At 41.2% G+C, this 72,089-nt stretch overlaps 2 protein-coding genes across 3 annotated transcripts; one reads left to right on the forward strand and one right to left on the reverse strand.

Moving 5' to 3' along the window:
- Positions 1-16,159: 16,159 nt before the first annotated feature.
- On the forward strand, positions 16,160-31,028 carry LOC131226608 (calmodulin). Of its 2 annotated transcripts, none has more exons than XM_058222181.1 (4): positions 16,160-16,326; positions 23,984-24,141; positions 29,687-29,767; positions 30,568-31,028. In XM_058222181.1, the coding sequence occupies exons 1-4, from the start codon at positions 16,251-16,253 to the stop codon at positions 30,700-30,702; spliced, it is 450 nt and encodes a 149-aa protein (XP_058078164.1). In that variant the 5' UTR covers positions 16,160-16,250; the 3' UTR covers positions 30,703-31,028. The 2 variants fall into 2 exon arrangements, with proteins under 2 accessions (XP_058078164.1, XP_058078165.1); XM_058222182.1 differs by lacking the exon at positions 16,160-16,326 and adding an exon at positions 16,487-16,511.
- Positions 31,029-39,737: 8,709 nt separating this feature from the next.
- On the reverse strand, positions 39,738-40,579 carry LOC131226607 (zinc-finger homeodomain protein 1-like). Its single transcript, XM_058222180.1, has one exon. The coding sequence runs from the start codon at positions 40,539-40,541 to the stop codon at positions 40,074-40,076; it is 468 nt and encodes a 155-aa protein (XP_058078163.1). The 5' UTR covers positions 40,542-40,579; the 3' UTR covers positions 39,738-40,073.
- Between the last annotated feature and the right edge of the window lie 31,510 nt (positions 40,580-72,089).

Below are 72,089 nucleotides of genomic sequence, written 5' to 3' on the forward strand. Positions count from 1 at the left end.
AAGTGGTGTCCGCCCTAATGAGGATTATATAATCCACAATATAAAAACCCAAGATGGTTAAGGTATAAAGCTTTCAGTTTACACCCAATCCTCTAAAAAATAATGGCGTTGACACAACTCGATATAAGCCTACCTATCTGAGGTCTCACTAGTACCTGCATCAATGATATGCCTGGTTGGTGTTTTAAAACATTGTCCCAGGTGAGAGTGAGTAGTTAACTCAGTGGTTCCATTAGTTCTAAGTTACATATGCTATCGACACAATCAGCGTAATTAATGATAAACAAGAAATCAAACAATTCATAAATACTTTTGTTAAATATGCATATGAAGATATGACATAATGCATGCCCTTTTCAAACAATACTCCCTCATACGCGACTCCAACCACTTGGTTCGTAAATGACAACACTCCCTTAACATGCGACTTCAACGCTTGTTTCGCCACATTCTAATCTAATGCGATGCAATGAATGATCATGTTAGCCGAGTAATTATTAAGTTCTATTCATCTAGCATATTGACGAAGTTAGAATACTGACATTATATCACGAGTTCTTATCCGGATCACGTAGCTCGTTACCGCACGTAGCAACTCCTTACCAGTGTCCCTTGATCCAAATTTAGGTGTCACCCGTTTATCTCATAAATCAACAATTTCAAAGGTATGGTATGATACCCAAATGTATGAGGATCAACCCGGTATGAATTGTCACCCAATACTGGGTATGATTACTTAGTTTCGAGGTGTGAGCTTATCACATAAAACCAAATTACTACAAGGAAAGGGCTCGTCACCTGATTCCATTCACGCCCGTGTTGTTTGGACGATACTTTAGCACGCAACTATCAGCCGGGTAATTTGATGGGGGCCATTCAAACAATGGTTTATCACCTCCATCAGTGCTCATTGGTCACTATGGGGAGGCTCATCACCCCAGCATAGACCGACAGCTCGGACACGATGTTCCATACCACCATGTCCGGCTCATAAGTCTTAATTGCTCACTGGTCACTATGGGGAGGCTCGTCACCCCAACGTAGGCCGACAGCTCGGACACGGTGTCGCATACCACCATGCTCGGCTCATGAGTCTTAGTGGGATCGTATCGCACTAACAGTTATGAATGGATACATCTATTGTGAACGGGGTATCCTAGATTCTATTTAGTCGTGTCATACATTGTGAACATACATGATCAGTTGGTTAGTGGACTAATTTGATTGACCTGAGAGAACCACGACACAACCGACATTGGATGCAAGCAGCCTGTGTAGTCCAGCTACTGTCGGTCATTCTTGTTCAACCTGGTTCGACCGAACAAGCCTAGGGTGGCTGCCTTAATTTGGGTCACCCCTTGATTTGGGTGATTTACCGACTGACCCAACATCTTAGTAATCTTAAGTGTTTCTATGGACTAAACTTTATATCAACAATTATAACGTAAATTTCACTACACAACCATTTAAGCATTCGTAACACCTCTGGTTTTCAGGGGCCGTGTAAGAACTCAGCTCCTGAATTCCCAGGTGTCATGGGTGCCCTAATGGGCTTCATATTTTAATTACATTTGAATGATCTCATAAACACTAGATGATTTAGCAAGACATGGAGCATAAATACGTTATAAAGCAGTATCAATTTCTACTAAATATAAAAATATCCAAACCACGAATCTAAAATCATTTAAATAGGGATCTAGTCCCACCCATAAATGACCCAAAGCGACTAGGGCCCTAACTCATACCCCGTGGTAGCCCGAACTCAAATTAAAAGGATCCGTCGAAAGTCTAGAAGCAGGGAAGCTCCTCTTCCCTATCCTTGCTCACCTCGCTCGGCTCGTCAAGCTCCGCCTCACCTGCATCTAGTAAAAGGGTTTGGTTGGTGTTTTAAAACATTGTCCCAGAGTGAGAGTGAGTGATCAACTCAGTGGGTGCTATTAATCTTAAGTTACATCAGACATCAATTATATTATGAATTTAATGAAAGGTAAACATTCATAAATCCTTTGCTAATCTTGTTAATGCATATGCATGATAGATGATATGATGCATGATCTCGCCACAACACTCCCTTGAGCAACTCCATCTAACAATCGCACATGACCAACACTCCCTCATTGCGACCTCAACTACCGAGTCGCCAAATTCTAGCTAATGCAATGCATGAATAATGTTAACCGAGTATTTAGTTAGTTCTGTTCATCTAGCAGATTGAAAAAGTTGGTACACCCCACGTATCAATACCCTCAACTAGTTGCGAGGCCAAGGTCCCTCAATGTGCGAAGCCAGGACCCCGAGATCCTTGATCCCGTCGGGTTCCCCATCCCCGACTTCAAGCACCTGGGGAGTGTTGGTCAATTTTGATCTCCTTAAAACCGTTTGTACAACTCGGAACTTGATGAGCCCCATGTAGGCTTCCAACGCAGGAACTTTGTTCGAAGAGGAGCAGACGCAGATTTCCTGCTAAAGTCTTTCGCAGGGAACTTAGGTGGGACCCACTGTAATGTTTGTCAGGAATCCACTCCGTCCATTCGTTTTGTGAGCTAATTTTAAGAGATTAGACATCTGAACAGGATTTAAGACTTAAGTGGGCCGTACTAAAGGAAAAGGTATCTAGGGAAATTCCTACCATTGAAACCTTCCTAATTCGACAGTGATGTTTACATGCCATCCATATCGTTCATAACGTCATTCCTATTGGAATGAACTGAAAACACAAATATTAACATGATTCAAAACTTCAGTGGCCCCATGAATATTTCAACTGTGGACGTTTAATTATCACGTTTTCGGCCCACTTGAACATTGGATACAGTTCATCTTTAGCCTCATGTCCTAAAATGAACTCACAAAATGGATGGACAGTGAGGATTTCTCACAAACATCCCAGTGGCCCCACCTGCGTTCCCAGTGCAGGAACTTCTCGCGAAAGGCTTTCACGGGAAATTCGCGTCCAAGACAGAAACGGATTGGCTACTCCCCCAGCCACTAGCCCGGTGGCTAGTGGTCGGTGCTCTGTGGGCCCCTCTATGATGTATGTGTTTCATCCATTCCGTTCATCCATTTTTACAGATCATTTTAGTGCTTCACCCCAAAAATTAGAGGGATATAAATCTCAGGTGGACCACATCGTAGGAAAACAATAATGATTGGATATGCACCATTAAAATCCTCCTAAGGCCCACTGTACTGTTTATTTGACATCCAATCTTTTTATTAGGTCATACAGGCCTAAATGAAGGGAAAAAACAAAGATCAACTTGATCCAAAACTTTTATGGCCCCTAAAAGGTTTTTAATGGTCGACGCACATTCAACACTGTTTCCTGTAATATGGCCCACTTGAGATTTTGATATACCTAATTTTTTGTCCCATACCATGAAATGATCTGAAAAAATAGATGGATGGCATGGATGAAACACATACATCATGTAGGGCCCACAGAGCACCGACCACCAGCCATTTGCTGGTGGTAGGGGGAGTATCTAATTCGTACCCATCCAAGATGAGTGCCGACGCTCCTCAAGGTTCGAGTTGTACGAACAGTTCGAAGAGATCAAAGTTACATAGGCCCTACAATAATGCATTTATTATATCCACACTGTTCATAAATTTTTCGAGATAATTTTAGAGCATTATCCAAAAAATGAATCATATCCAAAACTCAAATGGACCACACCAAAAATAGCAGCAGGATAATAATTTTCACCGTTAAAAAATTCACAGGTCCCACTGTAATGTTTATTTTCCATCTAATCTATTCATAAGGTCAAAAATATCTAGATGAAGAGAAAAAATAAATTTCATATTAATCCGAAACTTCTGTGACCCCAAAAGGGTTTTAATGGTAGATGTTCAATCTCCCACTGCTTTTTGCAGTGTGGTCTAGGTTTTCTTTAGATCTGTCTTATTTTTCGGCTCAAGCCTTACGACGAGCTCAAAAAATGGATGGACAGTTTGGATATAACCAATATGTCATGATGGGACCCACAAAACTTGTTGACGTCAATACACTAGTCAATCCGCTTCCCAATCCGTCCCAGGCTCCCAGAGCCCATCCGCTTCGTACGCGGATCGCGTCCTACCCCTGTCCGGACGGTCCGGGCAGAGATCTATAGGGCCCACTGTGATATAAGTGTTTCATCTAAGTCGTCCATTGTTTTTCTTATATTATTTTAATATATGATATGAAAGATGAAGCAGGTCCACAGCTTCAGTGAGCCACACCAAAGGATGCTGCGGTGATAATGACATCCATCGTTGAAACCTTTCTAAGGGCCACTGTGATGTTTTTTTTTACCATCCAACCTATTCATTAGGTCATGTAGACGTGGATGGAGTGAAAACACAAATATCAGCTTAATCTGAAACTTCTCCGGCTCTCAAGAAGTTTTTAACTGTGGACGTTCAATCCCCACCTTGTGGTCCCATTAAACATTGGACCTGCTTCTTTTATTGGCTCACTCCTTAAATTATTTGAAAAAGTTGATGGATGGTGTGGATCAAACACATAAATCTTGGTGGGGGTATAAAGAAGTTTCACAGGTTAAAGGTTGATTTTGTATTGCACAAACAATTTAAAAGAAAAAATTGCCGTAATAACTTCAAAAGGGGTACTTTTGGAAGCAAAATATTTTGTTTCATGAAAAATTACGGAGCACATTCCGCATTCACTATTAAGCCAGACTCCTATCACGGAAAGAATTCAGTGAAAAACCACTTAGCGCTTTCCGTCTTCCGCGTTAACATTGCATTAACAAACACTACTAAATACGGAAAATTTTTCCAATTCCGCGTTAAGTGTAAAAATTCAGTGTTAACCAACACGACCTAAGTTTTAGTATTCTATAGAAAGTTCTTTGAATTCCTTTTGAAAGTGTAAAACCTGACAAAGTAGAGACCATGTTTTATACAGATGAAAAAAGTTGTATAACTTTTTTTTTTTTTTGGTAACTGAGATCCTTACCTAAAATTTATTGCACAGATCAAGACAGGAGACATTCGAGTCAGAAATTCTCTGACTTTCCTGATCTCTGGGTGGTTTTATGAATTTTAGCTGATCATAAATTTTGTAACCTTTTCTTAACTAGTAGCAACATCATAAATTGCTCAGATGAGCATTATGTGAAAACTGAAACATTGTAAAAGGCAGCGCCATAGTAAGGAAATCAACCGAGCCAATCAAATCAATCATGCCCTTGTGATGGGCAACATTTGCATGACATTATTATTAGTTTTTTCAACCCCTCCAGGAAGCTTTTTATGGAGGTCTTAATTATAGGTTTGATTGAAATTTCAATTCCAGACTTAAATAGCCAATTGTTCACGGCGGTTGAACAACCATGCATATGCATCTAGAATTCGCTGAGGATATATGCTTTATGACTGATCGATCTCTATGTACTGTTAACTCAGAAATCCCAGCAATTTCAGTTCATTCCAGTAGGAGTGACGCCATGAATGGTATGGATGGCATGTAAACATCACCTTCGACCTCTGGGAGGTTTCAATGGTAGGACTTTTTTCCAACTACCTTTTCCTTTTGTACGGTCCACTTGAGTCTTGGGATCCCTCTTACTTTCGTGTCTTATCTTAAAATGAGTTCAAAAAACGTATGGACGGAGTGGATTTCTCACAAAAATAACGGTGGGTCCACCTAGGTTTCCCGTGCAGAACTTCTTGCTAAATGCTAATGGCGACCGAAGTGGATTGGCTGGTGTACCACACACGAGCTATGTGGCCGGTGCATTGACGTAAGCATATTATGTGGGTCCATAATGAGGTATGTATTATACCTAAACCGTTCGTTCATTTGACGAGCTTGTCTTAAAGCTTGAATTAAAAAATAAGACAGATCTAAAGATCAAATAGACCACGTGGCAAAAACCAGTGGGGGATTGAACGTCTACTATTGAAACCCTTTCGGGGTCACTGAAGTTTCGGATCAATACAATTTTTTTTTCCTTTTTATCCATGTATTTGTGACCTTTGTTGGGGATAAAAGATACAGAGTTCGGAGACTCGGACTTAATGCCTCGGGTCGCCAAAGGATGTGTCAGATCCGAGGTATGGTTCACTAAACCGAGACAGAAGTTAAGTCGGTTCGGACGACACATCAGCAATCCGGGTATGCATCGGGCCGATCTTCTTATTAGATCGGCCAGCGCAAGATAAAGCCTCATCCCGAATATCTTGAGATAAGATCCCCGACCCCGAAGCTCACGGAATCGGATGAAGACTGGAGATGGGCACGATCCTATCTCCGTGATACCAGGAGAGGATCCCGCACACGATATCAGGAGAAGAATCCTCATACGATTAAATGCTCCAGCAGCTATAAAAGAGGAACCTCCATCGTCTTGTGAGGTAGAAAAAAATTCTTTCTCAAAACCCCTCAATACATTTAGACCCAGAATCCAGGCCTGACTTTGGCATCGGAGGGTCCCCTGCTCAAGCCAGGGTCTCCTTTGTCCTCTTTCCGTGCAGGTATACGAAGGTCTAAGAGGACGAACCAGATTTTTGTATCAACAGTTTGGCGCCGTCTGTGGGAACCGTACAAAAAAGTCATCTCATATTTCTATATTGAATTCCATAGTGATGACTAGAAGGACGGTCCCAGAAGAAGATTTGAATGAGATTGCGATTACAGGGCAGCCGGGGTCCGGTCGCGGTCCCCACAACCCAGAACCCACCTAACAACCGCCAACGAGGAGCGACCAGAACAAGCAACAATCAGCCGGGTCGCAACGATGAGCGGTTGGACCAGGAGGTTCAAGAAATCCGATCCGATATGAATATGATGAAGCAGATGCTGGAACGAATGTATCAGCAGCAAATGCAGCCACTCCCGCATCCTCAAGGGGAGACAGCGCACGTACCGACTGCGGCGGTTGATCCTTAACCTTTCGTGCCGCAGTCTTTCCGGCCGAGCCAACCCCAAGGCGAATCAGAACCATCTCCAGCGCAGTCGGCCAACGCTTCCCTGCCCCCGACCGATCTCCGACACGAGATAGAGCGAAGAAGGCGCAACCGCCCTTCCATGGAAGGCACGGCAGAGAGCAGTGAACCTTGGAAAGCCGATATTCAAAATTTTAAAAGAGAAGTGCGGGAAGAAATGGCGAAAGAGATGGCGGACATGAAGCATGGCCGGAATATGTATTCGACCAGATCCGAAGCAAAGGCGTCCCCCTTTGTGGACACGGTAATGAAGGCTCGGTTGCCCGAGAGGTTTCGATTACCTCAAATCACTCCTTTCACCGGCAAGACCGACCCGACGGAGCATATCGAATGCTTCAGAACCTATATGGAGCTCCACGATGCCTCGGATGCAGTAATGTGTCGGGCCTTTTCTCTTACATTGACCGATGTAGCTCGACTGTGGTTCAAACTGTTGAAACCAAAGTCCATCAGCTCATTCGTTGAGCTGAGCAACGCCTTCCTCACCAACTTCATCGGCGGAAAAAAGAAACTGAAGCCCCCTGCACATCTGAACAACATAGTTCAAAAGCAGGGAGAGCTATTGAAGGATTATATCAAGCGTTTCAATTTCGAATCCCTTCAGGTTCGAAAACATTTAGAAGAAACGGCTCTCAATGCGCTCATGCAAGGAGTTAGAGATAAGCCATTCCTGGCATCTCTAGACAAAACTCCGCCCGATACTCTGTCAGAATTTATGGCACGGTCGGATAAGTATGCAAACGCCGAAGAAACGCGAATTCTGCGTGAAACTAAAACTTTGGTCAAAGAGTCGGCCAAAAAGGAGGCCGACTCGGCCGGAGGAAGGAAACGTAAGGATGATCAAGCGCATGATGAGCGAAGGTCGGGCAAACGACCAGATCGAAGATTTTCCACATATACCCCCCTGAACAAGACTCAGGAACAGGTATTGATGAAAATCAAAAGCGAAGGCTTTGTCAACTGGCCCAGTAAGCTTAGGAGTAATCCTAATCGGCGGGACAAGGATAGATACTGCCATTATCACCGTGATCACGGGCATAACACAAGTGATTGCCGTCACCTAAAGGAAGAGATCGAACGACTCATAAAGGACGGCCGACTCAAAGAACATGTGGTTAAAGCTGGGGTAGCTGAGGGACGTCCGACTGAGAGTCAGCCTATGGAAGAAATCCGGACAATTATCGGCGGTCCGCGAGGTGGGGGCGACTCAAACAATGCTCGAAGGAATCATGCGAGAAAACTTAGTCAGCCTAAGTCCGAGCTTATGTTTATAGATCGGCCACCAAAGGAGAAGAAAAGGGAAGGATATTGCATTTCGTTCACAGAGGAAGATGCCCGAGGTATCTATCACCCCCACGATGACGCATTGATTGTCACCCTGACTATCGCTAACCGAAAAGTGTTCCGGATACTCGTCGATACGGGGTCATCTGCAGACGTGTTGTTTACTCAGGCGTTCGACAAAATGGGGATCGAACGATCCATGCTACGCCCAGTTCGGACCCCGTTAATCGGTTTTTCCGGAGGACAAGTACTGCCCGAAGGGATTGTCTCGTTACCACTCACTGCTGGTAGTGCCCCACATCAGATGACGATGATGGTTGAATTCTTGGTCGTCGATCAACCCTCAGTATACAACGCAATACTCGACCGACCTTCATTGAGTCTCTTCCAGGCCGTGGTATCCACATACCATCTTTCACTGAAATTTTCGACTGAGTCGGGAGTAGGAATTGTCAAAGGAGACCAGCAAGATGCGAGGCGTTGTTACATGATAGCTGTAAAGGGAACCGCCGACAAAAGTCCGATCAACATATCAACGATCGAATCATTGGACCCTCGGGGCGAGAGTCATGAACGAGGGCAGCCGGTCGAAGATCTTATCTCAGTCCCCTTGGTCGAAACAGATGGATCCAAGACGGTACGAATTGGCTCGTCTTTACAAGCCCCCTTGAAAGAAAAGCTGATAGCCCTGCTCCGTAGGTACGCCGACGTATTTGCCTGGTGTCATGAAGATATGTCCGAGATTGACGCCTCTGTGATGACTCACCGACTCAACATCGATCCGTCATATCGACCGATCCGACAGAAGCGACGACCGCTCGGCCCTGAACGATACGCCATCATTGAAGAAGAAGTCAACAAACTCCTCCAGGCTAATTTCATAGAAGAAATACACTATCCAGAATGGGTCGCGAATGTCGTGCTTGTAAAGAAATCCAACGGGAAGTGGCGAGTCTGTATTGACTATACTGACTTAAATAAAGCTTGCCAAGGATAGCTTTCCGCTTCCGAGGATAGACCAGCTAGTAGATAGTACCGCCGGACATGAGCTCCTTAGCTTCATGGATGCATATTCAGGGTATAATCAAATTGTAATGCATCAAATAGATAAATCAAAAACTACCTTTGTCACCGACAAAGGCCTTTATTGTTACCGAGTGATGCCATTTGGTCTGAAGAATGCCGGCGCAACTTATCAAAGATTAGTCAACAAAATCTTTGCTCGGCTTATAGGTCGAACCATGGAAGTATACATTGACGACATGCTCGTCAAAAGTATACACGCGGCAGATCATGTGAATGATTTGGAAGAAATGTTTCTCATCCTACGGAAGTTTCCGATGAAGCTGAATCCGAGTAAATGTGCTTTTGGGGTGGGCTCTGGAAAGTTCCTCGGTTTCTTGGTTAGTCAGCGAGGAATAGAGGCAAACCCTGAGAAGATAAAGGCTTTGATTGATATGGAATCCCCTAAAACCATTAAGGACATCCAAAGGTTGACTGGAAGAGTCGCAGCACTTAATCGATTCCTGTCCAGAGCCATGGATAAATGTCTCCTTTTCTTCAAACAGTTGAAAGGAAGACAAACAATGGGTTGGACGGAAGAATGTGAAGCGGCATTCCAACAATTAAAATCATATCTCGGTTCTTCACCTCTCTTATCAAAACCCGAATAAGGGGAGTCCCTGCTCCTTTACCTAGCAGTATTCGAGGCAACGGTTAGCTCGGCTTTGATACGAGAATCCGAAGGAAAGCAACTGCCGGTTTATTACGTCAACAAAGCGTTATTGTCAGCAGAAACGAGATACCCAAGCTTGGAAAAAGTGGCCTTGACTTTAATAACTTCCTCTCGCCGACTCAGGCCGTATTTCCATGCTCATACCATCATCGTGATGACCGATCTTCCGCTTCGCCAGGTATTGCAGAAACCAGAAGCTTCCGGCCGACTCATGAAGTGGGCTATCGAACTGAGTGAGTTTGACATTCAATACAGACTGAAGGTAGCAATCAAAGGGCAAGCCGTAGCCGATTTTATTGCCGAGGGAACACCACCAACTGAACTCCCGGTCAACGATATGCCAAAGGATGTTGCAGTTCCAACAACAACCGCTCCCTCGACCCTACCCTGCCCTATTCCCTGGAAACTGTTTGTCGACGGTTCTTCCAACTCGAAGGCAAGTGGGGCTGGGGTTGTGCTGGAAACCCCCGATCATACCTATATACAGTATGCCTTACGACTTGAATTCCAAGCGTCGAACAATACAGCAGAATATGAAGCATTGTTACTCGGCCTCCGACTCGCCGCTAGCATGGGAGTCACGCACCTAAGTGTTTTCAGCGATTCTCAGTTGGTTGTTAATCAAGTTACCGGTGTATACCAGACACGGAAAGACCAATTGAGAGCATACAAGGGGAAAACGAAAGAACTTATCAATGGATTTCAACTCTGTCGTGTCACTCGGATCCCTCGTACAGAAAACGGCAAAGCTGATTTATTAGCAAAGCTCGCCTCCGCCGATGAAGATGATATACCTAGGTCCGTCCCTGTCGAATACGTCGATAAACCGAGTATAAATGAACCAATTAGCGAGGCCGTCAATACAATCGACTCGGAACCATCCTGGATCGATCCAATCCGCCAATACCTTGACAAGGGAAAGCTGCCTGAAGATCGTGCCGAGGCTCGACGAGTTAAGATCCGAGCCTCCCGTTACACCATACTCAACGGAACCCTTTATAAGAAAGGTTATTACGCTCTGTTGCTGCGGTGCCTCAAACCCAGTGAGGCGAACTATGTATTACGTGAAATCCATGAAGGAATCTGCGGAAACCACTCTGGAGGGCGATCTCTCGCCCACAAGGTCCTACGACAGGGATATTACTGGCCCACTATCCAACACGACGCTCGCAAGCTCGTCCAAAAATGCGACAAATGTCAACGGTTCGCGGCAATTCCGAGGCAAGTCCCCGAGGCACTGACGCCGATGACTGGTCCCTGGCCCTTCGCACAGTGAGGTGTCGACATCATAGGTCCACTCCCTATGGGAAAAGGTCAGACTAAGTTTGCTGTGGTAGCAGTGGATTATTTCACAAAGTGGGCCGAGGCAGAGCCATTAGCTAAAATAACCGAGTAGAAGATCACCGAGTTTGTATGGAAAAATATTATCTGCTGATTTGGAGTACCCCGTACCATTATTACAGACAATGGAAGACAATTTGATAATAGGAGCTTTCGCGAGATGTGCGACAACCTCGGAATCAGAAACGTCTATTCTTCACCTCATCATCCTCAAACTAACGGACAAGTTGAGGCGGTTAACAAGATTATCAAGCAACATCTTTGGACCAAGCTTGACCGGGCCAAAGGAGCATGGGCCGAAGAGCTCCCAAAAATTCTTTGGGCTTACCGAACTATAGCTCGAACCGCCACAGGAGAAACTCCCTTTTCACTCGCGTATGGCTCGAAAGCCGTCACTCCCGTTGAAATCGGATTACCTTCGGCTCGAATCACTTCGTTCAATGCGGAAGAAAATGAAGAACTCCTTACACTCTGGCTCGACCTTCTAGACGAACGAAGGGAAGTGGCGCGGCTGCGCACGGAGGCACGGCAACGACAAGTGGCTCGGTTCTACAATACCCGAGTTAAGATCAGGAGGTTTCGAATGGGAGATATAGTTCTCCGAAAAGTATTTTCCAATACCAAGGAATTTGGATCGGGTACGCTGAGACCCAATTGGGAAGGACCCTATATCGTCTCGGGTACCATTTGACCGGGAACGTATCGGCTAGAAGATCTAAACGGACAATCATTGCCTCATCCTTGGAACGCTGAGCACCTCAAGATTTACTATCCTTAGCTTGGTACTCAATGTTTAAAGACTCTGAACTAAGAAAGATTAAAGCCAAGTCAAATGAATAAAACTAAGCGTTTTCTTTCATTCATCAACCACATGCGAGTACAACATGTGAATACATCGATTTAAAAAAAAAAAAAAAACACAAGGGGCCCTGGTTACTGTCCTCCGGTAGGAACGGTACCCGAAGCATTCTCGCATGTACCGGCCTCATCCCCAGCAATGGCTTCAGCAGCGGCGTCCGGGTTCTCGGATTCCGAGGCTCCTCCACCCTCGATTTCTGAGAGATCAAGGTCAGGAAAAGATTTCTTTATGTCTTTGACACATTCCAGAAATCTGCTTTGGAACAAGCGATCCCTCTCATCCTCGAACTCCGCTGACTCAAGGAAAGCTTGGACGGCTTGGTCCTTAGCCTTCTCAGCCTCTCGAATCTTCTCGTTGGCCTGCTGAATATGCCCCGCCGCCTCAAGCTTAGCCCGAGCCAAGTCATCCGCACAAGAAGCATGGACTGCGAGAACTCGTCGGTTCTCTTCTTCAGTTCTGGAAAGGAGAGCCAATACCCGAGTAACCTCGGCTTGCGCTTCATCAAGGGCTCTCCTGGAGAAAGCCGCCTCTGCTTTTGCGTCTTCGGCAGGGCCGCCTCGCCTATCAGAACGCCGACCCGAGTTTCGGCATCCTCGCGTCGCCCTTCGGCTTCCGACAGAAGAGTCTGCAGCCGATGAGTCGAAGATAACTCTTTGCTGGCCTTAACCAAGCAGGGAGCGAGTTCAAAAAGTACCCTTGCTGCATGGCCGATGGTTTGCGATGAAGGAGCATTGTAGAGACTGATGAACTCTTTTTCGCCCCCAAGGGCTAAGGCCCAGGGAACCATCCCCGACACCACTTTCTGCAGGAAGGACGGCCCTTCTTGGTTCGTTTCCTCCCCTCTGGAGGATACAGTCCTCGTCTCTTCTTCCCCTCTGGAAGACGCAGCCCTAGTCTCTTCCTCCTGTCTCGGAACATCCGTCGCAACGTGTCCCGAGTCGGGTGCCGCCTGAGGTTCCGAGGCTGCGGCCACCGTCACTTCCACCCTTTCTTCCGGGTTAGAAATTACGACGACAGTAGGGGCAGAAGAACTCGCAGGCTCCTTCTCCTTCCGCACCACTCTTTGTCTCTTCGGCGGCCGAGGCTCCGACAGAAGAACTGATCGCGGAGGAGCCTTTAACTTCGAAACCGCCCTAAGAGGAGGACGAGCTCCAGTCATTTCCGAGGGGGCCGATTCGGGAACAATTCTGAGATGGGGTCGAGCTTCGGGCAAATCTAAAAATTAAAAAAAAAAATATGAAGTAAGTCAGGGAAAATTCAGAAGATACATTTTCAATTACCTGTGACGGCCGAGTCTAGACCTGCGAGATGAAGACGCTCCGGCTGTAAGAGCACCTTCCAGGACCTATCTGCCAGATCCAACGTCCTCAACTCTTTGATCCGAGCTGAAGCACTGGAGCCGAGCTTTTGCCGCTTCTTCGGAATATCTGCCAGACACAAACCCATCAGACTAAGAATATTACAAAAATAAAGAAGGGCAAGAGAGAAGACCCAAGTCACCTGCTCTCTGGAACGCCCGAGGAACACGAGCCTCGTAGGACCCGGACTCAGCCGTCTCCCAGCGACCGCAGGCCCAAAACCAACGTTCTCTCTAATGTTTGTTGGAAGTGGGAGGGTCAGTTATTAGGGAGCCGCCTCCGCCCCGCCAAGCAGCGAAGACATAAAAGCCAGGGTAGTTCGGGTTCACGCGCACTTGGTATAAGTGGAGAAATTCGTCGACTGTTAGCGGTGGCTGTTCCATCTCAGCCTACAACACCGCACACCCGAATAAGTTCCTCCACCCATTCGAAACTATTTGCCCAGGGATCTGAATACGAGATAAAACTCCTCGGACAATGGCCTGAAGGGGCCGACGCAAGCCGCATTGCATCGAGACTTGGTAGATCGCGATCGCCGCAGGAGGTTGATCCGGCAAGTCATTCTGACGGGGAGATAAGTGATAACCGATTCGGGATGTGATACCCGATTCGGATTCTCTCTAAATCCGCCTCAGTTACTGAAGGAACCGGGCCGCTTAGATCATCCCCCGATCCTTCTCCTTCAGACTCGGCGTGTGCCGACTTATCAACAGGAACCGGCCCAGAGGTTCCCTCGGCAATCAATATTTCCTCTTCCTCCTCCTCTTCTTCCTCCATGCCCCTTGGAAGATTAGGCCTTCCCGGGCGGGTTATTAAAGACGACCCACCACGAGAAGGATCAACGGAAGCAGGGCGCTCCGCCGGAGCTTCAGTGACCCTCTTAGAAAGAAAAGCAGCGTTCGCATCAACTGCTATCTCTGTCAGTAAGGAAGGCGATTCCGCAACATTCCAAAAACGTTGCGCTTCGCCTTCATCTCCGGAAACTCCCTCCTGGGGACTTCGAGAACCTCTAGCCGCCATTATCACTAAATAAAGAGGAAGGGGAGACTCACCGGAGGGAGGAAGGAAAACGGAAATGGCGAAAGGAGCCGCTGACAGTTAAGAAAGAGGAAAGGAAGAAGACGAAAGACGGAAAAAGCTCCAAAGGAAATGCAAAGCGGGAATGGCAGTAGAAGTTCGAAATGCGGGACCCCCACCATTTTATAAGATTGCCATGTGGCAGAAGCAATTAATGGGGAAATGATTCGACGCCTGCATCGACTCCCCCACTCGACACGTGGCGCACGTCGACTGACGACAATAATGCCCTTGCTAAGTGTTCAACCCTCATTGGTGGGGCGAGCGATTTGACGGCTGTCGGCGCATGCGATGTCAGAAACTGAACCGTCTCCCGTCAAAGGCGACACAGAATGCATTAAATGACTACTTATTGTCTCGGACTAAGTTATGAACCGACTCAAAACTCGCTACTCCTAAGTGTCATATGAAACACACGGAGTAAGGGGGCTTACTGTTTGGGACAAAAGATACAGAGTTCGGAAACTCGGACTTAATGCCTCGGGTCGCCAAAGGATGTGTCAGATCCGAGGCATGGTTCACTAAACCGAGACAGAAGTTAAGTCGGTTCGGACGACACATCAGCAATCCGGGCATGCATCGGGCCGATCTTCTTATCAAATCGGCCAGCGCAAGATAAAGCCTCATCCCGAATATCTTGGGATAAGATCCCCGACCCCGAAGCTCACGGGATCGGATGAAGACTGGAGATGGGCACGGTCCTATCTCCGTGATACCAGGAGAGGATCCCGCACACGATATCAGGAGAAGAATCCTCGTACGATTAAATGCTCCAGCAGCTATAAAAGAGGAACCTCCATCGTTTTGTGAGGTAGAAAAAAATTCTTTCTCAAAATCCCTCAATACATTTAGACCCAGAATCCAGGCCTGACTTTGGCATCGGAGGGTCCCCTGCTCAAGCCAGGGTCTCCTTTGTCCTCTTTCCGTGCAGGTATACGAAGGTCTAAGAGGACGAACCAGATTTTTGCATCAACAACCTTATTAATAGATCGGATGGAAAATAAATGTTATAGTGGGTGGGCCCTACAAATTTTTCAACACCGAAAATCATCATCATCGCTATTATTTTTGGTGTGCTCTATTTGAGCTTTGGATATGATTTATTTTTTGCCAATGCTCTAAAAATATCTAAGAAATAGATAAACAGTATAGATATAATTAATACATCATTGTGGGGGCATGTAACTTTGATCTCCTTTGAACCGTTCCTACAACTCGGAGCCATAGGAGCTTGTCATCGCACGACACGTATCTACATCAACTATATACCTGGAGTGTGGTGTGGTAGACCAGCCAATCCGCTTCCAGGTGGCTGGTTGGTAGTGGGTCCGCAGCCAAGTATGAGTTTTGTACATGGCTGATTTTCTTCCTTTTGGGGTCCTGGGACCAACTCGATGGACCGGGAACCGGAGTCGTGTACCTTGTTGATTTTTTCTCTAGCTCCTAAGACGGAGGATAGAAAACGATGGGCGGAGTAGATTTTACGAATATACAACATTGTAGACAACATGGTGGCCCCACAAATTGGTGTGTTTTAAAACAGGTTAGTAGAAGATGCCGGCTCATTTGAACGAGCCTCTGCTTTATTGCTAGTGAGAGAGAAAGAGAGAGAGAGAGGGAGAGAGAGACAGAGACCATGGCAGAGCAGCTAACGGAAGAGCAGATCTCTGAATTCAAGGAAGCTTTCAGTCTCTTTGACAAGGACGGAGATGGTAGATCTCTCTCTCTCTCTCTCTCTCTCTCTCTCTGTCTGTCTGTCTGTCTCGATCTTCGTATTTCGTTGATTTTGAGCCTAGTTTTTGATTTCTAGGGTTTCGGATGGTTTCGTGTGTATAATCCTGTTGATTCGTGCGGAAAATCACGATCCCGGGAGAGATTGAGGTTTTAATGGATTTAGGTCTGGATTTTAATCTTTATGTGTCTTTTTTTTTTTTTGGAAATTGCTATTATTTTCCGCCGATTCTACTTTGGGAGATCTTGTGTATTTTTGGATCTGAAATGAATGGATGAATGAGAAGGTTATTCGATATAATGGAAGATCTGATTTGATTCTACTGAGAAGGTTATTTGGTGCGGTCCTGTGAAATTCTCTGTTTACTTGATTGGCTAGGTTCTCTTGATTTCCCATTTCTGGTATTTGTTCAGTTGCCGCTGCTGTCATGAGCATCATTGTCGTTGTCATCGTCATCATTCATTTTTGTTGTATTCATCAGCATCATCGTCATTTTTGCTGTGGTTGTTGTTACTGTCCAGCATATCTTTGTTAACACTGTTGTCTTTGTTGTCATCGTCATCGCTCTTCCTTCCTTTGAATCTGGAAACTTGTCTTGTAGAAATCATACCTGTTTTGTTGGAGAGATTTTGATTTGTTTTTTTTTGTTTTTTTGTTTTTGTTTTTGTTTTTGTTTTTTTTTCTCTGAATCTCAGAAGCATGTCTTGTAGATGCTCATGTACACAGATTTCGGCGTTCATGAGCGAATTTTTGATTTTGGTTGTTCGGTTGCTTTGGCTCTTCATTTTGATGATTGAACATTTGAATCTTTGCATTTTAGTTTGTTTTTCCTTATTTTATTATGTTTTGTAGCCTGCTTTTGATTTGGGTTTATAATGCTGTTATGGTGATATTGGGTTATTTACCTGTGCATGTTTGTCTGAGCATGCAGCTCTGCCAAGTTAACCATTTTCTACACTTTTCTTTGTTGTAACGTAAAATATTTTGTTTCCTATCTTACTTGAGTTGGAAGGTTCTTAGTCTTATGGTTATCAGGAGTTGGTGACTCGGGGGGAGGAATATGATGTATGTTTCAGATGGTTATAGATGTGTGCGTGCGTGCGTGTTCGATTCCTTTTGAGTTCACTCTACCTATAGAAAATGTCCTACTTTTTAGAGGTGCAATCCTCATGCCTTACAGCATATGCCAGGATGAGGAGGAAGAAAAAGGTGTTGGGGCCTGTCTCTATAAGCCATTGTATACGATTACACTGCACTCATGTTTGATTCCTTTCGAGTCCACGCTACCTATAGAAAAGGTCCTTTTTAGAGGTGCATTCCTCACGCCTTGCAGCATATGCCAGGATGAGGTGGAAGAAAAAGGTGCTGGGGCTGTTTGTGAGGCTTAATTACACGAGGCTATAAGCCTCGTATGAGCCTACGCCTCATACGAGGCTTATAGCCTTGTCTATCTGGGAAAATTTAACCTTTTATTTTATTTTTATCTTTTGTTTCTTTGAATTTCTTTTGGATACTTGTCTCTTAATTCCATGATAGGTGGAAATGGGTGGGGTCGGCCATGGCTGATCCAATGTTAGTGGTCTGAGCCATCCTTTTGGCCCCTTTACCCCCTCCTCCAAATCACCTTGGTAAAATGATCTTAACCAATCCATTGGTGACTTGGAAAATGGATGGTTATAAAATAGGAGACCAGCTTTTGGATGGATATGATCATTTGATTAATAACATCCGCGCATGGTGGCGCATGAGGTGTGGACCAGACCTAATGGACTGTTTAGGTTGATTCATTGGGTTGTCCCTAGGCCCAGATGCAACTCTTATTGTGCTATGAGTGGGTTTGCAATGGCTAAGACATGAGTGGTTTACTAGCATCTAGTTTGAATTAAGTTTAGTTATTTATTGTATTTGCTTGTTAATATTGGTAGTTCACTGTTCCGTTATGATGAAAATATGTCCTCTAGTGGTAGACTTAACACCCTGTGTGTCTGTTCATTGTTTATGATTTATATTTCAATTTTTTTTCAAAACTTTTCTTGTGTGCTTTACTATTTTCTCATTTTCTGTTTTATAATCTTTTGGATTTATTTTTTGAAGCTTATGCCTTGAGACTCGTACCTTGTCTCATAGGGCTCGACCATCTCAACTATCCTTCGTGCCCTTGAAAACCTTGATATATTTATCACCTCTATTTGCAATAGATTCGGTACCACATATTTAAATAAACATGCACATTTATTGCTTTGGTACTCAAACTTTATATTGGTATACAAGTACAATATCATCAACACGTTTCAAGATGCATACACAGTTCTTGCTGTGCACAAATTTGTGTGAGTTGGAGCACTGAAGTTTTTAAATTCATGTCCTATATTCCTTGGATGTTGGATCATGAAATGCATTTTACCTAAAGGGAATCATTTTGCTGGAGAACCAGTTTTTTGCTTAGTCACATACTCACATTCCCTAGCATTTCTCTTGTTGTATCAGTTGACATTTCTCAATGAAAATGTTTTGGTAAAATGGTGAAAATGTTTTGTCGAGGGCCCACCATGTTGTGTTGATGACATTTAACCTATCCATCTGATGCACCCTGGCTTGTTTAGCTGGGTGCCCAAAAATCTATCTCATCCAAAAAGGTGGGCCTTTAGGGGCGACACACACCATTGATCTCCAATGGGATCCACTGGAGTGTCAAAATAACTTGATGGCCATGGGATTCCTTTGGGACAAATGCTAGGTGAATGGGTTGGATGGTGTATAGACAACGCGGTGGGCATCCCCCCTCCTTGTCGTTTGGTCCACCTGAGACATGAATCAGTGTAATTTTTGTGCTCATGCCCAAATGAGAGCCGATGCATCTAATGTCAGAGTGGATGTCATGAACACATCATAGTGAGGCCCACAAATGATTCAATGAGTACGTTTTCACCATAATTTTGGTGAAATATGTTTGCATCAAATATACACACGCATAATTTTGTATGTATGTATATATGTGTAGATATATGTATGTATGTACACACACACATACATACATATTTATATCTACGCATATATCATACATACATCCAAACGTACGTAAGTACATACATACTCATATATATGTATGTATGTACACATACATACATGTATATCTACGCATATATCATACATACATCCAAACATACGTACACACACATGTATGTTTAGGTGTATGTATCTATATATGTGTATATAGATATACATATATATGCATATATATACATACATGTATACACACGTGTGCGTGTAGATACATACATACATATATGTATGCCTGTGTGTGTACATACTTATAGGGGTGTGTATACACACGTGTGCGAGTAGATACATACATACGTACATACGTACACACACATGTATGTTTAGGTGTATGTATCTATATATGCGTATATAGATATACATATATATGCATATATATACATACATGTATACACACGTGTGCGTGTAGATACATACATACATATATGTATGCCTGTGTGTGTACATACTTATAGGGGTGTGTATACACACGTGTGCGTGTAGATACATACATACGTACATACGTACACACACATGTATGTTTAGGTGTATGTATCTATATATGCGTATATAGATATACATATATATGCATATATATACATACATGTATACACACGTGTGTGTGTAGATACATACATACATATATGTATGCCTGTGTGTACATACTTATAGGGGTGTCAATGGGCCATGCTCGGGCTTGGGCTTAAAAAATCAGAATTTTGAATAGGCCCAACCCGATGGCCCAACCTGAAATAGTTTGAAATCCGGGCCGAGACCTACCCCAAGCCTGGCCCATTGATGGCCCTACGTATTTACATATGTATGTATGTATATCTTGTCTCTGTGTGTGTATATACTGAAATTGCATGTGGTGTAGGATACCACGGCTACGCGCAAGCTTGGTGTAGCTATAGAATGAAGCTTATGTCTTAGGGGGGAGGGGGATTAGGACCAAATAAATTTTTTGCCAATTAAATACACAATTGCTTACTTAAACTAATATGGCCATTTAGACCTAGTAAAACAATTTAACACTAAGGCTTCCAAGCCAATAGTGGGTCCAAACACATAGACTACAATAGATATGCCATTCAAGCAACCAATCTATATAAGATAGTGTGTATGGGATGTGCTAGCTATTAACTTTTAGCATCCATCTAACCAGGCATACGTATAATTCATCAATTAGTCATATAAGCATAATTAAACAAGTGTTCAAAGACAATCCCAAACACAAGCATGTATAGTGGTTCGATTATTCTGCTCCACTACTGACGGACACACTCAACCCATGAGTGTATCAGATTTCATTTTCGGAGGTTTTAAATCAGGTTCACTTTTAACTTTTATAATCTTACACAAGTATCGACTCTCTCGGACGTGGTTTTCTATAGGCTAGCCATGAATGTTGGTCTTAGTCCAAGGACCTACATTTACTCCCGTCGGAGGCTCCCGTAGAAACTAACACGTACACACCTGTGTTTGGTGGATTCAACCCTACACAAGAGCTTAGGTCCTACACAAGCAAACTCACCCTCAATCCTACACAAAGAAAGGGAGTGTGGACTCATACATGACACTTGTCGAATTAAGCTCCTTTGACGCGTCGTCTTAGGTTGCTTGATCGATGCTCTCCCGTACTTCAATCAACTCCCCTTTTGCTCCCTCGATCGTTGATGCCGATGCTTTGCCAAGGGTTTAGCTTCAAGATAAAAAAAACTTTGCATGCAATGCTCTATTGAGGTGACCAAGGTGATGGGAGTTAGGTAGAATCTCCTACAACTAATAGGAAGTTGAATTCCCTAGGGAATTCTCCTTGATGGACAATATAGAGATTGGTAGACATTATGATTTGCCAATAAAATCAGTGTCTAAACTCTAGAGAAGCATGAAATGCTCGTTAGAGTGAATAATCACTAGGAAGAAGGCGTGAATCTCAATGGGATAGAGTTTAGGAGGTTTGGTAGAGCTTGGAATGCACTAGGATTTTTAAAATGCCAAAATCCATAATTTGTCCAAACATCCGAATTCAATATATATAACAAAAATGCTCCAACTGATCTCTAATGGCTAGGCTTGATTGATTGGGCCTGGCTTTCAATTGATTAAGCTAGGTCGAAAATAGTCCCGAGAACTCGTTGGATTGTTTTGACTATGTTCGATTGATCGCTTAAGAGGAATCAACGATTTCTTGATCGATTGAGCTTGTGCTTTGACCATGATATATGTTGGACATCCATACTGTGCATTTGGTGGGTTCCTTCTAGGTTATGGGATATCCCAAAAATCAACCGTATCCTGAACTCAACTGGGCCATACCATTTGAAACCATGTGAAATTGTGTCTAAAACATCTAAAACCACTTGGTGGGGCCCACCTAAGTTTTTGATACGTTTGAAACTTAGTGTGACTCTCATCCAAGTGGGACACACACTATGGATGGGTTGGGTGTCTAAACCACATCTTAGTGGGCCCTATAAATGATCATGAAAGTTTCAATTGGTGGGTATCCACTCTTAACTGTTGCCTGTGGTTTGTGGCCTGATGTTTAGGTCCCTGGCCCACCATGGAAGGGTGCATCTGATTGATGGAGTGGATGTCCATCACACATCATGGTGGGGCCAATACCTCATGGGAGCTTCCCATGAGGTAGAGCTTTGTGGGCCCTACCGTGTTGTGTGTTGGACATCCACCCCTTCAATCAGATGCACCCTTCCATGATGGGCTAGGCCAATCCATGACTTAGGTGGGCCGCACCACAAAAAAACAATTGAGAGTGGATGCCCACCCACCGAAACCATTGGGATGTGATTCAGATATCCAACCCATCAATTGTTTATAGGGAAAAGGTACTATGTGGTTGACCTCATTGGAGCTTCCCATGGGGCTGACCTTTGTTGGCCCCACTGTGATGTGTGATGGACATCCACGCGCTGCATTTGGTGGGTCTTCTCTAGGTTAGGGGATGTCCCAAAAATCAGCCGTATATGGAACTCAGGTGGGTCACACCATCTAAAATCATGCCTAAAACATCTAAAAGCACTTGGTGGGGCCCACGTAAGTTTTAGAGTGGCCTGAAATTTGGTGTGATCCCTCATCCAAGTGGGACATACACAATGGATGGGCCGGATGTCTGAACCATATCTCACTGGGCCCCATAAACAATTAGGAAGGTTTCAATGGGGGGCATCCATTCTCAACTGTTGTCTGTGGTGTGTGTGGCCCACCTAAGTCATGGATTGGCCTGATTTTTAGGCCCATGGCTCACCAAGAAAGGGTGCATCTGATTGATGGGATAGATGTCCATCACACATCACGGTGGGGCCCACAGAGCTCAACCTCATGGTACCCTTTCCCACATATACATATGCATACATACATGTGTATGGATGGATGGATAGAGAGCAAGGTGTTCTGAAACGGTAAAATGGTGGCCGTAATGGCCACCGTTGTTGCTGTTGTGATATGGGCCATTACGGCCTTTTTTTCACATGAAAAAAAATCTGTCTTGGGACCATTAGGGTCTTTCTTTTTGGTAACGGCTGTTTCAGCCCCACAATGTGTAATTTTTTATATGAAAAAAATCTGTCTTGGAACCATTACGGGTCATTTTTATTTTTATTTTTCTTTCGTAATGGCCATTTTGGCCCTGTAATGTGTAACGGTTAGCACTGTTACCATTACGTAACCATTTTGGCATGGAGGGAGGGAGGGAGAGATAATGAAACAGTCAAGCGATTGATGGGATGAATGTCTGTCACACATCATGGTGGGGCCCACATAGCTCGGCTCATAATAACATCCCCACGCACTCAGAGATATATATAGATATATACCTCTAGTTTATGTATTCTACATAAACTAGTTGGGACTTGTACCTGACACAAGGATTTGTGAGCAAATTTTATTTGGTGGCAGATTATAAACTAGATGGTTAGATGGGAGTTGTACCTGCTTAAGTGTTATTTCTGTTGATACTATTTGAGTAAGATCTGTTGATTCTGTTCTTTAATCTTTTTAATCTTCTTTTGTTGGCACTATTATGATTCCTTACAATCTTATTAATGCCTTCCGGTTTATCTTGTTAAGAACATTCATGTGATAAAAAAAATATTTACATTCCATTAAAATCAGAATATCTGGAGAATGTGAAGCGATGGGCCATTACACTTGAAATCCAAATAATGTTAAGCATTAACCAATGATGTGAATTTGCACCTGTTTTGGCAAATCTGAGCTGACACTTAAAGTGGCTTTTTCTGTGTCGTATCTCCGAGGCCAACTTCAAACTATTAAAAAAGGAGGGTCATCTACAGCTGATTACCTTCATCGTATTAAAGTTATTACTGATTCCTTGGCTGCCATAAATTACCCAGTTCCTGATTTGTTTTTATACACCGAAGAAGGTCGCAGCTCAGAATATACTTCTTTTGTCACTACCATGGAAAAGTGAATTGAATCACTTACATTCAATGAGCTTCGTGGTCATCTTTGTATTTATATTTAGTACACTTGTTACCTCACATCATTAACCACTGTTACCCTCATGCTATGCAATGTCATTCTCCTTTTAATGAACATCTGTGACATCCATGCAGGTTGCATCACTACCAAAGAATTGGGTACGGTGATGAGATCTTTGGGGCAAAATCCAACTGAAGCTGAGCTCCAAGATATGATCAATGAGGTTGATGCTGACCAAAATGGAACTATCGATTTCCCTGAGTTCTTGAATTTGATGGCACGTAAAATGAAAGTGAGTTTAACTTGATGCCCCATACGCTTAGCATAATAGGATATGAGTGGTGGATTGAATAGCATCCCTGTTCTCAGAATTGTACCTGTTGTTTTTCTAACGACCTCATTCATCTTTTCCCCAAGTTCTAGGTCTATGTGGATAGAAGTAAAATATGGAAGATTCCTTCTTTGTTGTGTGCTGATTATTTTACTGCAAGCATGATGCTCCACAGATTCTTTATTCATCTATTTATTTATTCTGAATCATTTCAGTTTCATCGGACTGTTCTCCTAATGGAGGCAGATCTCATTTAATCAGTTATTATTATTATTATTTTTTTTTGAAGACACAGGGTGTCCCCACCTCTATTTTGAAGTGAGACTAATCCCTGCGGATACACGCAATCACCCACAACCACGTGTATCGGGTAAAGCCAAGGAGGGGAATTGAACCCTCACCTATAGGGAGCAAACCTATGGTGAAGACCATTAGCCAATCGTATTTTAATTAGTGTTGTATCTATTTATGGGGCCTAACTCCAACAGAGCCTGGGTACATTGATGATCTTAGTTTGCTCAGTGTTTTTAGACATGTGGACAGTAAAAAAAGTTGTCAATCTTGTCTGTCTATTAGGCTCACCCCACTCTTGACATTGATTGGAGGAGCTTTTCCATCTGATCAGTTCCATACGAAAAGGGAAATTTGGGATCAAAGAAGGTCAATAATCAACATGAATAGTCCATTCAATGGATAACTTGTCTCCATGCTACCATTTTGATCATATGACCATAACCATCCCATTAGCGACTTGCAAAACCTATGGTTATAAGGGGGTGTTTGGCGCATGGTATTAAATGGGATTAGGTGGTATGAGATTAAAAAAATATAATTATTGCATGTGATAGGGATTGTCCCCTATTACCATGGGATACCATGGGACAAGCATAACTCCATATTGTGTTTGTGTCATGGTGGCATTCGGGTTTGTTAGCCATTGAATACATATACCAACTAGCATTTGGAACAATTGAGAATAATATGTATGTGTTATATCCGTGCCGTCCATCCATTTTGCAACCTCATTTAATGGCATGGGCCCAAAAATGAGGTAGATCCAAACCGTACGTGGACCACAACATAGAAAGCAGTGGGGTAATGACGCCTACTGTTGAAATCTTCCTACGGTCCACCGTGATGTTTATTTGCCATCCTAACCTGTTCATAAGTTCAAACAGACCTGGATGAAGGGAAAACACAAATATCAGCTTGAACCAAAACTTCAGTAACCCCCAAGAAGTTTTCAATGGTAGGCGTTCAATATCCACTGCTTTCTATGGTGAGGTCCACTTGAGCTTTGGATTTGCCTGATTTTTGGGCCCATGCCTTAAAATGATCTCGAAAAATAGGCGGATGGTGTGGATATAACCCATACACTGGCAGGACCTATAAAATTTGCTGACATTAACAAACCTTTAAAAAAATTTTCAAATGGCAGGACGGAAAGCAGTGATACAATACTCATAATCTAAGAGGGACCAAATACAATTCCATCTAACCTAATCTCAGCCTTTCCCATTCTTCCCAAACATTGGATGGAATTTACACGGTACCAAATGCAATTCCATCCCATCTAATACCATGAGCCAAATGCCCCCTAAAAGAGAGGCCAATGTCTGGTAGGCTATCATCCTCAATCTATATGAACATGAAAAGTGGGCTAACCCAATGGATGGTCCAAAGTGATGATTCGAGAGCCCAAGTGTCTAAAAGCACTTGGGCACACCAAGAGCACCAGTGCACCTAGTCAGTGCAACTGGGCACGCATGAGTGTTTCCCTTGTTTGTGTCAAGATACAGTAAATATGTGATTCGTTTGAACATTCTGTCTAATCCATAGCTGGGAATCGCTGAAGAAGAACTTGGTAATCTTCACTCACTATCACTGAAGAAGGCTTCAGTAGTCTCCACTCACTATTTCTTCCCCAAGTTGGACATATGTCCTGTTCAGCTAGCGAGCCTCTACTGTTGCCAGTTCCAAGAGTTTGGGCAAGAGAGGAAGGTTGATATGTGGTGGCCAGCTGATTGTAAAACTTTTGCCAATCGATAAAAAGCCAACCCCAAATTGCTGGGAGAACAGCTAAGATGACAATAGTTCAGCCATGTATTGCCGGGGAGATGTTACGACTTTGCTGCTTTTGGACTCTAGATTGAATTGAATGGCAATTATTCGATTAATAAAAGACTACATGGCGTTTGGATTGTAAGTTGCTTAAGATAAGCTACTTATTCCACAAGTAGCTTATCTTAGCTTCTACTTATCAAGAAGATAAGTATGTTTGGCAAACAACATACTTGTCAGCTTCTCCTCTCTTTTGTCTCTCCTGATGCCTCTCTTCAGCAACTTATGAGAAGTAGAAAAGCTAAAAAAATTAACTGAAGTGATTATGTACTTTTAAGTAAAAAAGTTACTTATAACTAATCATAAACCAAACCAAACTTATCTGAAATAAGTTACTTATCTACTGCTGTGAGTAGAAAAAGTAACTCATTTGGTGGTATCCAAACGGGCCCTACATGACCAATCAATATGAGCTAGACTGACGAGTCTCTGACTGATTCAGCCATGTATTGCTATTCATGATGAGTGATGATTCTCTGAATTGCAAATTACTATTTCAAGTTCAACTTGCAATTTGCTGAATTGCAATTACTATTTTTCAAGTTCTACTGGCAATGTGTGGAATTGCAATTATGGTTTTGTGCATGATCAACCACTGATCCTGCCTGATTAATGGCGTCCGTCACACCAAGGTGGACCCACCTTGTATGCTTGTGTCCTAGCTTAAAAACCCTGTTTGATTGCAATGGTCTTTCTGTGCATTTGCTTACAGTTGTCTTTTCAAATTATGGTGTGCTGAAAAAATAAAGTTGGCTCGGAGAGGAAGGGTTCCTTGAGAGGTGGGAACTAATGCAGGACCCCTTCCAAACCTAGAGATAGGGACATAGTGGGCCTCACAGATTACAGGATTAAAAATTCAGGCCCTCAAATATGGAGGCCCAATGAGCAGTTTTGATTACTTTTTGGTCCAAAGTTGCTATAGGTGCCCAAGTATTTAATGGGGCGTTTGGCTCATGGTATTAGATTGGATGGAATTGCATTTGGTCCTGTGCAAATTCCATCTAATGTTTGGGGAAAATAGAAAAGGCTGGGATTAGGTTAGATGGAATTGTATTTGGTCCCTTTTGGATTATGAGCACTGTATTACTACTTCCTGCCCTGCCATTTGAAATTTTTTGAAAAGGTTTGTCGATGTCAGCAAGTTTTATAGGTCCCGCCATAAATGATGCATGGGTTATAACCGCACCGTCTACCTATATTTCAAGATCAATTTAGGGCATTGGCTGAAAAATCAGGCAGATCCAAAGCTCAAGTGGACCTTACCATAGAAAGCAATGGGGATTGAACGCCTATCATTGAAAACTTCTTGGGGGCTACTAAAGTTTTGGTTCAAGCTAATATTTGTGTTTTTCCTTTATCCAAGTCTGTTTGACCTTATGAGCAGGTTGGGATGGAAAATAAACATCACGGTGGACCGTAGGAAGATTCCAACAGTGGGTGTCATTGTCCCAGTGCTTTCTATGTTGTGGTCCACGTACGCTTGCCTCATTTTTGGGCCCATGCCATTAAATGAGGTTGTAAAACGGATAGACGGTACGGATATAATACATACATGTTATTCTCAATGGTTCCAAATGCTAGTTGATATATGTATTTAACGGCCAACAAACCCGAATGCCACCATGACACAAACACAGCATAGAATTATGTTTGTCCCATGGTATCTCATGGTAATAGGGGACAATCCCTGTTACATGCAATATATATATATATATATATATATATATATATATATATATATATATATATATATATATATATATATATTAATCCCATACCACCTAATCCCGTTTAATACCTTGTGCCAAACACCCCCTAAATAGTCCTACTGGTCCCGTGTGCGTGGAATATATAGACCAAACAGTATGCTCCTAAAAGTCCATAGGGTTTATTTTTATAGTTCTTTTTAATTCTGTTTATCAATTTAATAGGGCTGCAAGCAGTCAAATTATACTTATTTCATTCATTCAGTAAAAATCCTTTCTGCATCTGGGGTTGATAATTCATGACAGTGTAGAGATTGAGAAGGATGTTGCCCATAGAATTCAAGTGGGGTGGAAGAAATAGAGATTTGCCTTTGGAGTATGTGAGCATCATATACCACTCAAACTGAAAAGGAAATTTTATAAGATAGCTATAATACCAGCCATGCTTTATGGGACAGAATGCTGGGCAGGTAAGGAACTGCATGTTCATAGGATGAGTGTAGTCAAATTGAGTATGTTGAGATGGATGAGTGGCAAGACAAGGATAGTTCGACAAGAATGCATTTGAGGGAACTTAGGAGTAGCACTAGGTAATAGCTGGTTTGGTCGTGTGCAAAGGAGACTGAGAACTGCACTGGTTAGGAGTGAGTTGGTGCAAGTTGAAGGCTCTAAAAGGGCAAGGAAAGACCCAAAAGGATGTGGGTGGATATAGTAAGAAAAGACTTGATGGCCTATGGTCTAACTGTAGTTATGGCCCTTGATAGAGTCGGATTGTGGAACCGGATTCATGTGTTAATTGGGAAGGCTTAGATGATGAAGATGAAGTAAAAATCCTAATTGGGCATGAATGTTTTCTTTATTATGTCTTTTTGTAGGTCTACAAATTGACCATACTTGTAAGGATGGTGGCCCCGGCCTGCCTTATAGGCCTGGCCTTACCAGTTCAAAATCTGGGCCTGAACCCACCCTCGGGCTACAAATTTTGTGAAACAAAAGGAAAACTATTCAATCGAAAAGAACCAATTTTCCTGCTACTGGAAAATTACTCTTAAGAGTGAGATTCTTTTTTCTTTATATTAGGAAAAATTATTGAGATGGTGAAGTGATTTTTGAAAAGATTGAAGTGATCAAAGCATCTGTACAAGAAGCCTAAATATTCGACAAATGTACATTGATTAAAAAACTGAAACTGGACTGCAAATTTCAGTTGCCTGAGGTGGATGAAGGGAAGACTTGAAAGAACTCTTGAGGATGGGGCCCGGGATAGGAATGATTACTGAAACAGGATTCAGAAGCCTGCCCCTAATAGCAAAGCTGGGATGACCACGGTGACGATGATGAAACAAACTGATATTTGGCTGCAGAAAATGATATTCGTTCAAAGAGTTTTGATTTATTTTATATAGGTGGATTCATGTATGTAGCTGTACATTGGGCCCTCTGGGAACTCATGTGAATTCAGAAGCCGCTTTTGTTCTAGTTTTGAGTATTATGCATGATCGTTTCCATTTCCATCTTGCCTGACCATTTTGTTTTTCTAGTGTAGACGGTCCATGCATTTATTTAATTTGTGCTATAGCCATTGTTTGTAATAATCTCTATTTATCAATTGTTGCTTGCTTAAGCTAACTGTTTCTGATTTTCTTTTCGTTTATCTTTTTCATTTTCGACTTGTGAAGGACACTGATTCTGAGGAGGAGCTGAAGGAGGCTTTCAAGGTCTTTGACAAGGACCAAAATGGGTTCATTTCTGCTGCAGAGGTATGCCATTGGGTTTCTTTTCTCATCTTTAGCTAAATTTCTCTTGTTATGAAGAGATTCTGCAAGCCCTCTGGAACGTCTACATGCAGCCACATGTGCCAGACTAGCATAGCATGTACGTGAGACATCCAAGCTATGATGCATAGGTGGTCAATCAATGCAGGGAGGACCTGGCCCAAAGAATCAGGCCAGTGCGCATGTGGCCCACATGAACTGAGATCCAAATTCGATGCTCACATGTGGCCCACATGATGACTGGACAACCTGATTCCTGAGCCGTCTTCACCATGTGGCCCCGCCAATGCACAGTGGGATGTATCACATGTGCCATGTTAGTTCATGTGGATGTGTGTGGAATTGGCCGTGTGGTCCTTGTCTAGCAAAACCCTCTGGCGAAAATCAGTTCCTCGCCCTTCTCCCGCCATTCCAGTTAGTCCCGTCAAACGGGCCTGGTCCATTTAAAATTTGGCCCAGGCTTGGGACAGTGGGCCCTGAAAGTTAGTCCCAATCCTGCCAAGTAACAAATGTAAAAGGACATGGAATTTGACGCTGGCTGGTTTGGAATATAAAACATTGTTAAATTCAGTTGGAGGCCCAGCTTTGTTATTTTTTTTGGGCACAATAAATCAGGCCAGAGCCTTGCCGGTGGGCCTAAAACCCAAGCACAGTCGGGCCATGCCCATTGACAGCCCTAATTCCAAATCATCCAGTAATTTTCATTTATCCAAAAAAAAAAAGAGAGGAGAGAACATCTGCATGAGATGAGAACTCTGTTATTTTGCATATGGAAAACGGAGCAGCTTCGACATGTGATGACCAATCTGGGAGAGAAGTTGACAGACGAGGAAGTGGATGAGATGATCCGAGAAGCGGACATGGACGGCGATGGTCAGGTGAACTATGAAGAATTTGTGAGGATGATGCTGGCCAAGTAATAGGCCTGGGTACCATTTCAGCAGATCCTTCCTTTGGATGGACACAGTAAAGTTAGTGGCAGCATCCATTTCACGTTGGGCATGCTTGCTGCGCCCACCTGTTTTCTGTTTCGTTCGTCGTAGCTTACTGCTCTTTTATCTTTTTTGCGGCGCTGAAATACACACACGGTGGATTCTTATGGACAATTCGAAGTAGCAGAAATAGCTTGTTATGTGTTTGAATACCAAAGATTTTACTTAGGAAACGAATACATGTGGTTGATTTTATTTATTTTATTTTCCTTTTTTTTTTCCCCCCTAAGAAATAAACTGCCTATCCTCTGCTAGTGGGACGATCTCTTGCCAATAGATGGTTGTGATTGAAAATGAGCAGGTGGTACGCTCTCAACAGGTCAAAGTCCATCAGTTGGAATGGTCTTTTTGTTTATGGGGTGTTCTGAGTTTTGGGATATGCAGCCCATGGTCCTTTAGTCCATGTGCACCTCTATGCATGATGAGATGCGGGCCTTCTAATCTTCTCATCAGATGGGCCCCCACCGTATTGATATCCTGTTGGAAAAGTCAAGTTGGTCTATCCATTAGGTGGGCCGCACCTATGAAAAATCATGACTGTTAAAATTGTGGAACGCAGCAGATGTGTGGTACGGCCGGAAAAGTGCACTGATTGGATGATTTCGATTGCATATTACGGACAAGTGGCGGTTTTATTTCAACCGTCCATTTGATGGTCGCCAATTGGGTGGCTGCGGCTCTTCCAATCTATGTGATTCTTCAGGGAGGTCCATGTGGCCGAGTTTTTATGTTTTCCCTTCGAAGTATTGGTGCACAAGCGGAGCTCACCTGATGAGTGGGCGTTTTTTGGGCCGAGTGATCTCCACCGTTGGAACCGCATGGACAGTCCGATGTGCCATGAGCTCTCAGGCAGAGATGCACGTGGACTGTGGAGAGGTGCATAGTGCCTATGATGAAGAAAGGTTTTTGATTTGCTCGTGCGATGTTACGGTCTGTAATGAGGGGGCACTGATCATTCTTCGGGGCTGGGCACAGCTCGGGTATCCGAATTCAACGGTTGGGATTAGATGGTTGCGTAAGGTGGCCCACATTTCCACCATCTACATGGAATGCATGTAGGCCCCTGCCGTCGGGCGCGGATTAGGTGAGGGCGGGTAACGGCTTAGTGGGTGAGGCCCCTGTCTGTGGGGTCCACATTGATGTATATGTTGTATATCCACGATATCCATCCGTTTTTCCAGCTCATTTTAGGACATGAGCCCAAAAATGAAGCAGATACTAATCTCAGGTTGACCACGCCACAGAAACTGGTGATTGAATATTAAAAGCTTCTTGTGGGCCACATAAGTTTTGGATCAAGCTGATATCTATGTTTTCCCTTCGCCCACGTCTGTGTGACCTTATTAACAGGTTGGATTGCAAATAAACGTTATGATGGGCCCTAGGAAGTTTTTAATGGTGGCCGTTCAATCAACACTTTCTTGTGGTGTGGTCCACCTGAGATTTGGATCTACTTCACGTTTGGGCTCATAATTTAAAATGAGCGGTAAAAACAGATGGATGGTATGGATAAGATACATCAAGGTGGGCCGTACGTAGTGGCCTCAACCCTAAGCTATTACCCAACCCTCACCTAATCCGCGCTTCATTCAGTTGGAAAATATCCGTTGATTGGAAGATCATAACCACATGATAAGTCTCCTCTCTTATGTCCAACTTCAGTTGGAAAATAACCGTTGATCAGAACTCAGGTCTTGCTAATCATGGTGATTTTTGGGCTGTTCTCCATAATCAGCGGCTCAGATGATTCAGTCATTCTATGAACAGTGCTGTTTCCGCATGTATGGTGGATGTACGAGCATGATCCACCATACTCTTCCATGATCATGTAAATTCCTTCACTTGCGTGAGATCCAAGCTGCTACACTGTCAGCCTTCTGTCAATTCCCTGAGCCCATATATCAGTATGTTCAGTCAATCTTGACCGTCCATTTCTTTTCCACGTGTGTGGCCCACCTTGCGAGGACTGATTACATGTATAATCTGACTCACGTGACCTCCTGTCATGGGGACCAGTAAAATGTAGGTTTCTCTTTTTTGTAAGAGGACATGCAAGTCTCTGTTGATGTACATGACTTTCAAGGTATGGTACTGTGGCCTTCTTGTCAGTTTTCTAACCATGCAACCAGTTGCAGGTGCAATCCAAAATGGGACCCCATAGTGAAATGGGGTGATGTTGAAAAAGGAAAAACCCTCTTTCTGCAGACAAGTTACTTTGATACTCTGGCAGAGTGTGATGGACGATACACAGGCACTTAAAAATTACCGAGGAATTACATCCGTTGCATATAAGTAATTCAAAGCAACCGTCCAAAACATGCGTACAAGATTTATTTATTTATTTGTTTTTTTACACACGCACACACACCCCACACACTCACGCCGTACAAGATTAAATGTACATCAAATAAAAAATTACTTCTGTTTGGTGATTTGATTATTAGATTGATAGATATTTATTGGACGGTCAGGAATGAAAAATATCCAATTTCGAAAAACAAGTGTTTACGAATCAAAGGTTTGGATTGTTCAACCGATCTGAATTTTGGAATGTAAATTAGCTACGTGGATTTTTTAATTTAGTGAGTTAATCATGCCATATGTACCATTTCTAAGGGCCTGAGTATCAAGTGTCATAAGCAGCCGGAGTATCAAGTGAGTCCTTTTTGTCCGAAGCATGGATGTGACTAATGGTTTGGATTTTAGTCAGGACAAGCATGTTCCTGATTAAAATCTGTGTTGTCCTTTTGTATTTTCTCTGGGATTTCAGACACTAAACCATCTTTATATCTTCACATGCACGCCTATCCTACTCCTCCATACCTTGTGACAGTCCAATTGATGGATCTAGACTGTCCATTCTGTCCTTTCCACGTTTGATGGGCCACCATGAAAAAGTTTCGGTGATCGGACGTTTGTAACAATCCATGCAATAGATTATGAAAGGACGTGGATTTTGTATTGGATAAGCTCTGTGGGGTCCATCGTGATGTATGTATCTTATCCATGCCGTGCATCCGTTTTAGAAACTAATTTTAGGGCACGAAATAAAAATTTAAGCATATCCAATGATCAGGTGGACCACACTACAAGAAACACTGGGGATAATGACATCCACCATTGAAACCTTCCTAGGGCCCACAATGCTTTTTATTTGTCATCCAACCTGTTCATAAGGTCACAGAGACATGGATTAAGGGCAAACACAAATATCAGTTTGATTCGTGGCCCCCACAAAGTTTTCAATGGTAGGCGTTCAATTCCCATTTTTTCCTGTGGTGTGGTCCACTTGAGCATTGGATATGATTCAGTTTTGGATTCATGCTCTAAAATGAGCTGATAAAACGGATGGACAGCATGGATATGATACATACATCACGGTGGGCTCCACAGAGTTTAATCAGTACACAATCCGCGTCCCTTTTAAAATGGACGGTCAAGATTAAATATTGGTGATTGTCAAATCAATATTTGAACCATCCATTTAGTGGGATAAGTGTGGGTTGACTACAGGACCAAAAGATTACTTTGATTAGAAGATAGTGAGCATCCAATCCATTGATTGCGAAATGGAACTAATGAACCGTCAGGATAGGTTGATTGGGCTGTCCATGTGTACCTCTACAGCTAGAACCACTGCTAATCATTTCTGTTGGAAACTATATCCTGAGTCCTGAACCAAACATGGACCCACAAATGGTACATAAGTTGTACACCCATGCATGTAATCAATCCAGGCCGTCCGTTATCCACACCCGGCCAATCAACGGTGGAGAGAGCATACCCAAAATCCCACTAACCGGATACACCTAAATATCTTATTGGTGGCCATCAAATGGATGGTCAGAATCCAAGTTCAACTCAACGGTTGATGCAGATGGTCCGATCAATTCCAAAATCAAGATATGCTACAAAATACAAATACAATGATGCAGTGCTCATACACATCACAGACTGGACCCACTGGGCTGTGTGGGCCCACCTAGTTTGGGAAGATGATTGGATGCTCGCTATCTGGGGCCCACACTTTTCTATTGGTCCAATAGATTAACCCCATCCTGGGGTGGGCTTAGTTTCTTTTCTAGTAGGCCTGATCTATGCTGGGCCCTTTGTATCATCTCCACGGTACATTTACATTGTCTTGGATGATCCAGATCGTTGATTAGTAGACAATTAGAAGGCCCAAAATCAAGGTGGAGAGGATCAGTAACTTGAAAATGGACGGTTGGAAAAGATTTAGAAGAAAAAAGAGCGGTGTGGTTCAGATTGAATGGGCAAAAGTTGCAATGATGGGAGAACTGGGATTTTACTCAGGGGACTCGGATTGCCTGCAGCCCTAAGCTGTAGGATTCCTCAACCGTGATGCATGTGTTATATCCACACCGTCCATCCATTTCGCCAGCTGATTTTAGGACATGACCCCAAACATGAGGCAGATCCAAAGCTCCAGTGGACCACACCACAGGAAACAACATGGATGTTCTAACCAAGTGACCATTTGCACGGCCAAGATGTTCTAACCGTGACAAGTTGGCGGGAAGAAAGCATCGTACGTGAAAGCTCACATGCAATGTTGAATGCTTAGATTCTCAGCGAAACATCCCATCTCATCACAAATATTCACAATTTACCTGAACACACATTGAACGTGTGGCAATTCATGGTGGGCCCATGGATCCTCATGGCCGTTCCGTCAGATGATCTGAACCATCCATCTGGTGGGCCCACTGTGGATGGTCAACATTGAACAAGTTACAGCTGTTAGTCGAATAGCATTGAAAAGGAGTTTAAGATAAAATAGCCAACGATCTTCATTCAACTAATCCATCAAATCGGCGTGATTCTTGGATGGGGCTTCATCCAAGAGTTATTCCACCATATGAACAGTCTACATCATCCAAACATACGGATATGTGGTCCCAATAAAAGGAAACAGACTGGATTGCGACTCACCCAGAACAAACTCCTAATAGCATGCAGATTACTCCTCCAAATTCTATCCACAAGTCCCGAATGAAATGCATTTAATTTCCACCACAATCCAACACCACCCATCTCTCTCTCTCTCTCTCTCTCTCTCTCTCTCTCTCTCTCTCTCTCATGGTCATTGATAAGTTCATAGTTTTACATGTGACTCTCATAACACACCAAATAAAAAAAAAAGAAAAGAAAAAAGACATAGGAAAGAAAATTTCAGTAGAGAATCTTACTTGGGTTAAGATTAGACTATGCAATACAACTGTTACAAGAGGCACCTCTTTGATTAAGGAAAGAGTATGAAGGGATAAGAGAAAGATCACCATGTTGCTTGAGTGATAAAAATTTTAAATTTTTGAGGGTATTTTTTTGAATTCACAGTAAAAAAGAGTTAAAAATAAAATAATTTTTTATTTACATAATGTATGATTGTCGTTGATTACTCAAGTACATCACTAATAAATAAGAAAAAATAAACCCTAATTCGTAATTACAAAAAATAGTAAATTTCTAACCCTAATTAAAAGTCCTAATTCAATTAAAATAAAATTTACTCAAAAAAAAAAATGGCCAAAATAGAAAATCTAGATAAACTTTACTAAATGAGTCCTAACATGAATAGGAGCAATTTCTAAATGTAAAAAAAAAAATCCTAAAGCTATAAAAATAAGGAAATATGACAAAAATCGAAATTACTAAAAATAGTAAAAATTTCTAAAATTTTATTTTTGAACCGATAGCATGTCTTTTCTTGAGAAACGGACTGATGTAACCCATTGTAGGTCGGTTCACCCCGAATAGCCCACTATAGTAAAGATTGATAGGTTGTGTGTCATATAACGATACTCGGATAAAAAGTTATGACTATTTTATATTTGACCTTATTTTGGTCTAATCATGCTAAGAATGTATCTGTGCCACATCACCCTTCTACTTTGAAAAAAACTCATCCTCGAGTTACTCCGGGGACTTTGCTCATGATACTCAAATAATTTATGGTACCGATATTTAATAAGTTTCTTCCTTATACTTAATTTGTATTAGGCTCTTGAGTTGACATAATACATGTACTCATGTTCTCCTTAATTTGATTTATATGCATCAGTTTCTTCACTTATGCCTCCAAGATCTTATATTCTTTTTGATAATGTGGGCAATATTAATTTGGGCAAACTTACCTATGAGATAAGAGTAATGTGGTTTCGTATATCTCATATGGGAGGTAACTCTCTAGGAAGTTCATCGAGCACAATTTCCTTGAACTCCTATAACACTGTTTTCAAATTCTCTGAGATGTTCATGAGTAATATATCTTTATCCTTTTCAACTAACGCATCTACATCTCTCGTCTCCTCACATTTTTGATGAAATTCTGTTCGCTTATGAGAGACCGTCCATTCACTTTAAAAATTTTAGGTTGGTTCACTGTTCCCATAGGGACAAGAGGATAATCTTTCTACAGTCTTTAATAAATATAAATACATTATCTTGGCCTTTATGCATAACATTAACATTATATTGTCCTGGTCGACTAAGTAACATGTGACAAGCTTCCATGTTGACTACGTCATGCATTACTTTGTTCTTATAATATTTACCAATGGAAAATAATATATGACATCATTCGGTTACCTCTGTTTTGTTGAACTTACTGATCCATCTAATTGTGTACAAAGAGGGGTGCTTCTCTATTTTCAAATGTAGTTTTTTTTTAAAAAGTTATTTTTGACACGAGATTCTTGCTACTCCTGACATCAATGATCACATTACAAACTTTTTGGTTTACAATGTATCTTCTTCAAAAGATGTTGTGCCGTTGTAAATTTATCTTTACTTTTGGCGTGTACAACGACTTCCTTACGATCAAAGTGGTGGCCTGCAATTTACCATCATCTGGTGGTGGCCTGCAATTCATTACTAGTGTCGTATCAAGAACATGATAACTGCAAGCTCCATTGTCGATCTTGTATTATATATTATTATTAACATGGATCTATCTTACGGCTTTTGTCAAACGATTAATAGCTGCCTACAATCCTTGCATGGCTTGCCAATACTCCCGATGAAGCGTTTCAAATGTCGTTGTTGTTATACGATTATTTCCTAGAGCATCGTCCATGGGATTGTTGCCCGTACCTTCGTTAGATACCATTATTTTGAGAAAAAGCCTCACTTTGATAACAATTGACACGGGCAAGATTATTAATGGATAAGATAAAGATCACTGTCTTCCTGATCAAGTGATAAAAACCTTGAATCCACAATAGTATTTTCTCGAATCCATAAGAAAAAAGAGATGAAACTCAAAATAATTTTTTATTCAAATAATGTGTAATTGTCTTTGATTACTCCATTACATCAATAATAAATAAGGAAAAATAAACCTTAACTGACAATTACCAAAAATAGTAAATTCCTAACCTTAATTAAAAGTCCTAATTCAACTAAAATAAAATTTATTCAAAATGATAAATTTGGCCAAAATAGAAAATCTAAATAAACCTTATTAAAGGAGTTGTAACATGATTAGGAGCTATTTCTTAAAAAATAAATAAATCTTTAAACTCTAAAAATCAGGAAACATGACAAATCGGAATTATTAAAAATAATAATTTTTTCTAAAATTTCATTTTTGAACTAGCAACATGCATTTTCTTGCAAAATAGACTGAAGCAACCCACTTTATGGGTCAGTTCCTCGGATGGCCCGTTACAATAAAGATTGATAGGTTGTGCATCCCATAACAATACCTAAATCACAAGTTATAGCTAATTTATGATTTACCTTCTTTTGGTCCAACCATGCTAGGAATGTATCTATGCCACATCCTACATCACTCTTGATGTAAGCATGATCAAGAGATAAGAGTATATTGAGTGTGGGCCACCATTATAGGTCTCATGCTAAGATTGAGTTCAAACTTACCTACTTTTTTTTAGTTACCTTGTCTATTAGTTTAGATAAATTTATAACCCTAGTTGGAGATGAGCTTAGAAGTGGAGTTTGGACTAGTTTATGACTTTATTGAGGCAATTAAGAAATCTCTATAAATAAACACAATTTGGGTATTTTTCAATGGTTAATGAATTGATATCTAGTTTTATTTACGCGAGTATATATTTGTGTTCAGGCAACTGTCGAAGGAAATATCATAACTTCTATTGAGTCGCTCACGAAATCTGACACATTTTGTAGGTTGTCATCCTGCGCCACTTTTGTTAGCTAGCATTTTTGGCCTCTTTTTGGTATCTTTATGTGTCGCCACAATAACATGATAGAAAGGAGTCGCAAAAATTTATCAATGAACCTAATTATGACTCATCTTATGGTAGGAGTGGATGGCATTAATGGCATCACAAGCAAATGTTTTTACACTAGTTACAATGAAAATGTTTTCAATGAATCGTTTTTCAGCAAGATTTTTACACAAGATGATCCTCATGCTCAGGAGAATGTATTGGACGGGTTGGATGTCACATACATTATAGGTTTGAAGTTATTCATCTGGGGACAATGGTAAGTTATGGTCCAACCGGCTGGAATTGAGGATTATATATGTATGTATGTGTGCTTCTATGTGTATGTATGTATGCATGCATGTATGGCTTTAACGTGACAAGTTATACCACAGGATAAACCCAAATGAAATGGACATATATATAAAATCATAAACAGCTGCACATGTTCTTATGATTAAAATAAAAAGAAAAAAAAGAAAATAAAATAAAAGAAAGAATAGGGAGAAAACCCACAAAAGAAAAATTCAAGATGTCTTTTGGGTTAGATTAGAAGATGCTAGAAGCCCACCCAAATCTCTCTCTCTCTCTCTCTACCTATCAAATTCTCATACCACACTACATGAAAACAGCATATCACAATTTTAGGCCACACTACTAACCTGAATGAAAAAAGAAAGAAAGAAAAGAAAAACATAACCATAAAACCAACTTCATCTGTACAAACATACAAATAAAAAAAGAAAGAAAGAAAGGAAAAATATAACCATAACCAACTTAATCTGTACACACATACAAATAAAAAAAGGAAAAAAAATAAAATCCCAACAAGATAAAATTTCAAAAATCTCTATTGGGTTTTTAGAGTAGAAGATGCAATGCCAGCATTATTAAGGAGGCAGCCCATCCAATACTCTCTCTCTCTACACAAGGCCACATTTCAACACCACATTCCAAACCCAAATCAAAAAAGAAAAAAAACCCATAACCATAACCAACTTCACATGTTCTTGTTGCACCATACAACCACCCATCAAAAAAGAAAAAAGAAAAAAGAAAAAAGTAAAAAAGTAAAAAAAATAATTTCTATTGGGTTGTAAGAGCTGAAGATGCAATGCCTGTATTAGAAGAGGCAGTAGAAGAAGAAGAGTTCTTATGATTGTGCATCCACACCTTGAAAACCTGCCTACTCACTCCAACTTCCCTACAAAACACTTCTATTTCCTCCTCTTTCTCTTTCCTTTGCATCCTCCACCCTAACTTCTCAGCAAACCCGAGCATTTTCTCCTTTTGTTCGGCCGAGAACTTGGTCCTGTTGCGCTTCTTTCCCGACCTGTCCGACTCATGTGACTCCACCGACGTGTTCGGCACAAACCCAAGTGGCCCACTTCCCAGGATGATCTTACGGTGGAAATTGCGGTGGCACCCACAAGCCGCGCACTGCAGGCCGTCCGATGTGAACTCGCCACAGCCGTCGGTGGCGTAGCTGCCGAGGCTGGCCGCGTGATTCCTCAGGCATTCCCTGTAAGTCTCGTTTAGGCCGTCCGATTCCATGACCCAAATCTTCTAACAGCTTAGATTATTTTTGCTTGGAGATATGATATATAGTGCTGTTCTTAAGAGTTGTGACATTACGGTTTTAGCCTCGGTTTAGTTGCTTAATTTACAAGTTGCCACTGGCATTTGAGAGCATTTATTATTTATTTTTATTTTTTGAGAGGCTAAAATAGTCATAAAATTCTGAGATTTTAATCATAAAAAATGTAGCAATTTTCAGTTTTTTTTTTTTGGCTAATCATCATGGAAATATCACAGAATTTATGCAAAGTTATTTAAATTAATATCTATATGTTTAAACTTCTAAAACTGATTATTAATGTATAATAATTATTATATTTTTTTATTTTTAGTAAGAAGTTTCCAATAATATCTCAGAATAACCTTAAAATTTAAAAATATGTGTAAAATACTCAGGAAAGATATTTTTTAATTTAATACTTTGTTGAAATAGATGGTTAGGATCATAAATTATGATATTGAATGAAGGGTTTAGATTGATTATGGTTTAAAGTTTGCTTGTTAATAAAAGTTATTTAATATGTGAGAGTATCATAGTTGATTTCTTTTTTGACTAAAAGAGATCTTGTACTTTGTGTGTGTGTGTGTGTGTGTGTGTGTGTGAAATTGATTTTTTTTTTTTTTTCTTTCTTTCTTTCGTGGAGCTAATGGTGGAGGTCTAATTTCGAAGCATTGGTTTATATTATTGAATTGCTTGTAAGGTTCTGAAATCCCACTTGATCGACATGATTCCTAACTCAAAATGTTATGTCAATTTAGTGTTGTCGGCTTCGTTATATATTAATCTGCATTATTTGGCATTAGAGAGGAATCAAGCCGCATGATCGGTATAGGTATTTGTTCGTCTATCTTTTTCTAATAATCTCCATCTTCATTATCCATCGTCTTCACCATCATCACTCTCATCTTCAACGCGGTTAAACACCATCATCATTCATCATTATCTATCCAAGTAGGTCATTATTGAATAGATTAAAATTTTGATATTAAAGTTATGTTCAAAATTTTTGGCGGATCTCTTGATCTCAGTAAGGGATCCATCTTTGATGAGGAACTTGAATTGATTAGCTTAATCATTGCCAACCACTTCCCTGACCACTTTCCCGAGGTCATCATTAACATCCAATACCATCATCGCCTTGCCACCTTATCTCCAACAATTTAATCCCAATACCATTGCATTCTTCACCTACACCATTTATTAATCACTACAAGTACCTTATAAGGCTTTAAAGGAAATGAAATTCAATGACGAGTTTTTCTCAACTCAAGAAGTATAACACAAGTGGAATCTTGGCCAAGCCAAACTTCACTATGACTTTTCAAACAATTCATGATCAAACCATGCGACATGTCAAATTTTCAAGGATTTCTGTGCAGATTATCATATTTAACAGTGTAGGACTGAAATTATGTGAAGAGTGGGCCATCATTAATTGTGAACCCCACATAAAGATTTTCATATTTGAGTAGCTCTCATCTTAGGTTACTTTCTTTTGGGGAGATTTTCTCGTATCTTTTAGTTTACTAAGGTATAGTTAAATATCTAAATACTTTTTTTGATTATATTCGTTTCACTATATTTTTTAGATATCAAACAGTATAAAATTAAACCTGTTTGAAAGCCTATTAAGTTAGTTTTTCAACAAGCCTAAGATTATGCAATGTCACCATATAAGTTTTAGTCAGTTTTTTAATGATATGTAGACTTGTGATGGAACGAGGGATGGTTTGCATTTCAATATTTTGTTGAAACAAATAATTAATATTAGAAGTTAGTATATTAAATGATGGGTTGAGGTTGATTAGGGTTTAAACTTTAGTTGTTAATAATCACGCTCCTATATATATGAGTATTATAATTGTTTTTTTTTAAAAATTTTTTATTGTTAAATATCTTGCACTTTGTGTGTGTCTGTGAAATTGAGCTTCTCTTGGTTGAGTCAACTGTTGAGATCCAATTTTGAAGCTTTTGATTTTTAGTTGCTAAATCGTTCATAGGGTGCCCAAATCGAACCCGATCAATGTGATTCGTCGCCTGGATTGTGGTATCAGTTTATTTGTCACCGTCTTCTATCATAGATTTTTCTTCGTCATCCATGACACATGCATGTCTACTTAATGGTATGAATGGTCATCATCATGCCTTACTAAAGTAGGCCCAAGCTAGAGTCCTAAAAGAATTGGTTGAGCCCATGCTCAACCTAGCCCTAGGCAAAAAGATTGATAAAATCTGTTTTCCTTTTCAAAGTTCCTGATGAATCTCTTGATTAAGACACCAACACATGCACAAAGAAATAGACATTTAAAGGAATGAAACTAAAAATCTACATTCATGATGCATGGTTTGCTTGATCCAATATTGGAATGGCATGTTTGTGGGATCTAACACATGCATATATGAAATCAAGTCTATCCAAGTTGGGTTAGGTTGCATTAAAATTTCATGAGCCCAAACCTGGCCTGAAAATTGATGATGGCATGCATGCCAAGTGCAAACGGAGCCGATGAGCCAAGCTAATAGGTCCAAGATTAGTCCAAAGACAGTGGTGGGGCTTGTTGGGGCCACGGGCCGCCAGTCATTGCCGACCTTATGATTCATTCTTTTTCTTTTTAGATTATTATATAATCAATTTTGTCGCATTAGTGTGGATGGGTCATTTCATAAAGCCACATTGGTAAAAAATCACACCGGTTTGATAGGATGATATTTTAGGAAAAAGCTGAAATGTGGTTGACCTTTTGTCACTGATCCACACACACACACATATATATTATTATGTGGATTTAACTTTTTACTATAATGTTTAAACATGTTGGAAGTTTGGAGTTAAGGCCATTTGGAAGCAACAAAATTTTAGTCTTGACGGGTTGTTTTGGCTAGGGTTACTTAGATTTGTCGGTCTAAATCATAATGTTTTAGATCTAATTATTCTAATGTTATATGTTATTTAAATTAAATAATGAAGGATTCTTTGGTCTATGTGGCACATGTGTAGATTGAAAATTCTTTAACACTTGGGGCACATGCATCATGATAAAAACGTCTGGTTGCATGTAAGTCAGGTAGGGTGCTTGAAGATGCATGCACTTAAATGGTGTGCTTGACAATTTATGATGACATGTGTGACATATGTGTGGTATGTACAACTTCATGCCTACCGCGATGTGGCGCCACTTGTAGCACAGTGAAACATATGTAACATATGCATTTGAAAGAGAATATATGCTTACAAGGATAAGGTGACTAAAGAATAAATGTGTACACACACACACCCCTTATGGGAACTTCCCATGAGGTTGATCTGTATGGGCCCGCCGTGATGTGTGTCGAACATCTGGCCCATCAGTCAGATGCAGCATTCTATGGTGAACCACAAGCTTAAAAATCAAGTCAATCCATGACTTGGGTGGACCACACCACATACAACAGTTGAAAGGGGCAGGTTACCCTCCCATTAAAACATTTATAATTATTTATTGAGTGCACCGAAATGTGGTTCACAAATCCAGCCCAACCATTGTGTGTCCCACTTGGATGAGGATTCATACCACGTTTCAGCAGCCCCACCAAGTTTTTTTAGGCATGTCTTCACATGGTTTTAGATGGTATGATTTTTGGGATATTCCATAACCTAAGGAGACCCATCAAATGCATTGTGTTAATGTTCAACACACATCACAGTGGGGCCCACACAGCTTGACATCATGAGAAGTTCCCATGAGGTGGACCTTTTAATATTATTCTCCCCTCCTCCGGCACACACACACACACACTGTAAACTCTGCGAGAACTTTTGACTGGTGACATGGGTACTTAATTTAGATGGTCCAACAGGTGAGTCACCTCAAGAAATCCTTTTGAGTATATCAAAAAATCTTATAGGCCCTAGGCCCATAGCAAAATGAAAATTTCCAAACACTTGATTTGTCTTTCACTTTGTTATGGCCCACTAAAATTTTGGATCTAGCCAAAAAATTAGTCTTGAAGTTTCGTAAAATAACTTATTTAGTGGGCCATCTGAATTTTGTGAAATTGATAATTATCGGAGCATAAATTGCATCGATTCTTTGGGAAATTGAAAACTAAGGAAAAAGAAGAAATTGGAAGAAACAAAAACAGACTAGCGAAGAGAGGATAAAATGTGCTGGGATTCGTGCCACAAACTCAAAAAGCTCTGAATTAAACACCTTTTCTCCTTTGATTCCCACCCATAAATGGTAGGTGGGAATCCTAACACGCATTTTAAAATGGGACCCGGGAAATTCTAATTTCAACTGCTGCAAGATTACACCCCACCATATTTAAATGGTGAGAGGGCCCACTAGATAGACAGCAATAATAGCATGGATGCCAATTCATGCTGTCCAGATGATTTAACCATCCAATTTCACTGGTTCAATTTTTGACATTTGATGGATGAAATTTCAATGGTTGAGATCACCTAATGAGTGTAATTTTCAAGCCAATGTTCCATTCACAATGGACTATTTGTAAATAAGGTTAGATGCATATGTATTCTAAATGAGCTATGGATAAGCTGCCACGTCCACGATTAATAAATTGCTGTGAACCAGCACGGCCCCGAAAGAAGCCTTGATTATATGATCCTAACCACTCGATTTACCAACAAGATAACCATGAATTATTTAGACGGTCCAGATCGCTAAACTTGCATGTCCATCAGACAATGGATGAACCACCACCATTTAAAAAAAATGGTCTTCAAAACTGAGTGGCATTTTCGTGGAATTTCGAAAGAACAGGAGCCTTTGAGAATCTGGCCATTCATGAACTGACTGAGCCACGTTCAGATGAATCGGGTCGAGAGGCATTCTCCCTTTTCTGCTGATCATGTGGCATGTGCGGGGAAACAACAACAGCAATCCCATTTTCGTAATTAATGTAAAGGAGTAATGGCATAGTAGTAAAGCTTGATGTGAAGGGCCAGGCCGTGAGCTGTATGGGGTTATCCAATAATTCGCATCGGGAAGCGGGAAAAAGTCGTCGGGAAATGGGAAAAATACGAAAGCAGCCCTTGTACTTGTTTCCTTAATAAGCTGCGCTTATCTATTGATTTTACGAAACTGCCACTGATTCTTCTGTATTGGATGGCACTGCTACGGCTACACGCGCGAGTATTTCCTTACACGTGCCAATGTTAGCACGTGTGTAGAAACATATGGCCCATCGGTGGAGCACGTGTATGTCATCTTAACCGTCTGGTAAGGTTGCGGCATTCTGAAGGTGGAAGGCACCATAGTCCTTTCGAGACATTTACCGTTGGTGAATACAATTCAACGTAGAAACCCTATCTAAAATGAGATTCAAACTAGCCTTTGGTCCCTTGAATTGAATGGGATTGAATTGTATTGAACATCATCACTGTACAATGATTGCAGTCCGGAAATATCATGGTACTGTAGCCATCAAATCCCATGTTTTGGGATAAAACTTTTGCTACTGGGGAACACCGGATGAAGCATAATCATGTTTAGTGGACTCTGGAATTGTAATTAAGCGCCTATTTGTTTTTTAAAAGCAATGAGAAATACCCAGTAAATAGTAATTATTATGATTTGACCGTCTTTGAAAATTCATAAGAATTTGTGCCTTTGAAATTGGTTCAAAAGAGGTAATTTTAATTTTTGAACTGTGAGGTAATACATATGATATATCCATTCCGTATATCTATTTTATTACAATATTTTAGAGCATGAGACAAAAAATAAAGTAGATCCAACACTTAAGTGGCCCACGCCAAAAGAAACAGTGGCCCCACAAAGTTTTTAACGGTAAGTATTTGATTCCCTTTTTTGTATGACGTGGTCCACTTGAGTATTGGATATGCCTCAGTTTTTTACTTATGGTATGAATTCAACTGGAATAATGGATGAACAGTGTGGACAAGCAAAATACATCAAAGTGGGACCCACAAATATTTTGTAATATTCTTGGTTTTCATGTCTAAAACGTAAGCAATCAAATCAAGTATGTTGTAAATGTATGGGGAAATAATTATTACCTTTTTACACGGTATTTACCAGTTTACCGGAATATTGGTGGTGGGATTAGAAGGGATTAGGTGGGATGGAATTCAAAAAACATAATTATTACTCATCGCAAGGACCAAATTCACAATGGATGTCGTTCACTTGTACACACATACAACCAGAATGTCACTTGTAAACGGTATATGTGGATGGATGGCATGGATAAACGCATGCATCAATGTAGGGCCCACACATGTGTAGTGGATTTCAAAATCCACATAAATCCAGCATGAGACCAAATGCAAGTCCATGAGACTAAATGCAATTCCATCTCACCAAATGTAATGCCCTGGATTTCAGGAGTTGAGTGATGTCAGACACTCGAATTCCCGGGTGCCACTTACGCATTGCGGAGGCGGAATTTTATAGTTCATTTCACCTGGTATTTGAGCAGTGCATAGAATTAAAATAGATTATGTGATGTACTCTGGAACAAATGTAAATTTTAATGCAAGTAAATCGGCTATCAATAAAACATGTCCATTCAGAGTACGAGACCACCGCTGATCAAAATATACGGTCTAAAATTTACAAATGTGTCAACTCTAAGATCTTATTGACGACCCATGGGCATCCTACATCGGCCTACTAAGCAACTGGATATACAAGATCTCCTCCTATGAGTCCATGGATGCCTCGTCCAGCGCATTGGACTCTATGGTACTTACATCTAAGTAGGATCTGGTTGGTGTTTTAAAACACCATACCAGAGTGGGAGTGAGTGATCAACTCAGTGGTACCATTAACATTAAGTTACACAAGCTATCAAACTCACATACACAATTAATGAAAAGCAAAGTAAGTATACAGTCCCTAAATACTTTTGTTAATGGACATGCATATTCTGGTGTTATGATGCATGCCTTCGCTATACAATACTCTCTCAAGCGACTTTATCTACACGTTCGCATATGACCAACACTCCCTCATAAGACGACCTCGACTGCTGAGTCGCAAACCTAACTAATGCAATGCATCAATGGTCCTGTTAGCCAACTATTTAGTTATGTCCACTTGTCCAGCAAAATTGGAAAAACTGAAGCACTCCTTCAAAATCAAGGCACTAATCCGATCGCGAGGCCCAGGATGCCTATAGTGGCCTTGGGCCTGTGATTCTTTATCCGTCTGGGTTTGTCACTCCCAACTGCATACATATGAAAGGCGTACTGTAACTGGATCACTCGCGGTCACTACGGGGAGGCTCGTCACCCCAGCGCAGGCTGACTGCTAGAGTATAGTGTCCCATACCACCATGCCCGGCTCTCGAGACTTGTACATCGTATCATTGTGGTTATAAGTGGGCGTTCCAGGGGCGAGGGGTGTCTTAGGTTCAGACAGGTATGACCATACATGGTGAACACACACAGTTGGCCGGTTAGTGGACTAATTCGGCTGACTCAGGCGAACTGCGGTGCAACCGGCACTGAGTGCAAGCATCTCATGTAGTATAATTACCGTTGGTTGTCCGTCTTCGGCTTAAATCAGTCGGATTGGCCTAGGGCAGCCGATCCAATAAAGCTGCCCTTGTGAGTTTTTCCGCTTGCTGGCCAACCTAATCGACTAATATGCTAAAATTTAATAGTATGCCACAAACATTTCTATTTCACGAATAGGCAAACATACATGTTAGTAATTCAGGATATCTCAGTTAATATGGGCAATCAATTGGAAACGTATGAGCATTATTCAATTATCGCAGAATTCACAACATTAAAGTAATTAGGTGCATGTGTCGGGGGAAAATGTAGAGCATATGGGCATGAAAATTTCAGTAGAGATAATGTATTCTAACATGCATTCAATGATCATTTATTCTAGGCAAGCTACATGTCATGGAAGATGTTCCAACTCGAATTTCTCATTTGTTTAGCATGCAAATTCCAAATTTCACTACACAATCATCAATTGCTACATAGGTTCGATAATTGATGACCAAAAGGTAATGGTTCGTACCTAGGGGTGGTCTGACAATTTTCTAACGCTGCTCCTAGGATATTGACCAAACAATTAACGGATTGATGCCCCGTGTTGAATAAGTTAGCTCGTAAGAGCACATGCGACAGCCCAAAGGGTTAAATTTTTAAAAGGGGCTAAAGGATTACCTTTCTATTATTGCCGAGCCGTTCTCTACGGCAGGACATGGTTGAGGGCTCCGACATGGGCAACGCCAATAGGAAAATTCCCAAAATTAGCTCCCCAAGGAGCTCCCTCTTTCACTTCTCCCCACTCCCTCTCTCCCTTGCAATTGAAATTTCGTATAGGAGTGAGGGAGTGTATATTTAGGCTTTATATAGTCTAGTTTTTTGTGTCTAAATGGCCCCGGGGTCCCTTTTTCTAACATGCGTGCCCCTAGTAGGTTGAATTTTGGCCCACAGGGCTCCTTTAAGGGCCCGTTGGCCCATTTTCACCTTGGGGCAGGTGTCCCATCATGGGATCCGCAATTGGTCAAACTTGGGTGGGGATCGAATGCCTTGATTGACCGTGGGGACCCTACTTGAGATCGACGGCTATTAGGGCTCGATTGGGGCCACAGTTATACTGATATGAGAGGAGAAATATCCTTGACTCGTACCTCGAGTTTGGTCGCAATCTAATGGTTAGAAAATCACAACTTTGCGAAACAATGAGGGGTCTATTTCACTTAAGGTTTCATATTTCAGCCTAGGGGATTCTCACGTTTCAAGTACTTAGATTCTGGCCCAAGTTGAGCAATCATGAACACTTTCTTAGTTCGCCACCCGCAATGGGTGTCAAGCCTAGTGAGACGGACATTATTATATAGTTTCGGAACTAGTGGCTCACTAATAAGCGGTATAGAGCTTGTTCGGATAATTGATGCATTTCTGGAATGAATTAGGTATCAAGATTTCTTGCACGCAATTATTAGGGTTTGGATTAGCTATATTCATAGTGTGGCCTATTAGCAAGTAACGAAAATGGTGATTTGGTCATGATCATTCTAGACCATTGGTTCTTAGGCTAAATGAGTAACTGGGTTGATTTAGTTTATTAATTAAGATCCAACCCAAAGTTGTCTCAGCTTTAGGTAGGTCTTTATTTAGTTATGGTTGTCTCGATTGGTCAGTGATAGATTTGTTAGATTTGGGCCCTAGATGAACAAATCACGAGGCTAGACTTGAGGTTTAAGTGATTGGGCGGGTTCGTTGGCTTCTTATGGTTGGTTAATCGAATTCGTGCGGTTCTTTATTAGTATCACCTATGTATAGGCTCACCTCAAGCGTCAAGGGTCAGTAAGTGACGACTTAGGCTAGTTATATATAAAAAAATTTTAAGAATTTTTGGCAATCCGGAATAGCGAAAATTCAGGATGTTATGCCTAATCCCAACCTTTCCCATCCTCTCCAAATGCTGGATGGAATTGAACGGGACTAAATGCAATTCTATCCCACCGAATCTCATCTAATACCTTGTGCCAAACACCCTAACAAAGCATTTAAGACAGAATTTAAAAATCTTAAATAGAGTAGATTGCCAAAGCAGGGGTCGGCCAAATAGATTATGGCCTAATCATCTAAATTGTGGGTGGCAATTACGTCCTACCCCTGCCAGTCTCTAACCATGAATGGGTAGGTCTGTGGGCCCGTGGGCAGGCCCACTGTGATGCATCACTGTATTGATGTTGCCATCCTTTCTTTCAAATCATTTTAAGGTATGTGCACAAAAATAAGGTAGATCCAACGCTTAAGTGTACCACACCGCATATGACTCTTGCATTTAATGCAACCTAAGCTTATTATTTGGTGTGGTACACTTGAGCCTCGGATCAGCCTCATTTTTTGTGCAACACATACCTTAAAATGATATGAGAGTAGGGATGGACAACGTAGATAAACATATATATCATGGTGGGCCTGCCCACATAACTATCCGTTTGTGGCTAGAGACGGGCAGGGTAGGACGCAATCTGCATCCCTAAATCTTCTGGAAAACCAAAAGTGCATGTTAAGAATAATATCATTTTCGGCAACCAAGAAAGTTTCAAAAACCTAGAAGATTTGGGCAGGAAAGATTCTCATGTGACTTGAGAATGATTACCAGGTTGAATTCGCATGCCCATGTCTTGATCCATGTAGATAACAGACGATTTCTCCAAACATTCGGACATTTCGAAAGTATACAATGACAATTACGCCACAATTTTCTGATTGCAATGGTATAAAAGGTCTACGAAATTGAGTCAAAAGGGTCCTAAAAAACTCCCAAATATAATCACGAGACTTGATTGGCTGACATTGAAAGTTCGATGACGTATGGAACCCTGACAACCTCGAAACCTCTGAATACAACAATTACAGTGCAGAAAATGTTAAAGTTTCAAAATAGGTACTTAAGTTACTAGTTATTAAAAGCACTACTCTACCATAGTAATAATAACTTGCAAACCTTATTTTCTGATTCTTTTTTTCTAAACCCCTTTGGTTGCTTCACATAGATCTGCTCTTCCAATTCTCCATGTAGAAAAATATTCTTAACATCCATGTATTCCAGTTCCAAGTTGTATGAGATAATTAATGCCAACACAAACCTGATAGATACCTGCTTGACCGCAGGCGCACGAATCTCGCTGAAGTCGACATCCTCCTTTTGCGTATACCCTTTCACAACCAATCTTGCCTTGAACCTATTTTGTTTCTTCTTATAAATGCAGTTCGACCCGATCACTTTAACTCAACAGGAAGCTCTATCAGCTTCCACATTTCATTCTTGTACAAAGAGTCTATCTTGTCTTCTATCGCCGCCATCCACTTCTCAGTATTTATGTTATCTAGTGTTTCCTGAAAGGTAGACGGATCCTCCTCATCCGTAATGAGGTCAAATGTAATATTCAAGTCATATTTATATCTTGCTGGTAATATATGATATCTATGTGGATTTCTTCTCAAAAACGGCTGCTCCACTTGCTCCTATACTTATTGTTGCGGCTTAGCTTCAACCTGTGTTTCACCCTTATCAATTTCAACCTCCATCACAATTGATTTTTCTAATTCTTGTTCTTCCTTATAGAATAAAGAATCTTCATCAAACTTGATGTCATCGCTAACCGTGATCTTCCATGTGACCCAATCATACAACCTATATCCCTTCACAATATTACCATAACCAACAAAGATACACTTCTTTGCCCTTTGGTTTAGCTCATCTCTCTCAACGGATGATACATAGAGTAAGCATCACAACAAAAAAACTCACAGTCATGAGTAATCAAATTCATGATCACTCCACACCTCTTATGAAATTTTACAACCCATAGACATAGATGAAGACCGATTTATTAAGTAACAAGCTGTGTTAAATTCATTTGTTCTGCCATACCATTATGCTCTAGTGTATGTTTAACTGTATTATGCCATACGATCCTCTCATCTTTACAAAACTGGTTAAATTAATTAGAAGTGAATTTTCCCCCATTATCTGTCATCAAAACTTCCAAGTTCTGCCCTAATTATTTTTCAATCATCACCTTTCCAACGATGAAGATGGCAAAAACGTCTGACTTATATTTCATGAAGTACACCCAAACCTTTCTAGAGTAGTCATCTATGAATGATATAAAAAATGATGACCCCCTCCAGAAACTATGGGCGACAACCCCATACATTGGAATGCACATAATTTAGAATATCCTTATAAACATGTTTACCCAATTTAAAAGATAACCGTGACTGTTTATGTAACATCCTGAATTTTTGCTATTTTGGATTGCCAAAAATCCTTTAAATTTTTTTATATAACTAGCCTCACTTACTGACCCTTGACGCTCAGGTGAGCCTATACGTAAGTGATACCAATGAAGAATCGCACGAATTTGATTAATCAACCATAGGAAGCCAACGAATCCGCCCATCACTTAAACCTAAAGTCTAGCCTCGTGATTTGTTCATCTAGAGCCCAAATCTTATCAACCTATCATTGACTAATCGACACAACCATAACTAAATAAAGACCTACCTAAAGCCGAGACAACAATGAGTCGGATATTAATTAATAAACCAAATCAACTTAATTATTCATTTAGCCTAAGAACCAATAGTCTATAGTGATCATGATCGAATCGCCATTTTCGTTAATTGCGAATAGGCCACACCATGAAAATAGTTAATCCAAACCCTAATAATTGCGCATAAGAAATCTTGATACCTAATTCATTCCAGAAATGCCTTGATTATCCAAATGAGCGTTAGACTACTTATTAGTGGGCTACTAGTTCTGAAATAATATAATAATGTCCGTCTCACTGGGCTTAAAGCCCATCATGGGTGGCGAACCAAGAAAATGCCCAAAACTGCTCAACTTGGGTTAGAAGCCAAGCGCTTGAAACACGCGAATCCCCTAGGATGAAATTTGAAACCTTAAGTGAAATAGACCCCTCGCTTTTCGCAAAGTTGCGACCTTCTAACATTTAGATTGTGACCAAACTCGAGGTACGAGTCAAGGATATTTTTACGCCCGTATTCGTATAGCCGCGTCCTCGATCGATCATCGATAACCGTCCATCGCAAATGAGGTCCTTGCAGTTGATCGAAGCATTTAATCTCCACCTGATTTTGACCAACCGCGAATCCTATGATGGGGCACCTGCCCCTTGGCGCGGATAAGCCAGCGGGCCCTTTTATGAGTTAAAACTAGCCCACTATGGGCAAGTATAATTGGAAAAGAGGCCCCCAATCAAAGGTAACTAACAAGCCCCCCCATTTTTTTTAAAGATTTGGACCTTGAGGGCCGATTGCATGTACCCTTACAAGTTAACCACGCTGGTGTAGGACACCGACAAGTCGATCTACGAACTCAAATCCTAGGAGCGGTGCTAGGAATATGACAAACCACTTTTAGGTGTGAACCATTACCCCTAGGTTACCGTTTATCGAACCCCATGTCATGATTAATGGTTTATGCTATGAATGGATGAATGCATGTTAACTTGTGCATACTTGTATGTCCCGTTTACTTTCTATGAATTGTTATCCATGTGTAATGAAGCTTATATATTTGATTGGATGCTAGAATAAGTTGAAATTGTTAGATTTGTTGCTCATGCTTCATATTATTCACCTGCATGTTTAATAAAATGTCCAAACAAAGTAGAATTTTTCATATTGTTGTTCGTACAATTTCCTATAGTTGTGATAATTAATTTATTAGTATATTGATTAATTACAACTATTTAGTTAATTGGGTTGGCCGACAAACCATAAATTTACGAGGGCAGTCATAATTGAGTTGGCCACCCCAAACTAGTCCGATTGACTCGGGCTGAACGCGGATAACTGACAGTAGTCGAACTACAAGGGATGCTTGCACCCAATGCCGGTTTCGCCATGGTACGCCCAAGTCAACCAAATTACATTAATAGCCAACTAATCGTGTGTGTTCACCATATATGATTACGTCTGCTTAAATCTGAAGCATCCTCATACCTTAGAGAGGCCTACTGATAACTGTTCGTGATGCAATCCCCAAGTCTCTAGAGTTGGGCATGGTGGTACGGGACACTGTGTCTGCGCTGTCGGCATACGCTGGAGTGACGAGCCTTCTCGTAGTGACCAATGAACAACCAATAATACTATGAGCCTAATATAACAAAATATAATGATGTCGTGACTATTCCATAATTGCGTTTGGGTGATGACTCTCACATCATTTGTGGGCGCCCTCCACCTATCGATGGGCGGCCTAACCTTGTGTATCCAGGCTGTGTCATCCAGGTCCTGAGTGATCGGTTAGGCTAGTGTTAGCTTCACATTGATTGAAGAGTTATCATCTAGGTGGTAAACCCTAATATGGATTAAGGATCACAAGTACGGGGTCGCTACGGCCGCCTCGAGCCTAATAATTAGGTTAGGGCCATTGATTTAGTGAAAGTGTTTCAGCTTCCCCAACCTGGCTAGATGAATGGACTAACTAAATGCTCAATTAATATGATCACTTATCGCATTGCATCAATATATGTTGTGGCGACTCGGGAGTTGAGGTCGCATGATGAGGGAGTGTTGGCCATTTGCGAATGAGGAGTTGAAGTCGCTATGAGGGAGTGTTGGATTGTGAGGGCATGCATTATATCATAATAACATACACGTGCATTAACAAGAGTATTTAGGGATTGTATGTTTATGTTGCTTTTCATTAATCGTGCCTGTGGAATTGATAATTTGTGTAACTTGATGTTAATGAAATCACTAAGTTAATCACTCACTCCTACTCTGGGACGGTGTTTTAAAACACTAACCATACCCTATCATAAATGCAGGTATCATGGAGTCTGACATGCTGGAGGAGGCATCTGTAGACTAAGAGGAGGAGCTCTCATATTTCCAACTGCTAGGCAGGCCATTATATGTCTCCTTAGGGTCAGTGATGAGATTTTAGAGTCGACATATTTTATATTTTTGAAATTGTAAATTTTTCTTAGCTGTAGCCCCGTACTCTAGATAGACGTATTTTACTTGTTAATTGAATTACTTACGTTAAAATTTATGTTTATTCCAGGGTACATTACATAGTTTGTTTTAATTCTATAAACTGCTCAAATGCCAGGTGAAACGAATTATAGAATCCTGCTTCCATAAAGCATAAGTTTTACCCGAGATATCAGGAGTCGAGTATTTACTCGGCCCCCAAAATTTGGGGCGTTACAGTTTACCATATATATAGTGCTCGCATATATCAAAATCAACGTTTTAAGTACAGGAATCAAGGAACAATAAAAAATTACCTTCATGCCATGCTCACTTATGTGGCCCAGACATGCATGCCACAAACGTGTTGATGTGGAGTCTGCCATAAACGCTGCAGCTTTGCCTGATATGGTATTCTTGATCAAACTGTAAAGGTTATTGTTTCGATGTGCCTTCATCACTAGGAGTGCTCCATTTGAAATCTTTAGGACATGATCAAATAAATGAATTTACACCCAATTTCCTTGAGAGCTTCCAGAGAGATTAGATTCTTTCGTAAATCAGGAACGTGTTTCACATCTATCATAATGCGTTCCATCCCATCAAACATCCTGATGAGCACTGATCCAATTCCAACGACCTTACAGGCAATACCATTACTTATAAAAACCTGCCTACCATCACGTACGATGTATGTGGTGAACTAATCCTGATGCGAGGTCATGTGGTATGATGCCCTAGTATCCAAAATCCACTCATTACTAAGATAGCTGGATTTAGATGTGGTCAGAACATCGCTAATGTCCACACCCATTGTAACGTCTCAGATTTTTACTAACTTGGAGTTGAATATCCTTGGGCGTTACCTTTGCTTTAATGATTTGAGCGCATGTCTGAGCATGCATTCGTACGTTTTTGAGATCAAAATGGATGATGTGGGGTCCACCAAAACTACCCAAAGAGTAAAAATTTGAACTTTAAAGAGTGGGGACTGACCTTGGCGGCACATAGACCAAAAAGATACATTTTGGGACAGTCTTGGGAGGTGCTACCATGCAATTGGAGGTGCCACCATGGAAAATGGACAGCAGGGGACGGTTCCACCGTGCCCCCCTGGTCAATAACTTTTTGTACTCTCGGATTTTGACAGTTTCGATGCATTGACTTCAAAAATTCATATCTTTTGATTTACAACTCCGATTGAGGGATTTAAAAGCCATATTGAAGATTAACGAGTCTAGTTTCATATAAAAATAAATAAAAAATAAAAATATTTAAAAAAGGTTAATTTTAGAAAATTTTGGAAACTGTACCAAAAATCTTAGTTTTGAACAGCTAGTACTTCCAGAATTTTTGAAATTTTTTTTGAACTCGAAAATTAATGAAATTTGGTGGAGATAAAGTATAATTTTGATGATGAGCTACTAAAAAAATAATAAAAATAATTTAGTAATTAGAAGTGCCAAAAAATATTATATGAAATAGAACTATTGAAACTGAAAATTTTCTACAAGTACACGTTGTTAATGGACCGCGCTTATCTTTTTCATCTTAGAATTTTTATACTTGGCATCTTCTTAGAAATTGCTTCTAATCATACTAGGAATCATCCTATATAATTAAATTTAATTTTTTTATTTTAGTATATTTTACTAAATTAGGTAGTTTTAAGTATAGTTGAATTAGGGTTCTTAATTAGGGTAATTATGACCGAATCATCATTTTCGCTAGTTGCAAATAGTCTACACTATGAACTTAGCTAATCCAAACCCTAATCATTTCTCACAAGAAATTTTGATATTCAATTCCATCGTGGAACATCGAACCGATATCATGCTTCGAATCGCTCAACTTGGACTCATAAGGTGAGTGCTTGGGTTGTGCGAAACCTTATATGAAAATCTGTAACTTAAGTGAAACTAGCTACTTTGTTCTTTTATGAAGTTGTAGTTTTTGTACTGTCGATTCATGGCCAGAGTCGGGGTACCGACTAATGATATTTTTCCAAACATATCTGTATAACCGCGGCCCCGATCGACCATCGGTGACCATTGAACAGACTTCTAATCATATCCGTCGATCAACGCATCCAAATGGCGGGCCGATTGTGTCTATGCATAAATCATCACTAGGGCCAACTATTTTACAGCAGGTGTCGACCCCTACGCCTTGTAATGACCCCCAAAGAGTAGAAACACAATCCCGTGGGGCTAGTATTATCACGCCCCAAACTCGAAAAGTGGGCTCACAAAATTTTCGATCGCTGAATCCAGCGCCGACAGCCTCCGTAGTATCCCATTCTGGGCTCCCAGCGCCCATTCGCCAGGTTCCAATCCTGGGATACTACGAGGAGAATTTTCAACGTCAGTTTGATTTATAATAAGCATAACCAAAGGCATAACCCACAAACAACAACCAAAAATTCCATCACATTTCCACTATGATAAAAAACTTACAAGTACAATGAGCATAAAGGGAAATACAATGATAATGGACAAAAACTCCAAGATGATCTGCTATGCGCTCCTGCCTCAGCGCTGTTGCGGTCCAACATCACCTGCACGCAACGGTCGTGTATAAGCTTATAGAAAGCTTAGAGAGTGGTGAAAGTGTGTGCACAAGGTAGTAATACAATTATGCAGTATCAGAGTAATATGAAATATACTGATGAATCCATGGATACCATTAGCTGTACCAAGGCTATGCGATGCAAGGTATGAACGATGTTGACCATACCAAGGCCATGCGATGAGAGATGCAGCTCAAGCATACAATTCCTCATATGAGTCCATATATCAATATAGTTCAACTTTGGAATATAACTGGGGTCTAATACACTCCAAACCAGATTGCCGCCCCATCGCGCGTAATAAGACGAGTAAAAGAGACCTCACTATCCACCTGCTAATATCGGGCTCGGCTCGTCGATAGCGGACCCATTCCTCGAGCTGGTCAAACTCAGCCTAGCTTTGCTCCCTCCTATTGGGTTGGTAAAGCCGTACCCCATTCCAACCGACCACAACACAGTAGAAAGTGCGACCTTCTGGTAATTGGCACTCGGCGCTTATGTACTCACTCGGTTTAGACGTTGGAGCAACCTCCTAGTACCATAAGAGTTTATGAACTTTCACCCAGGGATATTTATAGCACCCCATGTAGAATAAGATTTTCGGTATCCAATCCTGCCAACCAAGATAGGCCTGTGGAGGCTATAACCCTGATCTCGTTAGGGCGTATAGTAACCATGTCACACAATGCGGAATGCATGAATCACACTATTCAATCATGTAGTAATCCTGTGCGTATCGCGTGCTCATGTAGGCAACTCCCCTTACCAGGGAGTCCATAACAATCTACCCAATGGCATGTGTTATGATCAATCACTCATCTTATCACAAGCATGTAGATGATGCGTATGAACATGTATCATGATATTATGTTGACACATACTCAAAAATCGAAACTAATAATTGGAATCGATAATAGGAATCGATCAATCACATACGGCAAATGGGTCCCACTTATTTGGGTTAACCCATGCAGAGAATGGGCCTAACAAGGCCTAAAGAAAGGTCACAATGAGGACATCTAACCATCATTGCCAATCAATATGGACATCTAACCAATATTGCTCCCAAGGAGTGGCCTATATAAAGAATTCATATACAATGCAACGACCACATATACATCACATTGGGCCTCGCTCATAGGCCTCACATATATTGCATCGGGCCAATTGGATGGGCCGATCAAATGGGCCAATTCGAATGAGCTGATTCAAATGGGCCGAATCAAATCAAGTGGGCTAATTCAAATGGGCCGAATCAAATCAAGTGGGCCCATTTAGAGCACAAATGGGCCACATGTAATCAAATAGGCCGCACCGATGGGCCTCTCATGTGGGCCTCATATACAACAAATGGGCCACGCTACTTGGGCCTCGTATACACCAAATGGGCCACGAATCTGGGCTTATCAATACAAACAGGTGGGCCTCGCCCATGAGCCACATGCATCATGATGGGCCGTACCATTGGTCCTCAAGTGGCTTGGACCATACCAAAATCATTTTAGTAGTGGTAGGTGTAACATATGTACATTGTACACTATAAATCCATGGGGCTCATGGTCCATCAATGAGGACCAGCACTACCCAAACATTTTTCATATAAATCAGCACCTTCCAAACTTGTCCAAGTGCATCAGTACCATCCAAACACTATCCAACAGCGGATCCCACTATCAGGACGGTTGGGATGTAGATATTCATCACGTGGGACCCATGGAACTTGCTAACGTTAATCACTAGGTGGGTCTCACTATATGGACAGCTTGAAAGTACACATACATCACGTGGACCTGTAGAGCTTGCCGACTTAAAAGAGCTACTATACATGCAGCCTTGCTACCTCCTTTTTTTTTTCTTTTTCTTTAAAACAAAACAGAGGTGGGTCCCACGTAGGGCCCACCACAACAGGTATATATATATTAGATATAATATATATATATATTATATCTAATATATAATATATATTATATATATAATATATTATATTATATACAACTTCTTTTATGAAGTTGTAGCTTTTGGACCGTCGATTCATGGCCAGAGTCAGGGTACCGACTAATGATATTTTTCCAAACATATCTGTATAACCATGGCCCCGATCGACCATCGGTGACCGTTGAACAGACTTCTAATCGTATTCGTCGATCAACACATCCAAATGGTAGGCCGATTGTGTTTATGCATAGATCATCACTAGGGCCAACTATTCTAGGGCGGGTGTTGACCCCTACGCCTTGTAATGACCCCCAAAGAGTAGAAACATAATCTCGTGGGGCTAATATAGTAAAAATCCAACCCTTAAGGCCATTTGTACTAAATCTGGTGTTATAAATAGGTCATTTGGGGGTCTCATTTGCTCCCATACGAATTTGTAAATCCAAGGAAAGAAAGAAGTGGAGAAGAAGAGACGAATGAGTGAGATGGTGAGGCCCGGTGCCGAATCACACCATCTAATCCCCGTGCTCACCGGATTCGTGTAAGACCTCATCTCTATTACCAATCTCATGTCTTCCATGGATGAAATCTAAAGATTTTAGGTTGGATTCTCCACTCACTGGCTAGGTAAGAGATTTTCCTACATGTCTTTCCATTTCTTTCTTTCATTTCTTTCATTTTGAGCCATTAGGGTTAGAAACCCCATTTTATTTCCATTGATTCTTTCAAAATCTAATATTAGGATTGAGTATGTTAGGGCTTTAAGTCATAATTATTAATTAAAGCGGTCCATACTCTTGAGGGACCATAATCGGGCCCTATTCCATTGCAGTTTCGATTATACGCTGATTACGAGTCCCGATTTGTTGAACCGAGTCGATGGATCAACCAAATTGATTTAGTTAAGCCATAATTTATTATTTAATATTTAATTAGGACTAAATCCATGTCATTAATGATTGTCTTATGCTTTAATTTAGGTTTGGAGCATTTTTCCCAATATTCCTGCCGCTAGGGCCGCATCCGAGTCCAGGATTTTGACTCAAAGGTGAAGATCTACTCCCAAGCTTCTACTTGATATTTTAGAATTATTAAATACATTTATTTATTTTTTGATTAATAACATGCTCGATGAAATGTTGGATGACATGAAACTCTTAATATTATAAAAATTCTTGAATGTTGAATACTTAGAAATACTAGGATGATTGAATTGTATTGTTGCGGTGGATCGAGCTTCGCAAATTATATAAATATATGGATAGCCCGCTTTAGGGAGTCTATCCCAGGATTATACCACCGACCAGAGTTGAACACGGACGATCGACAGTAGTTGAAGCTACGTGGGATGCTTTGCACCGAATGCTAGTTTGCCCGGGGTCCTCCGTAGTCGATCGTATCAGTCTAATGCAAGCTCGATCATTCTTGTGTTTGGTGACTGTATAACATTCAATAGAATTTGGGATACCACCATTACCATTGATTTAGTCTACTCATAACTATTAGTGATATAATTCCAAGACTCATGAGCCGGGTATGGTGGTATGGGACACCATGTCTGAGCTGTCGGCCTATGCTGGGGTGACGAGACTCCCCGTAGTGACCATCAAACACTAATGAAAGTGATAAGTCCTTGTTCGAATGGCCCCTGTCAAATTATCCAATCGATGGTTCTATGCCAAAGTACCGTTCGAACGACCCGAGCATGAAAGGAATCGGGTGACGATCCATTTCCTTATGTGCTTTTGGTTTTATATGACAAGCCCGCACCTCGGAACTAAGTGATTATATTCGGTTTGGGTGACGACCTATACTGTGTTGATCCTCATACATTTAGGTATCATATTGTACCTTTGAAATTGTTCATTTATGAGATAAATGGGTGACACCTAAATTTAGATTAAGGGACACTGGTAAGGAGTCGCTATGTGCGGCAACAAACCATGTGATCCGGTTAAGGACTCATGATATAACGTCGGTATCCTAGCTTCACCAACCTGCTGTATGAACTGAAACTAATAATCACTTGGCTAATCATGTATTAGAATAAGACGTTGCGATTTGGCGTTGGAGTTGCTTGTGAGAGAGTGTTGGTCATTTACGAAATAGGCATAGAAGTTGCTTGTGAGGGAGTGTTGGATTGTGAGGAGCATGTATCATTGCATAGTCGCATTAATATACTCACCAACTAGATTAGGAAAATGTTTGTTTATTATGCAATCATTGCTTGCACTTTGTTGTATTGGTAACATGTGTGACTTGTTTAATAATTGTGCATTAAAGATAACATGCTTGAGTGTATAATATGTATTAATATATATTTGTTGTGAACTTGTTAATCACTAAAATGTCTCAAGTAACAATCTTGGGATATTTCTTTACTATGTTGGCGTTTGATGCCTTCCATTTGACATATGCAGATAACTCAACAATAGGACCATTCGGTGGTGCACTCGGGGTGCCCAGTAAATCTCTAGCTTCTTCCTGCTTGGTAGATATTCTTCTGCTCCTCTTGCAATTATTGTGATTTGTATAATTCTCATTTGGGCGAACACCATATTTTAATTGTATCTTTGCTGTTGGCCCCATATTTATTTATTTTTATTATCTCTACCTCGCTTTGGATTCGCGAATTTAAATTGCGCTATTTTGATTGCTCATGGGTGGAACTGATGTAAATCTGAATGAGGCCACATGTGCATTTTCATTTAGTTAACACCTGGAAACTCGGGATCGGAGTCTATGCACTCGGGTGCCAATTTTTAGGGTGTTACACCCATACTCGATTCCACTATGTTGGCCTCCTTAGGTGCTTCATCTGCTTTATCTCCCTTTTGGGCTTTTGGATTCGGACAATCATTTTCATGTGCCCCTATCTTTCATAGTTCCAACACTTCATCTTTCCCTTTCCCTTAGACTTGGACCATGAATGCGATGAATTTTCCTTCTCCTGATCTGAATTCCTTTCCCTAGCTACCAACGCATTTGTAGAGGAACCTGTGTTACTGTCGTTCTTTCTCAACACCCTTGATTGAAGGGTTATGATGATAGCCTCAACATCAATGGTCTCTCTACCTTCGCACATTGTATTTATAAAGCTATTATAAGAATATAGAAGAGAGTTTGATAGAATCAGGGCTTAATCTCCCTTGCCCATCTTCACTTCCACACTCGTCAATTTGTAAATGATTTACTTGAATGTGTTGATGTATTCATTAATATTTGACCATTCTGCCATCTGTAGATACAAACAAATTTGACAACGATTTCACTATATACAAGCTATCTAACTTCTTCCAAAGTACTATAGTGGTCTTTTGATCACAGACATTATAAAAGATATCATCCGCTAAACATAATTGGACCGAGATTTTCGCTCTTTCATCCAATTCTTTCCACTCTTCATCGCTCATAAACACTGTGCGCTATTCGACACTAAGGAGTGTGTGTTACAACCCTTGTTGAACTAGGAGGCCTCTCGTCTTAACCTTCAATAGTTCGAAGTTGTTTCTACTGGTGAACTTCACTATTCCTGTAATGCCCTGAAAATCGGGGGTCACGCATACGCTCAACCCCCGAGTTCCCGAGAGTCACTTATAACCGATTTTTATTAATGTGCATTTAATCCGGTTTAATTGCGCAGCTTGAAATTTCCTGGAATATGAACATAATCGCACAAGTCTACTGAGATGAAGAGATCAAACATATATCTATATACATGTGTAAAAGAATAAAAGGGGCGTATATGGCGCCACCCAATAAAATCACAAAAAAAATAGAGAGTCCAAAAGAATAGAACTGAGCCCCCTACTCAGTGATCCAATCCCGCCTCTCAAGCTGGCGGTGAATCATCCATCAACTGGAAGTAGGACAACTCGTCCTCCTCCTCGGAGCTCGCCTCGCCAAGCTCCTCCAGCCCTGAGTCACCTGCATCTATGAACGGGTCTGATTGGTGTTTTAAAACACTGTTCTAGAGTGGGAGTGAGTGATCAACTCAGTGGGTGCTATTAGTCTCAAGTTATAACAGGCAGCAATTATAATAGGAACTTAATGAAAACCAGTCAATCATAAACACCTATCTAATCTTATTAATGCACATGCATGATAAATGATATAATGCATGCCCTCTCCACAACGCTCCCTCGGGCGACTCCATCTAACGATCGCGTATGACAACACTCCCTCAGAGTGACCTCGATTGCCGAGTCGCCACCCTAACTAATGTGATGTGATGCGATCGTGTTAGCCAAGTTATTAGTTAAGTCCATTCATCCAGCAGGTTGGGAAATCTGGTACCCCCACGTATCAATGCCCTAAACTGGTTGAGATGCCAAGACCCCCCAATGCATGAGGCTGAGACCCCGCGGTCCGTGATCCCGTCGGGTTCCTCATCCCTGACTTCAAGCACATGAGGAGTGCCGAGAGAAAGGGATTGCTCGTAGTCACTACGGGGAGGCACTGTACCCCAATATAGGCCGATAGCTCGGACACAGTGTCCCATTCCATCATGTCCGGCTCACAAGGCTGTGGACCAGTTTCAAGTGGGCTATTGATGGGCTACAATGGTTGTAGGGTGGATCAGGTTCCATACATAGGTGAGCAAATAGGGTTAACAAACAAGGTTGGTCAGACAGTAGGTTAGATCGCACGAATCAGGCGAGCATGAGATGAGTGACATCGGGCATAAGGGACCCATGTAGTCGAACTACAACCACCCAAACACAACCGCCCAAACCCACGGATCTAACCCTAGCATAGTCCTACCGATGGAACTACCATCTCTCCTCATGTTCCTAACCAACCCAAGAGTGTGAGGGTGGTCCATAACCTGCCAACTATCAAGGTTATCAACTAACATATCATCAACATGTTCTCATGCATCTCAACCATACAAAACGAATACTCCTACTAAGCAAGCAAACGTTATCAATAAACAAGGTACGTGAGAGTGTGTGGGTTTGTGAGGAAGTTAAGTACTTCCTTCATCTTAAGAAATCATGAGCACAAGGGTAATAAATCATACACACAATGAAGCACCACATATGAGGGAAAAGAATCAAGCAAACATGAGCATACTATCATCCATACATAATATCATGTGAGGGGTAAGATCAACACCAAATTTGAGAGCTAAGCATGCACATCCATACAATTTCAACGAACATATAATTCCTAGGGTTTTCTTTAGAATTTCAAATACAACATCCAAGCATTTGAAATCATTAAGCTCGTACTAAAATTGGTGCTAGGCCACCTAAGAACAATAGTCCATACCTTCGAATTTGTAGAAGGCATGGGATCGACCGAGGAGAGTGGATTTCGGGGGTTGATTGGCAGGAATCCCTACAACAACATTTGTATGTTAGAACCCAAGCAAATCCCTTCTCAATCACATGGGTTTTAACGAAAATCGGTGTTGGATCTTACTTAGATGATTAATGGAGTGAAAAGGGCGCTCGTGGATGAGGGGTTCTTCTTGGAGAAGAGGTGAGGAGTTGTGGGGTTTGATTTCGTTGGGCCCCACCTTGATTTAGGGTCCACCTTAGCTCTCTTCCACTCTCTCTTTTTCCTCTTTGCTCTCCCTTAACTCCCTTGGCAATGGTAGTTGTGGTAGGAGTTATGAGATACGGGTTAGGAATTTATTTCCTAGACTTGGGCCCCTTGGCCTTAAGTTTCCACAATTTCTCAAAATAGTCCTCTAGGACTCCCTATGGTGTTGGGGTGGCCCTAACACCCCCTTGGCCACCAAATTTGGTGGGTAGGTGCCTTATGGCCCAAGGAGGGGCCATATAAAATTTGGGAACAAACGGATAAACGATTATGGGGTTTGAGTCAACGGTTCTGATCTTTAAATGGCCCTGTAGGGGCCATTTCAGTGATTGGAGTGGTTTTGGTGACCCTCTGGCCATGAAATTTATAGGATAACTACTCCATAGCCCGATGAAGGGCCATGCAAAATTTGGAGACGATCGGATCTAGGGTTTGGTCGTACGGGTTTGATTTGTGATCAACGGTCACTGCTCCTCAATCAGGTCCCAGAGTTTGTGGACGAGTGTAGGAAAATTCATTAGACCTTCACCGTAAATGTAAAAGAGATCCGACAGTTGGATAGCCTGGTATCTCGATTTCATTTACAAGTACCAGATTCCGATCCTAGCATTGGTGGGGTGCATTTAGCCAGTGTCAGATCTCACTTCTGGGTGTCCATCGGATTCGTGGTCCGCGAGGCTCCCCAAGCCCAGTGAGATCTATGCTTCTCTAAATTTTTGTAATTTTCTGACCTTCCCGCGTCGTGGTATAACCCGTACGGGCTGTTGCTAAGTGCAGACGAGCCATCTGACTTGACGGCCCGCACCGGGCCCTGTCGTGACCCGTCTGGTCTATTCTAATGGCCTAATCCTAGGTTGATTAACTTGTGATACCCCACCGCGAGTGGTTTAAAAGAATGGTCCTAAGAAAAATCCTACGTGAACACCTCAGGACACTATGCTGGTAGGACGGGATGTTACAATTCCATACTTCACATTTGATCCCTTAATCATCATGACTTAAATCCAAACTTGAATCCCAATGTTATTTTTGATACCACTTGTTGGGAATCCACAGAAGCAAACCCTGAATTCGGATGACATAAGATTAAGCAAACGTAAACAAAGTAATTACAAGCACACATGGATTTTACCTAGAAAACCCTTGTGCGAAAAAACCACGTCACAAAGTGATAATGAATTATCATGAAAGCAAAAGAATAAGAGATATAATCACTTATAATGTCGGAAAACTCTTGTTTTCTCCTCCCCAAATCGTAGAAACGATTAGCCCTTGATTAGCATACCCTAATCCCACAATTACACCAACATATATAGTGTCGCACCTAGAATAGAAAATAATTCGCGCAATTACGCAAAATTGTGCGCACCGTTGATTTAAGGATTAACGATCGAGATCAATCAAGCACATCCTCGATAGTTCGAGCTCCCATGTTCGAGCAATCAAACATATTTAAGATTATTGAGAGAGTTTATAAATAATTTCCGAATTTCATTGATCGATCGAGTTGAGACTTCGATTGATCGAGGCCGTTTAAAATTGTCCAGACACCAATCTGTATAATTTGGGATGAACTTGATTAATCAACTAGGGTGATCGATCAATCAAACCCATGTTACACGTATAGATTTAAAACATTTTATAAAAGTTTCACTTTATATATATATATATATATATATATATATATATATATATATATATATATCCCAAATAAGAAGTTGATCCCAATTGTGAGATTGGATGCTTAAAATACAATTCAATACAATCGATTGCCATATTCCAAACCGGCCCACGAATAAGCTCACTACCGAAAAGCTTGCAGTGCAACCGGGGAATCTTTGTTTAATAGGACTGATGCGGTCAGGCAAGGTACCACAATTTCCTGCCAACACTTGAATTATTTAGGAAATCAGAACCATGAAAATGATGGGACCCATCATGAAGATCACCATTATTGAAAAGTCATGTTGATCCCGTGTTAGGTTGTCCACACCTGTGTACCGAGTCAAGATCAATTTTCTATTGAGTTCAACAGTGTGGCCCACCTGATGACCAAACTGGACTGATTTTCATTATCTTCACCGTCGGGCCTATCGTTTCAATGGCTCAGATGTCCTGCACAAGTGGCATGTTAGGAGGAAAAAATGGTAGTGTCACATCAAATTATTTCTAATCTTTGGATTTTTTTTTTACCCATGTGCTACGCACCTGATGACCAGTATAGCCCAATTTCTGTTATGAGCACATGTACGTGGTACTCAGAAGATGAACGGCTCAGATCTTGCCCACGTAGGTAACAGGTGGAGAATTCCACTCTCGCGAGTAGCTTTTGTATTTCAGTGCCTGCAAGCATCATGATATTGTCTGTGGGTGCGGATGCATTTCGTTTTGTTCGGTTTTCTCATTTCCACTGTCGCGTTTTTACGAGACAGTATCTATAGATAGGATGCGCTTGAAATTGGATTTTGTTCGTGTAGGCCAGGTTCAGTGTCCCGCGGGCCCACCTGATTTGGTGTCCTGCCAATATCAGCATCGTACAAACATGGCCATCAGTGACCCACATGTGATGGCTCGAACCATTCATAGATGTAGTTCGAATTGTCCCATCTGATGGTCCGGACCGTTCACGTGTGGGTGGATTTGTCCCATCCATGTGATGGTCCAGACCGTTCACGTGTTGGGGGAAATGTCCGTAGGATTCGGTACATGCATGATCATGTTTGAATGATCCAATCCTTTTATTTTGAAGGTATTCCCGTGGATGGGGGATATTTTCAACCGTTGATTATTGATCTTTTCTCCCTTTTGACTTAACCATTATCGTGGCCCATTTGTGAAATGGATAGGGTATTCCATTCTTGGATAATTTTGAGGAAACGTCTGATCAACGGTTTGGATCACTATAACATAGTCTTTCATGTATAGAATCACGTGGGTATATGATCGTAGGATTGATCAGACGGTCAGGATTATCCAGCGGATGGAATGTTGCCTTCTTGCGGGATCATCATTTATGGAGATTCTGACAGACACCAGTTGGGGGAGCCGATTTGGTGGATCTGTGACTGTGGGGCTCACTTTAATGTATATGTTTTATATCCACACTGTCCATCCATTTTTCCAGCTCACTTTCGTGCACGAGCTCAAAATAAAGCAGATCCAAAATTTAGGTGGACCACACCACAGGAAACAATGTTGATTGAACGCCGACCATTAAAAACTTATTGAGGTCTACAAAAGTTTTTGATTAATCTTATATTTGTCTTTTCCCTTCATCAAAGTCCGTGTGACCTTATCAACAGGTTGGATGGCAAATAAGCATTAAGGTGAGCCCTAGAAAGTTTTTAACGGTGGTCACTCCATCACCATAGTTTATTATTTGTGGTCCAAATGAGACTTGGATATGCTTCATTTTTTTGTTCATGCCCTAAAATAATATGGCAAAACGGATGACCGGAGTGGATATAAAATACATACATCAAGGTAGGCCCCACAGTAATGGATCTAACACCAGGGTGGTTCCCAAGAAACCCCTGGCCCACTGCCTGTTTAGCCAGTTGCATTGGAAAGGATTAGGTGGGATGGAATTGCATCGGTCCTATGCCAATTCCACTCCATGTTTGGGAAGAATGGAAAAGCTTGGAAGTAGATCAGATGGAATCGAATTGGTCCCTTGCTAATTTCACTCAATGTCAGCAAGTTGTGTAGGTCCTACCATGATGTGTGGGCTATATCCACACCGTCCACCCATTTTTTGAGATAATTTTAGAGTATGAACCAAAAAATCAGATAGATCTAAAGCTCAAGTAGATCCCACCATAGAAAGCAATGGGGATTGAATACTTACTGTTGAAAACTTCTTTGGGGCCACATAAGTTTTGGATCCGCCTCATTTTTAGGCCCTTGCAATAAAATGAGGTTACAAAACAAATGAACAGTTTAGATATAATACATGTTTGTTATTCTCAATAGTTTCAAATGATGGCGGGTATATCCAATCAATGTTCTACCATAATACAAACAAAGCATGGAATTAAGCTTATCCCATGCTGACAGGAACAATCCTTGCCACGGGTAATAATTATGTTTTTTGAATCCCATCCCGTTTTTGAATCCCATCCCACCTGATCCTTTCCAATGCAACTGGCCAAACAGGCCCTGAATCTGCTTTCCAATCGAGGAGGTCCCACGACATATCATTCTTTTTTCTACGTGTACTTGAATCATAGGGTAAGTGGGTGGAGTAAAAGCATACCCTTGAGGAGTGTGGTGTAATAATAGATGCATGCACAAAGCGAATGTATATATAGTGCAATTATATCTCAATCCAAACCGTCCAAATCATAGACTCTACGGTGGATGAGTAAACACCCAAAATAACATTAATCAGATACTTCCATTTTTAGAATATTTACTTACTGAATCTCAACCGTTGATGTCTTTTTAGCCATCCATTTAATAGCTACAGAACAGCTGGCTTATCCAGTCAATTTGATTTGATTTTTTTGTGGACTTCCAACAAAAGTGGGCCCCACATATTAACAATTTCAATGCTGTAACAGCAAATGGTACATGTACATGATATTCCGTACTCAGGTGGAGTGTGGAATCATTCCTCCAAAGTTGTAATCATGTGGATAGAAATATCTCTAACTCCTTGTATGTGGACCGCATATATTTATGTGGTTGTGAGAGAGGGGCACAGTAAATTGTACACCACAACAGTTTATAAACCTTCATCATCAATTTTCGGCCATTCAATTGATGGGCCGTATATGTCGACTGGGCCATTAGCCAAAAGTTACACCAAACACATTTTCCTGCCACCCATGTGAGCAATTTCAGGTTTTGGGGCAGTCAACAAAAGTTATTGCGAGTGCCCCCAACGAAAATGTCCATTGATAGACGGCTAGGATCACCTTGGCTTTGACACATCTAAGAGGTGACACGTTGACACATGATGATTTTTGGTATATATATACACTGAGGTTGCTACCTAATCAAGTGAACTACATACGATCTCATGGTAGGTTATTATATTTTGGGTCCTTTCTCTTACTCTGGTGGTAGACTCTGGGAGTTTCAACACCTGGTTGAGGTTTCGAGTACCCCTAGGTGGTGAAATCCCACTACGGCGTGAGTGTGTGGTGGTGTGTGCGCGTGTGTTTAAAAAAATAAAAAAATAAAAATGGTAAGGTTGTATTTTCCATAGTTATAAAACTTGCTGACTCGACTGGAAACTCAGTTGATTCAGTGAGGTTTTGAGCTGAGTAGCCGGGAGACTTCATCTCGTCCTCTCATCTCGAAGAAACTCATTGAATTGAGCTTGTGTGACTCACCATGACTCGAACCAAGTCATTGGGTCCTTGTGCTTGCTCCAGTGGTAGGCTCTTAGGAGTTTCAACACCCGGTCAAGGGTTTGAGTATGCATGGGTGGTGAAATTCCACTACTGTGTGAGTGCATGAGGGTATGTGTGCGTGAGAGGGAAGAACAAAAAAAACAACAACAACAACGAGTCATTGGACTTATAGAAGTGTTTTTATTTAAAAATAAAAATAGAAGAGCAAACATGGAACAACCGATGTTTACAACTATTTTAAATGTTTATTACCTTTCATGTTACACATATATACAATTTATAATGATTAAGAGTGGTATACTGAGTGAAAGATACCTGGTTTCAACATTGAGGTCTTGGTATCGATCGCTAGTGGGGGTGGCTAATAGTGAAGTGTGATCTGACAGTGGGGTGTACTAACAAGCTAATAAAAAAAAATAAAAATTTATAATGATTAAGAATTGAATTTACTCATATCAATTTGAGTTTGTTTTGGACATTTTGATGCGCGTCTTCATGGGTTTTGAACTATGGTATTTTTTTCTTAGGGGAGTTATTTGATACTTAGGCAGAGTGTTAAGGTTGATGCACGGGCACTTATAAATTTCATACGTGAAGATTGAGATGATCGCTAATTGAAGGTGGGAGAAAAGGCAGTGGCATTACCATCTGCATGACCGGTAGGAAAAAATTTCACGACAAGTATTCTCTGAATCTTCTCATTTGATATATATATATATATATATATATATATATAGGCATGCTCACCTGTGCACCTACGCATGTGCTACCTTTGCACACGTGTTATGTGCGTTTAATCCAAACGGTCCATGTGATGTGGAATCCCATGAAAGCTTAAGGGACAAATTTTCACCCTGATGTAAAATTCCATTGGGCCATAGCAAAGAGAAATGCAAATGAAGAGAGGAAATTGTTTTCATTTTTCATGACCCACCAAAGTTTTGGATCAAAGTAAAAAATTGGGCCTGGAGGGGTTTAATGAGGTGCTGCTTCACATAGACCATTAAGATTTCGGAGTCACATCATCTATGATGAGGTCTCCAAAACGTGTGCATGAGCGAGCTCGTGCGCAGCTGAGCATTCCGATATGTGTGTGTGTGTGTGGGGTTGAGCTGTGTGGGCCCCACTGTGATATGTGCTGAACATCTACCCCATTAGTCAGATGTACCATTACATGGTGGGCCAAAGGATTAAAACTCAAGTTAATTCATGACTTGGGTTGGCCACACCACGTACAACAGTTGAGAGGGGTTAATCTTCATAATCATTTATTGAGCCCACCAAGATGTGGTTCACAAATCCATCCCATCCACTGTGTGTGTCACACTTGGATGAGGCGTCAGACCAAGTGTTTCAGCCACATCCAAAATTTATGTAGGCCCTACCAAGTGCTTTTATATGTTTTAGGCATGTCTTCCCATGGTTTTAGATGATATGGCCTACCTAAGTTCTGTATACGGACGATTTTTGAGATATCTTATAACCTAAAGATGACGCATCAAATGCACAACGTTGATTTTCGACACACATCACAGTGAGGTCCACACAGCTCGACGACCTTATAGTACCATTTCCTATATATATATATATATATATATATATATTCTAAATTGGGATTTAAATTACAATGTAATCAACACTA

This window comes from Magnolia sinica, chromosome 15, assembly GCF_029962835.1.
Source record: "Magnolia sinica isolate HGM2019 chromosome 15, MsV1, whole genome shotgun sequence".
Taxonomy (NCBI): domain Eukaryota; kingdom Viridiplantae; phylum Streptophyta; class Magnoliopsida; order Magnoliales; family Magnoliaceae; genus Magnolia; species Magnolia sinica.

Bases quoted from the DNA above. Each gene is read 5' to 3' on its own strand.
- LOC131226608 (XM_058222181.1), top strand. From the start codon at position 16,251: ATGGCAGAGCAGCTAACGGAAGAGCAGATCTCTGAATTCAAGGAAGCT. The intron at 16,327-23,983 runs GTAGATCTCTCT...ACATCCATGCAG, and splicing joins CTTTGACAAGGACGGAGATG to GTTGCATCACTACCAAAGAA. The intron at 24,142-29,686 runs GTGAGTTTAACT...CGACTTGTGAAG, and splicing joins TGATGGCACGTAAAATGAAA to GACACTGATTCTGAGGAGGA.
- LOC131226607 (XM_058222180.1), bottom strand. From the start codon at position 40,541: ATGGAATCGGACGGCCTAAACGAGACTTACAGGGAATGCCTGAGGAAT.